This window comes from Lolium rigidum, chromosome 1, assembly GCF_022539505.1.
Source record: "Lolium rigidum isolate FL_2022 chromosome 1, APGP_CSIRO_Lrig_0.1, whole genome shotgun sequence".
Classification (NCBI taxonomy): Eukaryota; Viridiplantae; Streptophyta; class Magnoliopsida; order Poales; family Poaceae; genus Lolium; species Lolium rigidum.
In genome coordinates, this window is record NC_061508.1 from 225,330,735 (window position 1) to 225,402,823 (window position 72,089).

Consider the following 72,089-nt stretch of genomic DNA (forward strand, 5'->3'; position numbering starts at 1 on the left):
TCTATAATATGCTTGACTTGCCACCATTGAAAAATTGTTATTTGGATGTTAATCTTGTCGATAATTCTACAAAGAAACCTTTGGGAGAGTTGATACTGCCCGTATTACCGTCTAATAATAACCTTGTCCCCGCTGATTTTGTTGTCTTGGATATTGAATGTAATGCATCTTGTCCCATTATATTGGGAAGACTTTTCTTCAACTCTGGTGCTATCACTGATATGAAGGAAGGCAATATTAAATATCAATTTCCTCAAGAAAGGTATGAACACTTCCCTAGAAAGAGAATGAAGTTACTTTTGATTCTATCATTATAACAAATTATGATGTTGATGCTTCCGTCTCGTGATAATACTTGATATCACACTTCGCGCCTAGCTGAAAGGCGTTAAAGAAAGCGCTTATGGGAGACAACCCATGTATTTTATCACAGCACTTTTGTTTTATATTTGAGTCTTGGAAGTTGTTACTACCGTAGCAACCTCTCCTTATCTTAGTTTTGTGTGCATTGTTGTGCCAAGTAAAGTCTTTGATAGTAAGGTCAATACTAGATTTGGATTACTGCGTGCAGAACAGTATTTCTTTGGTCGTCACGAACTCTGACATTCTCTCGGAGGTAACTCAGAAAATTATAGCCAATTTACGTGAGTGATCCTCAGCATATGTACGCAACTTTCATTCAATTTGAGCATTTTCATTTGAGTAAGTCTGGTGCCTCTAGAAATTCGTCTTTACGGATCTGTTCTGTTTTGACAGATTCCGCCTTTTATTTCGCATTGCCTCGCTTTGCTATGCTTGATGGATTTCTTTGTTCCATTAACTTTCAGTAGCTTTGTGCAATGTCCGTGGCGTTAAGAATGATTGTGTCACCTCTGAACATGTGAATTTTGATTATGCACTAAACCTCTAATGAGTTGTTTTGAGTTTGGTGTGGAGGAAGTTTTCAATGATCAAGAGAGGAGGATGATACAATATGATCAAGGAGAGTTGAAAGTCTAAGCTTGGGGATGCCCCCGTGGTTCACCCCTGCATATTTCAAGAAGACTCAAGCAGTCTAAGCTTGGGGATGCCCAAGGCATCCCTTCTTCATCGACAACATTATCAGTTCCTCCAGTGAAACTATTTTTATTCCATCACATCTTATGTACTTTGCTTGAGCGTCTGCTTGTTTTTGTTTTTGTTTTGTTTGAATAAAATGGATCCTAGCATTCACTTGTGTGGGAGAGAGATCACGCCTGCTGTTGCATATGGACAAATATGTCCTTAGGCTCTACTCATAGTATTCATGGCGAAGTTTCATTCTTCGTTAAATTGTTATATGGTTGGAATCGGAAAATGCATACATGTAGTAACTGCTAAAATGTCTTGGATAATTTGATACTCGGCAATTGTTGTGCTCATGTTTAAGCTCTTGCATCATATACTTTGCACCCATTAATGAAGAAATACATAGAGCTTGCTAAAATTTGGTTTGCATAATTGGTCTCTCTAGAGGTCTAGATAACATCTAGTATAGTGAGTCTGAACAACAAGGAAGACGGTGTAGAGTCTTATAATGTTTACAATATGTCTTTATGTGAGTTTTGTTGCACCGCTCATCCTTGTGTTTGTTTCAAATAACCTTGCTAGCCTAAGCCTTGTATCGAGAGGGAATACTTCTCATGCATCCACTATGCCATTTGTGTCCACCATACCTACCTACTACATGGTATTTATCCGCCATTCCAAAGTAAATTGCTTGAGTGCTACCTTTAAAATTCCATCATTCACCTTTGCAATATATAGCTCATGGGACAAATAGCTTAAAAACTATTGTGGGATTGAATATGTACTTATGCACTTTATCTCTTATTAAGTTGCTTGTTGTGCGATAACCATGTTCCCCGGGGACGCCATCAACTACTCCTTTGTTGAATATCATGTGAGCGTGCTATGCATGACCGTCTTGTCTCAAGTAAGAGCGCATCTACCACGAGCTGAAATGTGGTTTGAGCATGCATACTCGTTAGAGAGAAGAACATTGGGCCGCTAACCAAAGCCATGAATCCATGGTGGGAGTTTCAGCTTTGGACAAATATCCTCAATCTCATATGAGGCCACCAATTGTTGCCGACATGCTTAAGCATTAAAGAGGAGTCCATTATCTCGTTGTCTATGTTGTCCCGTATGGATGTCTTAAGTTGACAATCAAAAGCGAGAAATCCAATGCGAGCTTTCTCCTAGACCTTTGTGACAAAGTGCATAGAGGTACCCTTTTGTGGACATTTTGGTTAAAATATATGTATTGTGCATAATCCGTAATCCGAGCTAATTAGGACAAGGCGCGGCACTATATACTATGCATGAGGCTGGGTAACTTGTAGGATATAATTTACATGATGAATATGCTTTATTACTACCGTTGACAAAATTGTTTCTTGTTTTCAAAACCAAAGCTCTAGCACAAATATAGCAATCGATGCTTCCCTCGTCGAAGAGCCTTTTACTTTTATGTTGAGCCGCTTCACCTATTTCTCTCCATCTCAAGAAGCAAACACTTGTGTGAACCGTGCATTGATTCCTGCTATTAATTGTGACATATTGCACCTTATTATATTATTTTTATGTTGACAATATTGATGTCTACGTTCCTCCTCTTCCCGTAGACGTGTTGGGCCTCCAAGAGCAGTAGGTTTGTAGAACAGCAGCAAGTTTTCCCTTAAGTGGATCACCCAAGGTTTATCGAACTCAGTGGAGGAAGAGGTCAAAGATATCCCTCTCATGCAACCCCGCAACCACAAAGCAAGAAGTCTCTTTGTGTCCCCAACACACCTAATAGGTGCACTAGTTCGGCGAAGAGATAGTGAAATACAGTGTGGTATGAATAAGTATGAGCAAGTAGCAACGGTGCCGTAAAAGTAGCTTTGCTCAGACGTGTAGTTGATGGTGGTAGTATTGCAGCAAAGTAGTAACGCAGAAGAAACAAGAAACAAGCAGCAGTAACTCAGCAGTATTTAGGAACAAGGCCTAGGGATTAGACTTTCACTAGTGGACACTCTCAACATTGATCACATAACGAATAGATAAATGCATACTCTACACTTTTGTTGGATGATGAACACATTGCGTAGGATTACACGAACCCTCAATGCCGGAGTTAACAAGCTCCACAATAATGCTCATATTTTAGTAACCTTTAGTGTAAGATAGATCAAAAGACTAAACCAAGTACTAGCATAGCATGCACACCGTCACCTTCATGCATATGTAGGAGGAATAGATCACATCAATATTATCATAGCAATAGTTAACTTCGCAATCTACAAGAGATCATGATCATAGCATAAACCAAGTACTAACACGGTGCACACACCGTCACCTTTACACACGTGCATGGAGGAATAGAACTACTTTAATAACATCACTAGAGTAGCACATAGATGAATTGTGATACAAACTCATATGAATCTCAATCATGTAAAGCAGCTTCATGAGATTATTGTATTGAAGTACATAGGAGAGAGATGAACCACATAGCTACTGCTACAGCCCTCGAGCCTCGATGGAGAACTACTCCCTCCTCATGGGAGCAAGCAGCGGTGATGAAGATGGCGGTGGAGATGGCAGCGGCGTCGATGGAGAAGCCTTCCGGGCACTTCCCGCTCCGACAGGGTGCCAACGAGAGACTCCCGTCCCCGCATCTTGGCTTCGCGACGGCGCGCGGCTCGGAAGGTTTTCCGTATCGTGGCTCTTCAGACCGGGGGTTTCGCGACGAAGGCTAAATGTATGACTGAGGGCGAAGTCGGGAGAGTCACGGCGGCCCCACACGCGAGGGCCGCGCGGGCGCCACACCATGGGCCGCGGCCGGCCTGGGGTCGCGCTGCCTGTCCGGGTGGCCCCACTGCGCCTCCTCCTTGGTCCTTCCTCGGTGTTCTAGATGCTTCCGTGTGCAAAATAGGCCCCCGGGCGTTGATTTCGTCCAATTCCGAGAATATTTCCTTACTAGGATTTCTGAAACCAAAAACAAGCAGTAAAACAAGAATCGGCACTTCAGGCATCTCGTTAATAGGTTAGTGCCGTAAAATGCATATAATATGACATAAAGTGTGCATAAAACATGTAGATATCATCAATAATGTGGCATGGAACATAAGAAATTATCGATACGCTGGAGACGTATCAGCATCCCCAAGTTTAGTTCTCGCTCGTCCCGAGGTGTAAAACGATAACAAAGATAACTTCGGAGTGACATGCCATCATAACCTTGATCATACTATTTGTAAGCATATGTAATGAATGCAGCGATCAAAACAATGGTAATGACATGAGTAAACAAATGAATCATAAAGCAAAGACTTTTCATGAATAGTACTTTCAAGACAAGCATCAATAAGTCTTGCATAAGAGTTAACTCATAAAGCAATAAATCAAAGTAAAGGTATTGAAGCAACACAAAGGAAGATTAAGTTTCAGTGAGTTGCTTTCAACTTATAACATGTATATCTCATGGATAATTGTCAATGTAAAGTAATATAACAAGTGCAATATGCAAGTATGTAGGAATCAATGCACAGCTTCACACAAGTGTTTGCTTCTTGAGGTGGAGAGAGATAGGTGAACTCGACTCAACATAAAAGTAAAAGAAAGGCTCCTTCGACAGAGGGAAGCATCGATTGCTATATTTGTGCTAGAGCTTTGGTTTTGAAAACAAGAAACAATTTTGTCAACGGTAGTAATAAAGCATATGTATCATGTAAATTATATCTTACAAGTTGCAAGCCTCATGCATAGTATACTAATAGTGCCCGCACCTTGTCCTAATTAGCTTGGATTACCGGGATTATCATCGCAATACACATGTTTTAACCAAGTGTCACAAAGGGGTACCTCTATGCCGCATGTACAAAGGTCTAAGGAGAAAGCTCGCATTGGATTTCTCGCTTTTGATTATTCTCAACTTAGACATCCATACCGGGACAACATAGACAACAGATAATGGACTCCTCTTTAATGCATAAGCATGTAGCAACAATTAATGTTCTCATATGAGATTGAGGATATATGTCCAAAACTGAAACTTCCACCATGGATCATGGCTTTAGTTAGCGGCCCAATGTTCTTCTCTAACATTATGCATGCTCTAACCATTAAATGAGTGGTAAATCTCCCTTACTTCAGACAAGACGGACATGCATAGCAACTCACATGATATTCAACAAAGAGTAGTTGATGGCGTCCCCAGGAACATGGTTATCGCACAACAAGCAACTTAATAAGAGATAAAGTGCATAAGTATATATTCAATACCACAATAGTTTTTAAGCTATTTGTCCCATGAGATATATATTGCAAAGGTAGAGGATAGAAATTTAAAGGTAGCACTCAAGCAATTTACTTTGGAATGGCGGAGAAATACCATGTAGTAGGTAGGTATGGTGGACACAAATGGCATAGTGGTTGGCTCAAGGATTTTGGATGCATGAGAAGTATTCCCTCACGATACAATTTTTAGGCTAGCAAGGTTATTTGAAACAAACACAAGGATGAACCGGTACAGCAAAACTCACATAGAAGACATATTGTAAACATTATAAGACTCTACACCGTCTTCCTTGTTGTTCAAACTCAATACTAGAAATTATCTAGACTTTAGAGAGACCAAATATGCAAACCAAATTTAGCAAGCTCTAGGTGTTTCTTCATTAATAGGTGAAAAGTATATGATGCAAGAGCTTAAACATGAGCACAATAATTGCCAAGTATCAAATTATTCAAGACATTTTAGAATTACTACATGTAGCATTTCCCGATTCCAACCATATAACAATTTAACGAAGAAGATTCAACCTTCGCCATGAATACTATGAGTAAAGCCTAAGGACATATTTTTCCATATGCAACAGCGGAGCGTGTCTCTCTCCCACACAATGAATGCTAGGATCCATTTTATTCAAACAAAAAAAAAAACAAACCGACGCTCCAAGCAAAGCACATAAGATGTGATGGAATAAAAATATAGTTTCAGGGGAGGAACCTGATAATGTTGTCGATGAAGAAGGGGATGCCTTGGGCATCCCCAAGCTTAGACTCTTGAGTCTTCTTAAAATATGCAGGGGTGAACCACCGGGGCATCCCCAAGCTTAGATCTTTCACTCTCCTTGATCATACTGTATCATCCTCCTCTCTTGATTCTTGAAAACTTCCTCCACACCAAACTCAAAACAACTCATTAGAGGGTTAGTGCACAATTAAAATTTACATGTTAAGAGGTGACATAATCATTCTTAACACTTCTGGACATTGCTCAAAGCTACTGAAAGTCAATGGAATAGAAAAATCCATCAAGCATAGCAAAACAGGCAATGCGAAATAAAAGGCAGAATCTGTCAAAACGTAACAGTTCGTAAAGACGAATTTTATTGAGGGACCAGACTTGCTCAGATGAAAATGCTCAAATTGAATGAAAGTTGCGTACATATCTGAGGATCACTCACGTAAATTGGCATAATTTTCTGAGTTACCTACAGAGAATTAGGCCTAGATTCGTTACAGCAAAGAAATCTGTTTCTGCGCAGTAATCCAAATCTATTATGAACCTTACTATCAACGACTTTACTTGGCACAACAATGCACAAAACTAAGCTAAGGAGAGGTTGCTACAGTAGTAAATAACTTCCAAGACTCAAATATAAAATAAAAGTACTGTAGTAAAAACATGGGTTGTCTCCCATAAGCGCTTTTCTTTAACGCCTTTCAGCTAGGCGCAGAAAGTGTATATCAAGTATTATCAAGAGACGAAGTATCAACATCATAACTTGTTCTAGTAATAGAACCAAAAGGTAACTTCATTCTCTTTCTAGGGAAGTGTTCCATACCTTTCTTGAGAGGAAATTGATATTTAATATTACCTTCCTTCATATCAATGATAGCTCCAACAGTTCGAAAAAAAGGTCTTCCCAATATAATGGGACAAGATGCATTGCATTCAATATCGAAGACAACAAAATCAACGGGGACAAGGTTATTGTTAACGGTAATGCGGACATTATCAACTCTCCCCAAAGTTTTCTTTATAGCATTATCAACAAGATTAACATCCAAACAACAATTTTTCAATGGTGGCAAGTCAAGCATATCATAAATTTTCTTAGGCATAACAGAAATACTTGCACCAAGATCACATAAAGCATTACAATCAAAATCATTGACCTTCATCTTAATGATGGGCTCCCAACCATCCTCTAGCTTCCTAGGAATAGAAGCTTCACGTTCTAGTTTCTCTTCTCTAGCTTTTATGAGAGCATTTGTAATATGTTTTGTGAAAGCCAAGTTTATAGCACTAGCATTAGGACTCTTAGCAAGTTTTTGCAAGAACTTTATAACTTCAGAGATGTGACAATCATCAAAATCCAAACCATTATAATCTAAAGCAATGGGATCATCATCCCCAATGTTGGAAAAAATTTCAGCAGTTTTATCACAAGCAGTTCAGCTAGCTTTAGCAGCTTCAGCAGCTTTGCGGGGCTTTGCATTAGAAGTGGAAACATTGCAAACACCAATTATTTTACCATTGATAGTAGGGGCTGCGGCAACATGTGGAGCATTAACATTACTAGTGGTGGTAATAGTCCAAACTTTAGCTACATTATTCTCTTTAGCTAGTTTTTCATTTTCTTCTCTTTCCCACCTAGCATGCAATTCGGCCATCAATCTAATATTCTCATTAATTTAACTTGGATGGCATTTGCTGTAGTAACAATTTTATTATTATGATTTTCATTAGGCATAACTTTCGATTTCAAAAGATCAACATCAGCAACAAGACTATCGACTTTAGAAGCAAGTATATCAATTTTCCCAAGCTTTTCTTCAACAGATTTGTTAAAAGCAGTTTGTGTACTAATAAATTCTTTAAGCATAGCTTCAAGTCCAGGGGTGTGTTCCTATTATTGTTGTAAGAATTCCCATAAGAATTACCATAACCGTTACCATTATTATAAGGATATGGCCTATAGTTATTACTAGAATTGTTCCGATAAGCATTGTTGTTGAAATTATTATTTTTAATGAAGTTTATATCAACATGTTCTTCTTGGACAACCAATGAAGCTAACGGAACATTATTAGGATCAACATTAGTCCTATCATTCACAAGCATAGACATAATAGCATCAATCTTATCACTCAAGGAAGAGGTTTCTTCGATGTAATTTACCTTCTTACCTTGTGGAGCTCTTTCCGTGTGCCATTCGGAATAATTAATCATCATATTATCAAGAAGCTTTGTTGCTTCACCAAGATTGATGGACATAAAAGTACCTCCAAGTAGCTGAATCCAATAGGTTCCGCGAAGAAAAGTTCGATCCCGCATAAAAGGTTTGGATGATCATCCAAGTAGTCGATCCATGGGTTGGGCAATTTTTAACCAAAGATTTCATTCTTTCCCAAGCTTGTGCAACATGCTCATTATCCAATTGTTTAAAATTCATTATGCTACTCCTCAAAGATATAATTTTAGCAGGGGGATAATATCTACCAATAAAAGCATCCTTACATTTAGTCCATGAATCAATACTATTCTTAGGCAGAGATAGCAACCAATCTTTAGCTCTTCCTCTTAATGAGAAAGGAAACAATTTTAATTTTATAATGTCACCATCTACATCTTTATACTTTTGCATTTCACACAATTCAACAAAATTATTGAGATGGGCAGCAGCATCATCGAACTAACACTGTAAAATTGCTCTCGCATAACAAGATTCAAGAAAGCGTGTTTAATTTCAAAGAACTCTGCTGTAGTAGCAGGTGGAGCAATAGGTGTGCATAAGAAATCATTATTATTTGTGGTTGTGAAGTCACACAACTTAGTATTTTCAGGAGTACCCATTTTAGCAGTAGTAAATAAAGCAAACTAAATAAAGTAAATGCAAGTAACTAATTTTTTTGTGTTTTTGATAAAGAGTGCAAGATGTTGGAATTGATCACAGGATAACAAACTGTGAGGAAAAACAGGGAGACAAAGTCCTCCCCTCACGTACATGCCTTGATCGGAGGCATCCAAGGTAACCAACTGGTTTCGGTCCCTGGCCCCTAGCCCTACACCTATATAAAGTGGAGGTTTATTCTCTCACGTCAGAGAGAGACACGTACGGGTCAAGGACCCCAAAACTGCCAACAACCCGATCCAAAAACGTGGGCTAAGGGGATCAGAAGACCGAGTACCACCGCCGGCCACCACGAGGACTGTGCCGACGGCGTCCAGATCATCTCCACCCAACGAAGCTGCTGTCCTCGGTCATCTTCTTCGACAACCTTCTCACCATTCCTGCAACCAGCAGGCACGGGGTCATGGTTGGTAATCGTTTGCCATCTCAGGTACACATCTTCAACTAATCTAGGTGTTCTAACGATGAGATTAAGATCCTAGTAATGTTGCTTCTAAAGTAATTATGTCCAACAATGGTATCAGAGCATGTTTAATCTCGCTTTGAACCCTATTTAGACCCCGATGAATGTTAATTCAATGATACGGGTTTAATAGTTTTCAACACTAAAAAATATCATATTTAGTTAATCATTAAGTGGGGTTATGGCTAATCCCTACTGGTTTCATTATAATGTTCCTTATCATGTTCCAGTACTTGTCGTTCATGTTAAGATCTTGTTTAAATCCCTAATGTTCTCGCATTAGTGCTAAGAAATTGTGTTAGACATCATAATGTTAGACCGAAAGATGAAGTTGATGCACAATTAGCGCCAGTAATCCATGTCTGTGGCTCAGACAACATTTAAGAAGGAGGGGAATTGCCAATTAAGAAAAGAAAAAGGTCAAAATCCCCAATTTTGACACAAATCCGTAATCTAAAAAAAAAACTCCATAACTAAAGATCAAATCGAGCTAACCTCGATGCTAATGTCCACCGTCGTCGCCTCCCTCGTCGGAAACGCGTCGGGTAAGTAGCTGCCATGGCTGGGTCGCCATGGAGCCCCACGGCCGCGACGCCGATTACTGCCTCCATTGGAGAGGACGTGCAAGCAAGACGCGCTTTAGGCACGGAAGACAACGTCGGGCCTCCGCGTCGCCGCCCTTGATGACCGCCGGCTTGCCGGCAAGCACTGCCCACCCACGTCCGTACGAACGACACGGCAACCGCCGTTCGACGGAGGAGCGCGCGGCCTTAGCCAAGGCACGCTCCGCCGGCGAGCGGGGGCCACCGAGACGCCATGGCCGGCGGGCTCTCTCTCACCAACGTGGACGAGAAGGCCTCCAGCGGCCGCCGCTCTCTCGCCTCTGTGCGAGCAAATCGGGAGAGGAGGAGCAGAATGGGTCTAGGGTTTTCACGGGGACAAGCTTTTGTCCCAGTCCAGATGGATGTTTTCCGTCTGATCGGATCGAACGGCGCAGAATGACGAAGATTACGAACTGGGTCACTGGCGCTAATTGGACCCATTTTATCGCTGGATCTGCGAACCTATGTTAAGTTAGCCCAATGGAAGGTCTTTCCTTTCCCCATTTACCTTTTTTGCTGGGTCAGAAAAGAATGGGCTACCGTGGGTACTTTCGGCTGAACAGGTTTTGGCTATTTTTATCTTTCAGTGCACTTTATGATTTATGATGGTTATAATGCCTAATGTGTTGCACTGATTAAGTATTTAATTGACTGAAAATTTTGTTGAATGAAGATGTTTATATTTTCAGATTAATGAAAAGCATGGGCATTTTTATATATGCGTCAAGTATCATTGTATATATCAATTAATATTGTATACTGATATTTATTATAAGAATTGTGTGCTCATATTTTTAATGAAGTATCCAAGATTTTCTATTTATAGTGAAATAATTTTTATGTTTTATGAGCTATGATGCGATCATTATTGTTGATTTTATGTTGATATCATAATTATGGTATTTGTTAATGATGTGATCATGACTAATGGGTTGTGGCCATCCTAATGATTATGGATGCATGGTTCGGTTTTCCGCACCGCGCTATGTAACCAAATAATGTTGAGCAATTATTCTAAGTATTGTGTCGGTGCATTTTGTCTTTTGACATGCACTGGAGGTGATGAAGGCTCAAATGATGTTGATTCTCTAAGGAAGGATTTTTATTTAGAGAATTTTAGTGATATTTGATACCATGGTCCCTCTTGGTTGTCATTTATTTGTCGTTCAATGTTTACCAATTTTTGGTGAACCATGATGTAATTTAATGTCCAAATTCCATTTGGAAATCTTGATGGGTAATATTAATTTCATTTTCACCGCGAATGTCATTGTAATGTTTACCCAGTGAAATGCCATTTTTGTTATCAATGTTGACATGAATGTCTAAAATGTATCGTATTTTATACTTTGGCACGCATGATTAATGTTATGGAGGTTGCGGTGCCATAGTTTTGATCACATAATGAGTCGTGATGTGTTATGCATCCGTGTCTAATAACGCAATGGAAGGCATTATGTTGATCATTTATGTTAATGTTGGCTATTAATTTAGCAAAACGATTTTATCGGTCATTATGTTATTTTAAGTTTCTCTAGTCAAAATGGAACCAACGAGAAGTTTTGATTAGAGATTTTAATTAGGACCATATGATATGGTATGTGACACTATTCTGACCAACGTTGATTATTGTCATGTCCCATTTCTTGATGAATGACAAGGTTCTTTTCCGTTTTCAGCCCAACGGTGATACGGATTAGAACAACAAATGGACTTGTTTTGATTAGTATCATCACAATTTTTTCTTAGTGTTTAATCTTTTGATTACTAATGTGTGCTATAGCACAATTAAGATGCAAGAGAATTGAATAATGAGAACTCGTCGAAATTGTGGTCAAGTATAACACATTTCGAGGGGGGATGGATTGTCTCATTTAATATGGGATATGTCATTCACTTTTTTGCACTAAAATGATGAACGTGTTTGTTCTCTCGAATAAGATGGAACCAACGAGAAGTCTTATTTGGAGGGCGAATGAAAATCACACTAATGTGCTAACTCCTTTAAACATGTTAACGTGTACTTACTCCCTTATGAACATTATGTAACACACATGAATGATAAAGTGGCAAATTTGCCATTCTAATGTCGGTTATGGTGTAGCATGTGGCTTATGATTATATTTCTGACCGACGTCATTTATGATCATTTGTCTTGCTTCACTAAAGTGGCAAGTTTGTCGGTACAATGTGGCTCATGATTATAATGCTGACCAACGTCACTTATAATCATGTGCTACATTTCATTATGTTCTTTTCCACCTTCTTCCCAACGGTGTTGTGGTTTAGAACGAAATGAAGCTTTATCAAGTTTTTGGAGCCATGTCCTCCATATAAAGTGATCACGGAGAACTGGAGCTTATGAACATGAATCGTAAGGAGAATTTTTATGAGATCCTTGTTCATACGCATCAGTTAGATCGAGAATTATGCAATCTCTAATGCAATACTTGTGTTGAACCTCAAGGATTTTCGTGTGATAAATAATGTGTGTGAACATTTATCTTGGTGACATTTTCCATGCATGATGAAGAGTATGGAGCTTAATAGTGTTTTCTGAATGAGTTAAATAATGGTAGGCCGTATATGGCTCTACAAAACTAAATGTGACTCTGTGGAAATCTTGCTACAATAGTACCTCAAAACGAGGGGGAGTAAGCTTCACTATTATGTAGACTGAATCTTACTGGCTATCCAAGAGATTTCGATCTTCTAATTATGATACGAAGGATCTTGGTAATGCCTCATATTTTGATTGTGAGGTTCGCTAAGATATAAGTATAATCCAAAAGGAGTATATGTTCTATTATGTTGACATACACGTTGATGGAGTACGAATGAAATATATTATGCACTAGTACTCTATCTCACCTGCTGCTAAGGTTAAGGGCGATAAAGGTGGACATTTAAATGTTCAAGGAACCATTTAAACTGATCAGATAATGTCGGTTCCTTATGCTTCATCTCGTCAAAGCAACATGTGTTTTCAAGTATGAACACGCCCTATTTATGATTGGGATAATTGGCAAAGATATAATAAGTCCAAGCAATGGACCGCTGGAAAAGCCGCCATGAGGTCTTGCGATACATGCAAGATAGCAAATTTTACATGCTTATTAATAAGATGTTTACTAACCTCGATATCGTGGGTTATTTAGACATTGTTTTTGCGAGGTGTGTGGACATTAAGGTTTCCACGTCATGTTAAATCCTCACCTTCGCATGTGGAGTTATACCGTGGAAAAGCTCCAAATTTAATATTGATGGCATCAGTAATGATGCAAACTATTAAGTGGCATGTTATGAGGCTATTGGGCAGGTTATATGTCAAAGAAGTTTTATTCCCAAAATTAAAGTGGTAGACAATATTTTAACCACTGACTGCATTATGACACGCAGTCTTCTATGCGAGTAACAACAAGTCAAATGGTGTTGCCAAAACCATAGACAATACGTTTTGTGTTGTGAAAGATAGAATCCAGGATCAACCTATTAATGTTAAGCATATCAATATGTTTTGTATGGATCCATTTAATCGAAGGCCTATCACCCATTTTATGATTATGTTGCCAGCATGGGTTGATGGAAAGCCTTTTGATCCTGGAAATAAGGACCGTCAAATAAACCAACTCCCGTAAAGTAATATGTTTTCCATTTTGATATAGAATGATGTACTATAGGTAAAGAGGTTCTATGACATTTCATTGGTCATCGTAACACTTTATTTTGGTACGTTATTTCTATTGAGAGTGGGCTTATGATGTTTGTTAACCTTTCGATCAAGGGGGAGAATGTTGGAATTGATCACAGGATAACAAACTGTGAGGAAAAACAGGGAGACAAAGTCCTCCCCTCACGTACATGCCTTGATCGGAGGCATCCAAGGTAACCAACTGGTTTCGGTCCCTGGCCCCTAGCCCTACACCTATATAAAGTGGAGGTTTATTCTCTCACGTCAGAGAGAGACACGTACGGGTCAAGGACCCCAAAACTGCCAACAACCCGATCCAAAAACGTGGGCTAAGGGGATCAGAAGACCGAGTACCACCGCCGGCCACCACGAGGACTGTGCCGATGGCGTCCAGATCATCTCCACCCAACGAAGCTGCTGTCCTCGGTCATCTTCTTCGACAACCTTCTCACCATTCCTGCAACCAGCAGGCACGGGGTCATGGTTGGTAATCGTTTGCCATCTCAGGTACACATCTTCAACTAATCTAGGTGTTCTAACGATGAGATTAAGATCCTAGTAATGTTGCTTCTAAAGTAATTATGTCCAACACAAGACAGTAAATAAAGTAAAGCTAGCAACTAATTTTTTTGTGTTTTGATATAATGCAGCAAACAAAGTAGTAAATAAAATAAAGCAAGACAAAAACAAAGTAAAGAGATTGGATTGTGGAGACTCCCTTGCAGCGTGTCTTGATCTCCCCGACAACGGCGCCAGAAAACAGTCTTGATGCGCGTAGATGACACGTCCGTTGGGAACCCCAAGAGGAAGGTGTGATGCGCGCAGCAGCAAGTTTTCCCTCAGTAAGAAACCAAGGTTATCGAACCAGTAGGAGCCAAGAAGCACGTTGAAGGTTGATGGCGGCGGGATGTAGTGCGGCGCAACACTAGGGATTCTGGCGCCAACGTGGAACCTGCACAACACAACCAAAGTACTTTGCCCCAACGAAACAATGAGGTTGTCAATCTCACCGGCTTGCTGTAACAAAGGATTAGATGTATAGTGTGGATGATGATTGTTTGCGTGAAAACGATGAGAACAAGTATTGCAAGTAGATTGTATTCGATGTAAAAGAATGGACCGGGGTCCACAGTTCACTAGAGGTGTCTCTCCCATAAGATAAATAGCATGTTGGGTGAACAAATTACAGTTGGGCAATTGACAAATAGAGAGGGCATGACCATGCACATACATGATATGATGAGTATAGTGAGATTTAATTGGGCATTACGACAAAGTACATAGACCGCTATCCAAGCATGCATCTATGCCTAAAAAGTCCACCTTCGAGGTTATCATCCGAACCCCTTCCAGTATTAAGTTGCAAACAACGTACAATTGCATTAAGTATGGTGCGTAATATAATCAATAACTACATCCTCGGACATAGCATCAATATTTTATCCCTAGTGGCAACAAGCACATCCACAACCTTAGAACTTTCCGTCACATCGTCCCGCATTTAATGGAGGCATGAACCCACTATCGAGCATAAATACTCCCTCTTGGAGTTAAGAGTAAAAACTTGGCCAGAGCCTCTACTAATAACGGAGAGCATGCAAGATCATAAACAACACATAGGTAATAGATTGATAAGCAACATAACATAGTATTCTCTATCCATCGGATCCCAACAAACACAACATATAGCATTACAGATAGATGATCTTGATCATGTTAGACAGCTCACAAGATCCGACAATGAAGCACATAAGGAGAAGACGACCATCTAGCTACTGCTATGGACCCATAGTCCAGGGGTGAACTACTCACTCATCACTCCGGAGGCGACCATGGCGGTGAAGAGTCCTCCGGGAGATGATTCCCCTCTCCGGCAGGGTGCCGGAGGCGATCTCCTTAATCCCCCGAGATGGGATTGGCGGCGGCGGCGTCTCTAGAAGGTTTTCCGTATCGTGGCTCTCGGTACTGGGGGTTTCGCGATGAAGACTATATGTAGGCGGAAGGGCATGTAAAGGGGCGTCACGAGGGGCCCACACAACAGGGTCGCGCGGCCAGGGCTTGGGCCGCGCCGCCCTGGTGTCTGGCCACCTCGTGGCCCCACTTCGTAAGTCCTTCGTTCTTCTGGAAGCTTCGTGAAAAAATAGGCCCCTGGGCGTTGATTTCGTCCAATTCCGAGAATATTTCCTTACTAGGATTTACGAAACCAAAAACGGCAGAAACAAAGAATCGGCTCTTCGGCATCTCGTTAATAGGTTAGTGCCGGAAAATGCATAAATATGACATAAAGTATGCATAAAACATGTAGATATCATCAATAATGTGGCATGGAACATAAGAAATTATCGATACGTCGGAGACGTATCAGCTGCCGCGGCCGAAGCCGTTCGCGGCGATGATCTTGCGGGAGGAGGAGCTCGACATTTTTGGAGCGGCGAGGAGAAGATCTGCGAGGGGGAGGCGGCGACGAGAAGGTTTGGGAGCGGTGAGAAATTGGGACGAACTGCACGGCGTCTTAATGTACATCGTCGGCAGTGGGGTGGTTGCACGCAATAACGCTGGCGCCGACGGCCACGCGGCTATGCACGACGAGACGCGTCTCTGCGTCGCCTGGGAAAACAGGGACGCCATTAATGTCGCTTGACCAAAGGTAGGCGACGGGAATTTAGACTTCCGAGCCGCTGACGCGTCGGGTCCGCGTCGGTTCGCCTCGCTTTTCGTTGTGTCTGGCTTGCCCGGAGCATCCCCTGTGGGACGGGGACGGACTCGGGGTGCCGAGCACTGTATCGGAGCGCGCTGGACAAAATTCGGTTTGGAAAACGCGGCTGGAACGGTTTTTTGGTCCGTTGCGCCCCAAATTGCTTTGGAGGACGCTTTGGGGGACGCGGCTAAAGATGCTCTAACTGCTTACTCTAGAGACGCTCCGTAGGGTTTTTTGCCCATAGCTTGTAGTGGGTTTGCTTCAAGTACGGGCCCCTTTTCTCATATTCTTTTGGCCGCGTGCATCGATTGATAGATACCAATACATTTTCTTTTTTTAGAAAGAATATAAAAGAAAGATGGCTCAATTGGAAAAAGGGGAAAGGGAAGGAACAACGATGGACTATTTAATTTTACTTGATGCGATTTTAAAAATGCATATATATTCCCAAACTCTACATAATCTCAATATGACATGGAAACTGATTTTAATCTCTTTTAAGAAGTCCAACACCCAGGTTTCCCACTAATGCTTCACACCCCTTAGGCCTCGTTCGGTTTCAGTGGAAGTAATCCACTGGTGAAATTAAACCGCCGTGTAATTGGGTGAACCCCCTCTCTCCACCCAAATCCCTGCAGGTATATTAAAACACTGCCTGTTCTTGTCGTTCGGTTGGTAGGAAAGCTGGCTCGACCAGGCACTCTCGCCGATTTATCGCCATGACCAGATCGCTGAGCACTTGCCCTCCTCCTCCACCGCTCCGTCACCAGCCTAGCGCCTTTCCGGGAAAGCGCCAACACCACCAGCGATAGCCGAGCGTCCCTCACGATGCGGCCGCGGCCAGGGTCGGAGACGGAGAAGATGAAGACGGCGGCGGCGGTTCTGGCCGACGCGGGTCGATTGCTTCGGCTGGGTGAGCAAGTGAACGATGGAGATTATCATGGACAACATGGCTGAGCTCGGTGTGGACGACAACCATGGGAACGCGGAGCACGCCGGCGACTGCGTGAACCGAATGCCAATCACGTTCTAGCTTCGCAGAGCGGGCCGCAGCCGGATGCAGGGGAGGGACGGGCTGCTGCGGGACCGGTCGATGCAGGAGTCTAGGCACCAGGGCGGCAGATGTCGCCGACGGGGGCTTCGTCGGAGACAGCGTAGATCAAGGTCGCCGCCCAGCTATCGCATCTGGGGATTTCATCCACGGGTGGAGGCACGATGTTTTTAACCCCCGTGGAATTGACAGATTCGACGGGTTTTCGGCCAGGGATTGAACCCGGCCGGGTATAACCGAACGCGGAAAGTTGGTTGGACCGAGATTTCATCCCCGCCGGGTTGATTCCCGTGAAACCCGGCCAATCCTCTCGGGGAATGGGATAACCGAACGAGGCCTTATCGGTTATCATCCGCAATTTCATATTTTCCGGCAGCAACACGAAGTGTTTCTTCTAATTCCATATAGTTCTTGTGACAGATGGAACCATGAGTTCAATGTTCAAGCTAGACCATTTGCTGTTATCCGACAATTAACAATGCATGCGCGCCGCGAAAAAGGAGAAGTAGGTCGTCTAGCTAGCAGCATTGTGTTGCTTGAATAAACATGTGGCAAAGATCGTACCATTTCGCACCATCACATTCAATTAGCTCATGGGTTGCTGATGACTATCCCTAATCATGCAGCACTATCGCTCACCATCACATGCCCATGTGCCGGGCAATGCATAGCTTCATCATCAACGGTCCAATAAAAAAGAAGTGGAACCGAAAGGGATAAAATTTAAGATGATGGCAACTAATGTGCGCGTCCATCATGAGCATTGTATTCCGGCAAGACCGCGAGAGAAAAGTGTACTCCCTTTAGCAGCCACTGACGCCCAGGTAAATTGGCGTAGTTTCATATTCTACCGCAGTGTAAAAAACATGGAGGAAAATACATCAGACGTGCAATCTACGTGTGACACGGAACCCTAGATACAAAGGGTTTGTAAAATATGAGATACATCCACTTTTTGTCTGGCAAACTAGCATGCTGAAGACACTATCAGTATATTCGATTGCACTTCAAGTCCACGCCATACATATTCGTGGAATCGGAGACAACCAAAGTTCCAACGATGTACTCCATGCCACCGCCACTATTACTAACTTACTAGTATTTTCTCCTGGCATAATTACCTTACCCTTTGGCTACCGAGCTACTCCCTCCATTCACAATTACCTTGCGCTTTGAGTTTAGTTAAAGTCCAAATTTGTAAAGGTTGGCCAAGAATATAAAAAATTATCAACATTTATAATATCAAATGCATATAATTTGAAAATATACTCTATGACAATTCCAATACAATAGATTTACTATTGTAGATGTTGATATTTTTTTAGATATTTGATCAAACATTACAATTTTTGACTTTGACAATACCTAGAACATGAGGTAATTTTGAACGGAGAGAACACATGGGAGGCCTTTATTTTTAAAAAATAAAAAGAATATTTGGAAGCTTTAAAAAGTTTTGAAAAATATCTTGAAATAGTTCTTGATATATACTAGAAGCGTGGAAAATCTCACTGTATTCTATGCTACATACAAAAGTGAAAAAATCTGACAAATTTAATAGTTTTAAAATATGCACTATTCACTATTCTTAGATATGTACCTTTGTCATTTCGATGTAGCCTAACATATGAAGTACTCCTTTTATTAGAGTTTTAGCAAGCTAATTTAGCTTGCCAAAACACGTTATAACAAGGAAAGGAGGAAGTATTTCATAGTGAGGTAGTGAGATGCTGCAGCGGAAACCACAAATGTAGCCCGAACTATATATAGCCTGTTTTTTTAAAAAATAATCTAAAACATCATTTTAAAGTTTTAAATTCTAAAATCGAATCCGTATGTAGACAATGTTGTGTTCTACCAACATGCAAAGTTTCAACTCGAAACACATTATTCGTTGTTGTGACAATATCGAACATCTATAGTAGCGGATAGTGCAAGATTTCAAAATCCGATAGATGTCGTTATTATTTATGTACGTAGCCCTGAATATAAGGCATCTGGATCTCGATTTCTGCACATCGATAGAATACAACATTGTCTAATCATTTCTTTTTTTTTGTTGGAAACCTTTAAAATGTTGTTTTTTCCAATTTTTCAGAAAATCGAGTTAGACGTAGCTCGGGCTAAAAAAAAATCAAGTCCACTCTTTTTTTAAGGTTAAGGTATCTCATTCATTCGTAAAAAACAAGATCCCGATTACAATCATTGTTCAGGGCTATAAAAAGAACGTTGCACACACTAACTCTGTCTATAAAAAGAACGTTGCAAATTTATCTAAATTTATATATCTCTATGCACTAAAGAGTATCTACGTGCATCATTAGAATTTAGAAAAATCTCTAGCATGTTTGTATGGACGCCCGGAGGGGCAGTGTATATCATGGGCTACCGTTTCCATGTAGCGGCGAGCGTCTAGCCAGCACAAAGCCACCGTTTCTCAAACAAACAAAAAAAGCCACAGACAGACAGCGATCGATGACGGTGGGCCCGGCAAAACAAATCCCTCGCCGTCCCCCACTGCCGAAAATCAAGCCTGCCTTTACTGTAGAGTCCAAATGAAGGACGTGCGCACGGCGGTGGCCCGCGTGGATTCGTGCCACGCCATTTTGCGGGGCCGCGAGCAGCAACCCCACGAACCTTCCGCCGTGGACCTCGTGCACCGCCCACCTGGTGTCCTTGCCCTCGGGCTCTGCCTCTACTACTGTACTAGTCGTCGTCGCCTCGTCGGTGCGCGGCCGCGTCCTGGAACGCCGGGTCCAGCCAGGCGCTTCCCCCCGCCGCGCCAGAGGACACGACCGTTTCGCGCGGTACAGAATGGAGGCAGGTCTCCTGCAGCGGTGATTAATGCTGCTGTCGCCGCCATGGACCTGGTCCATGGAATGATGTAAATAGTATCGCTTTTCTTTTTGCTACTCTAGAAAAGAGCGCGGTGCTTTACTTTATTTTAGACAGCAGGGAAAAGTACTTGGTACTCGGGTACCGGGCCGGTGCCAAGTTCCAAGGGAAATAACAATACCTGTACGGAGTACTAGCAGTACTTGACTTTTGTGGCTTATGGGTTTTCCTTTGTTTTCTTGCTTACGGGGTTCCTCTTGCTTTGCTTGAAAGTATCAGCATTTTAAACGGAAAACAAGTACACGAGTTTTTCTATTTCTTAGGCAATAACTATTGCTAAATCAGCTCTAAGAACCATTTAATCTAAATAGAATAAGACACCCGCGCACCTACAAATAATATGAGAACATCTGTTTAAATGATTATCAATATCGACCACAAAGTAACTATTGATGAGTCGATTGGGCCGTAGACACTTCAAAGTGAATAGGAGCGTCTTTGCTCAAGGATTTATACATGTACATGACAAGAAAAACAAAAATAATGTTTAATTGCTAAGACGAAAACTATACAATTAAATTTAAGTTAGAGGTTATTGCTGGTATATAATTGCTTGGCGTTTTATGTTCGCATATAGTTGCTTCAAAAAAGTTCGCCGGGGAGGGGGTGGGGGCACATTGTTTTTTCCACTTATAGGTTACTGATGTCTCCTCAATGAGTTTATTTTGTCAACCTTGAAGTTTCCTGACTTCGGTATTTAGTCTCTAGTAGACAATGAGTGAGTGTATACGATGTTTTTTTTTATTGCTGTTGACATTTCTGTAAATGTGTGTTGGGTGTGTGCACAACTCTAACTTTTGGTAAATACAGTGTGAGTATGAACATGTGATCGTATACGATTCGTTTGTACTTGTTGTCTATGAATATCAGAGGGAATTACACATTCCACCAATTTTTCATCCCTCTTTTGCATAAATCACTAGTTTGATAGTTTTTTTTTCCACATTTCACCATTTATTGATCTAACCTATTACAAGTTCCACCAGCCTATTATCTAATCAACATATTAGCATAGTTGACAGCAAAATGACAGGTGGGCTCAAAATATCACTGCTTTAATTTATGTTATTTTTTTAGAATGCTTTAAAATTCATAAAAAAAATTAATCATGCAAAAATTATGATTTTTGTGGATGTACTAGGCTATAATAGACTCATTTCATAAGAAACACCAACAATTAGTAAAAAAATCTTACCACTATCTGCAAAACATAAGAAAATAACTTTACCTCCACAAGTTATGAAAAAAATATGATTACTTTATGTGAAGACACATGAAGCAAAATTTTGGATGGAAAATTTATGTCAGAAAATAGGTTCATTACACCCTATACATAAAATAAAATTAGTGAGTTGATTATTTATTTTAAAAAATAAACGACCAAATAGTTTTGAGTAAACTTTGATATTCATGTAAAAAGTGTTGATTACATCCTCAAGTGCATCCACAATTTTTTTCGCAATTTTTGGGTATCAGATTATTTTTTCTATATTTTTAAGCATTTTACAATATTCGTGTATAAATTAGATCACTGGCGCTCGAAGCCCACCTATCAATTTTCCTATTAGTCCGGTTAAATAGCTGATTAAATGATCAATTGGTGAAAGTTGCATTAGATTAGACCATCAAGTGGTGAAATATATAAAAATATATGTCAAGCTACTGTTTTTATAAAAAGAAGGATGAAAAACTGGTGAAACACGCAATTTCCTCGTGAATATCACCGAGTTGATTATAATTAGACCAGCAAGTGGAAATGAAGTGTACTTCTCAAAAAGCACCAAAAATCACGGAGGGGAAAGGGGTATATGAGCCGAGTCCACGGAGCACTGAGTACTCCTGCATTGCAGGTGAGCAGAGCAGGCCAAGGCAGAGAGCTCTCACGCTCTCCCTCTCACACGGCTTTCCCTCTCGTCCCGTTCGAACGAGGAATCCGAGGCCCCAGCACGGCCGGCGATGGCCGCGGCAAGGCCGCAGCACAGGGCGCCGCCGGGCCGCGTGCCCACGAGGTGGGCGGCGGCGCTCTGCACCGCCTGCTTCTTCCTCGGCGTCTTCGTCGTCAACCGGTTCGCATTCGCTCCCCCAAATCCGCCGTTTCTCTTGGATTTCTTTCCCCCTCGGCCTTACCCGCCCGAATCTCTCTTTCTCGCCACGATTCGTTGCAATGTTCGTCGATTTCGTGGGGGGGCGGAAGTGGTCACGTTCGCTCTACATCATTTGCAGGTATTGGGCAGTTCCCGAACCACCCGATTGCCCAAACAAGGTAATGCGTCACTCTAACCCACTTCCCCCTCTTGGCTTGATGTCCATTTAGATTTAGGTGCAAATTGCCAACTGGTTCGATTTTTCAGGAAAGTTCTGGTGCTCGCCCGAGGGCCGTGCTGAACCAAGTGTCACAGACTAGCGAAGTCGTCATGTAATAATGTCTCTGAACCTTGAGCAGCCATGAATCTCTCGTACCGAGTCTGGATTTGCTTATGCCGTTCCTGCTCGCAGCGCGTTGGACAGAACGATTTCGGACATCGAGATGCGCCTGGCTGCCGCTAGAGCTGAGCAGATGAGGGGCCAAGGCGTGGCGCCGGCGAGTGATTCGGCGGTTGACCGGGGGAACACGGGGCACCGAATGTTTTTCGTCATGGGCATCATGACCACGTTTGATAACCGCAACCGCAGAGACTCGCTCAGGCAGACGTGGATGCCACAAGGTAGATTCGAACCCTTTCAACCTAACACATCGTCTCCAATTGTTTATGTTTTCTGTCTGATGCAATGCTTTCTAGGCGTGCACCTGCAAAGGCTGGCGAAGGAGAAGGGCATCGTCATCCGTTTTGTTATTGGGCGAAGGTATGGCTGAGTCCAAATCAGGGGAAGAAATAGCCGTTGTTCTTGCCTAATACATTTACTGAATTCTGGGGCTTGCTTCTTGTAGTGCAAATTCTAGCCCTGACAGCGAAGTGGAGCGTGCCATGGATGCAGAAGACAAAGAATACAGTGACATTCTGAGACTTGTATGCTCGGTCGATTACTTTCAAATGCTTCAGCTTTTGTCAATGACTAACAATATTGACGCCCCTTGCAGAATCACGTTGAAGGCTATGGTGGGCTTCCTATGAAGATTCAGATGTTTCTTTCAGCTGCTCTGTCCACGTGGGATGCTGATTTCTATATCAAAGCTGATGATGATGTTCATGTAAACATTGGTATGCCAGCACAGGGCCTTTTGAGTTTTGGCCGTTGCTGCTAAATGTTTCATTCGTATTGTGATCAATCTGTGATATCACTCATTGAGATTTTCTCTCTTAATACAGGCATTACTGGATCGATTTTGGCACGGCATAGATCGAAACCTCGGGTGTACATCGGCTGCATGAAATCCGGACCTGTTATTGCTAACAAGTAATACACCAGAAATCCAAATTGTTTCTAATTGATTTAAGTAGTACTAAACATATGGGAGATGTGTCAGATGAGAACTTCCACGGAATGGGATCAAACTCGTGATATGAGCTGTCGAATAGCGCGGCGAAAAATTATCATCCACTCGATCGTGGAAGTTACTCGTGTATTTTTTTATTATTCATTCCCATGCATCGAATGATGAAGATCACGAGTTTGCATTCTCTTATTAATTTATTATAACAGCATACCCTACTAGATATGCTCCCAAACAGATGTTTCACTTTCACCTTACCTGCATTTCTTCTAAAATAATTTAATATATTGTCTGGTTAATGTTCACAGTGAATCTAAGTATTATGAACCAGATCATTGGAAGTTTGGGACCGCCGGTAACAATTACTTCCGGCATGCAACACGGCAGCTGTATGCTGTAACAAGGGATTTGGCGACATACATATCGGCAAACAGGTGAGTTCTAATGTGGATATCCAGGTGATGATTAAAAATATGTGGATGTGCAATGCCAGATAAAATACTGCTTCATTTCACTCATGTTTATCATTTTCAGGCATATCTTGCACAAATATACAAATGAAGATGTATCATTTGGTTCTTGGTTGATCGGTTTGGATGTTGAGCATGTTGATGAAAGAAGCCTCTGTTGTGGTACACCCCCAGGTTGCATCTTGCTTCTTTACTATCCATTTTCCATTTTGCTTCAGCAGATTACTCTAGTTTATCCAGATAATTATTGCATACTCATTAGGGCATCGCTTGACCTGGAAGTTATATGCTTTACAGTACTAAGTAGTTGAGCCAATCATTTTGAATTTTGTACCGAGAAAAAGATGATATAGTGGTCTTAACAACTACAGTGTTGGTTAGCACCTTTCTCCAACAATCAAAGATTCAAGACTTGCTTTTACCACCTTTCTGTCCCCCAGCTCTCCAGAAATTGCTCTACACAACAAACTTGTCCTTACATCACATGGGCATTTCATTGATCTGAATGTTACCAGCACTTTGTACTTGATGATTACTCTTAACCCGAATGACCTCAGAATAAAATGACAGCCAGTGCAAGTCTAGTGGGTGTTGACCTACTCTGCCAGTTAGTTACTCTTTTGACTATTGCACTTCAGTAGGCATGGACACAGCACATGGATCTATCTTCTCATGTGATGTGGTGAATGAGCATCAGTACAATTTGCTTTCTTGGACCATCAATACATTGTTCTTAATGCTCTATCGCTGGGAAATTTTCACTTCACCAACCATTATTGCCAGCCTACCCGGCATTTCCTGCAATTCCTACGCACTTTGGATCGCTGTTCAGATCGCGGGAACATATCTCAGCTGATGAATATATTTAATGTGACATCTTCTCTGATCATGCAGACTGCGAATGGAAGGCGCAGGCCGGGAATCCATGCGCGGCGTCCTTCGACTGGAACTGCTCTGGCATCTGCAATCCGGCAGAGAGAATGCAGGAGGTGCACCAGCGATGCTGGGAACATCGCGAGGCCGCTCTGCCGCAAGCGCAGTCTTGACAACCAAGGGGTGGTGGCACCGGCATCCTTGCGTTGCTCCATGTAAACTCGTGTAAATTACTAGCATTCCATAGACGCAGACACAGCAGTTGTCGTGCTGTGGTCCAGGCTCTTGGAGCTGCAAAATTTTGGATTCCCATGCCGCGCATTGGCACAAATCGGGGGAAATTCATTGGCACGTGACCACTCGACACGAATCTGAACGGAACTACTGCAAAGTGAAGGTTTTATATCGTGTAAGATATGCGGTATGTGAAAATGAATGCAGGAAAGCTCTGCAAATTGTGTGGTCAGAATATTTGACTTGGAAACAGTAAGTGGCCTCTGAGGAAGTATTATCTCCTGGGTGCTTCCCGCAAATGCTGAACACCATAGTTTGACTTTCAAAAAAACTTGATCAAACTAATTAAGCTCTTACACTATATCATAGGCATGCACACAACTAAGTACTGCTCATCCGGTTTCTCTATGGTGCATGCACATAATGACATTAACCAAGATTTTCTGAATTATAACTTCATTTTTTTTCAAACAACCCATATATAAAACGATTGATGAACCTGTTCCATTATTATCGCGGCCAGATCTTCAAAACTTAATCTCATACTGATATGCTTTGATAATGTTGTTTTACGGTAATTGCGAAATTAGTGACACTTACATGCCAGATTATAATCACTTGGTTGTCAGAATACGGAACATCATTCTGCACCAATAATCTGTGGCATGATTTGATAGCATCTTTTAGTAGTCGGAAACACTTAAATACACACTCTCTTGTTTTTAGCATACATGGGCATGGGTAGCCCGTCCTAACCCGAAAATCCCAGGCCTGGGCTTGAAATCTAGGCTTTTTTTTTTGAAAATCAATATATATTAGGTCAGCAAGCCGCCTCATTAAAAACCTTCCAGCCCCCCCTTGGGTACCCTGGAAGGAAAAGAGTGCGTCTGAAACTTGCTACCTCACACAAACAGTTACATAGCAGGATTACAATCAGCACTAAGGCTGTGAACAAGAAAATCTGGCGGCTCGACATTCCAGGTAAAAGACTCCTCCTGTACCAACGCAAATTTTGCGCAACAGTGAGCAACCTGGTTTGCCTCCCGCCGAACAGAAACTACATTACAAGAGATGAAATATAAACTAATATCCCTAATCTCTTCCAGGATTGGACGAATCACAGACCTATCCACCTCACCTTTTTGCCAACATTTCACCAGCTCGGCACAATCAACCTCACAAATCACATGAGTAAAACCTCTCCCTAAAGCATACATGAAAGCATCTCTGAGAGCCAAGGCTTCGATTGTTATTGGGTATGAAATTCCAGTATAGGTTTTGCACATTGCACCACGGAAACCAGTAGCATCACGTGCCACCACTCCAGATGCCGCCAGATTTAAATCCACCTGAATACCTCCATCTGAATTGATTTTGGTAAAACCTTCCGGTGGCCCATGCCAGGTACACGCCGGCCTCAGAGGTTTTGCACTTCGTTGCTCCTTCGGAAGCTCCAAAGTATCCATAGCTTCAAGAATAAACTCCATGGATTTTGACGGATTGAAAACTGCCTCACCATGAGTCACCTTGTTCCTTGATGTCCATATAGTATACATCACCGAAATTATTCTTGCAATATCCTTCTCTGGAAAAAGAGATCCACATAAAATGTCCCTTGCCCACGTATTAGGATGCAATCTTGGTAGTTTCACCAATAAAATATCTTTCGCAGCTGCCCAAAACATATGTGCATGACTGCATTCGATCAAAGCATGAAACATACTTTCAGATTTTGCTTTGCATATTCCACAAGTGCTATCAGCCCTGACATGCCGCCGTGTAAGGGTCCCATAATCGGGCAAAATTCCTCGAAGAACCCTCCACCAAAACACACGCACTTTCGGAATAACACAAAGCTTCCATAATCTCTTCCAAACATCAGTCGTCGAAGATGAAGGAGGAGCATCACTTCTGGCCATATCATCGCACCGACCCTTTGCCACAATCGCTCTATAAGCAGATCTGACAGAATAAATACCTGATTTCTCATGAGCCCATGCAAGAAAATCCTCACCTCCATTATGTCTCAGAGGTATTCCAATAATTGCATCTGCATCAGGCGCAAAGAACAACTCTCGAATCCTGGTTACATTCCACTGATGATCTGCAGTAATCAGCTCATTTACCGCTCATTTACCATGAACACATCATCATCATTCTGTAACCGACCCATTGGTTTCATAGAGATAGACCCCGGGATCCAACTATCATGCCAGATGGATATAGATTCACCCGAGCCAACTCTTTTTATCAAACCTAACTTCAAAGCCTCCCTGCCTGCCAAGATGGCTCGCCAAGTTCTGGAAGCAGCTCTTGGCGCATTGGCCTCCAAAAAATTGCAGTTATGGTAGTACCTTGTTTGTAGAACTTGAGCACACAAAGAATTTGGATTTGTGACTAATCTCCAAGCTTGCTTCCCCAACAAGGCCACATTAAGCGCTAGCATATCCCTAAAACCCATGCCACCTTGGTTTTTCGGAATAGCTAATTTGTCCCAAGCGATCCAATGCATAGATCGTTTATCCAGATTTCCACTCCACCAAAAGCCTCCCATCAAAGAATTAAACTTTTTGCATGTTCCTTTCGACAGTTGAAAACAACTCATACTAAAAGTAGCCTTAGCCTGAATAACTGATTTTAACAAAGCCTCTTTTCCTGGATATGACAGATTCTTCTCTGCCCAACCATTGATACTACTCCGAGCACTTTCAAGAATATATTCAAACGCTTCACTAGTAAGCTTACCAACTGCAGTAGGCAAACCAAGATACTTTTCACTAAACGCTTCAGTCTGAATATTCAACACTTGCTTCACCTCCGTTCTATGGGCTTCAGAAATACAAGGACTGAAAAATATGGCACTTTTCTCCCTGTTCACTCTCTGGCCCGAAGCCTCATTATAGATACGAAGAATCTCATCCAACCGTGTAGCACTGGCACTATTAGCATTGATAAAAATCAAGCTATCATCCGCAAACAACAAATGAGATATCCATGGTGATCTGTTACAAACTCGCACTCCTCTGTCAACAATACCCATGCCAAAATTATGAAGCAAAGCTGTTAGGCCTTCTGAGCATAGTAAAAACAGGTAAGGCGAAATCGGGTCACCCTGTCTAATTCCACGAGAAGGGAAAAAGGGCTTGAAATCTAGGCTGAGCCGGGCCTGGGTAGTCCAAAATGATAATTTAATGAAGGGGCCTGGCCTGTGGCCTGACGGCCCACTGGGCTTTCATACTTTTTTTTGTCTGGGATGGGCCTAGGCTTGATATTTTAGCCTCGGGCTTCTGGCCCTGCCCGGAGGATGTACATGTATAGCTTTTAACAACACTACAATGAAGTCTAAAAAACACTACAATGTGTCTAATCATGCACTCTATTCGGCCCAAAATAATTACTATGTCTAATACAAGTGTATTCTTGAGCCACAGTATTAATTTGGGTTGGAGGGAGTAGATTGAAAATTATCTGATAACTATGGATTATTATTAGCAACGGTTCATTCTTAATCTAGCAACCACACAAAGAAAGTATCAGAAATAGCAATATAAGATCTACTTTTGAAGGTCCCTTCAACGAACTCAGCGACAAAAATATATTGCTACTCAGGTTAGCCGTTTAGAAGATGAATATTTTAATTTGTTTCTGAGTTAGCAATTAATGTGATGATATCAGTATGTTGTGTTATATTGCATGCATTAATGGGTTCTCCCTAGGGGAAAAGACCATTGAAAAATAACGGTAGATCATAGTCACTACACGGGAAGCGAGTTTACAATGAAGAGAGTCTTTGTCTAGCTAGGAGGCAAATTCAACTAGCTAATGCAGTTCTTCTCAAGGCTCCTCGAGTGGCGGTTGACGCTAACACTAATGTGTCGATGGGCTCCAGTTTGGGGCTCAACGAACATCTTACAGTAATACGGTGATGGTGCCATAAGGTACATACAATAAGTGTTTGCATGGGATCATGGCCGGTTTGCGGGGCCGAGACTATGGGTGAAAATGGTAGTGGGTCATCCTAAATATCCCATATCCGATTATGAGAAAGTGAAAATAGATGTGGAAATCATCTGCATCCAAACTCAGATGAAAATGCATGTGAAGATTATTCGAATTTATTTAGAATGCAAATGTGGTATTGAATTTTCAAGCAAAATTGGATATGAAAGTGGATATATTCTTAAGTCAACCAAACCATGTTAGCCAATGTTGGTCATTTTAGCTGTATATGCCATTGATCCAACCTAAAATCCTAACCGACTAAATATAATTTCCGTGTGATCGAACATACAAACTATTATGGATTGTAGCGGTATATTTATCTATGTATATGGTTGACCTGTTTATGACATGAGTGTATTGTTTTGTATCACATAGTTGACGACTTATTAGTTTTGCCTAACTTATCACTAAATTTGTTAGATATCCATACCTGTTTCAAATTGAGTAAACATTTGATTAGTATATTTTGATAACATTCGCTTTGTATTTCTATCCAATATCGTGCATCCATATTCATATATGTTTTCGGGATATAAAAAAAAGTATGAGGCCACTACCATCCGAATCTAATATGTTTCCGCTCCTAGTTGAGAAGATGGCAAGCAGTATGGATTACTGCGACACGAAGGATGCACATGATGGACCATTGGGCCTGCGAGTACGTGTGATGGATGTTGTCTGATGGTTGCATATGAAAACCTTGCCTCCATTAATACGACTTCAACATTCTCCCCTTATTGGAGATGTCATTGTGCAACCCCGATGTGTCCTTTATCCATTGGGTTGTGGTTCTCTAGGTAAAAACATCAAAATTTGGTTTTGTTGGACCGGACAAATATAGCAACTCTAGAAGTCGTTCCCTCCTTCCAAACGTTGCCTTGGAATTGCGACAGACAATTGGGAGTGACATGTGGTGTTGTGAGGCTTATTTTGTGGCGTGCTAGTGGTTGCAGCTTCTGAAATGTAGAAGCTCGTCATCAACCAAACATTCTTTATCAAGGCGACCACTATTATTCTCTAGCTTATGGAGAGGCCGAGATCTATAAGCCTCCATCGTATTTGGATTTTGATTTCCCTGTACAAGACTGGAGCTCAAACTAATAGTTTGCTTTTTTGATGCATCTTTTTGGTCTCGCAATGCTTCATACCTAGGTTGCTCGGTGGCTTGCTTGTATTTAGGGTTTTCGTACATTTTTCTATAACTAAACCGTGTTGTGTATGGTATTTCAGTCCAATTTCCCTATAAATTACTCCAATTACATTTTATCTATATGAATTGAGGGATGCCTTGCCTTTGAGAAAGGTCATGAAAACAAAATTCATGAGATAATATCTAGACAGTACAATTTTTTTTTTATGTTGCACTACTAAGATGATCATGCTACGATATGTGGCAAAACAAAGCAGAACCTAATCTACTCAAGTTATACACTCCATCTAGCTAAAACATCTTAAACAGAGGAAATATCAAATTTATCGTTATGCTTGTAGGTTGTTTCATGGTTGAAATGAAGAGTTGTTACATCGAATAGGAGTGAGATGACGTCGCCAATAAGAGGGTTGATATGTGAAGACATAATGTCGCAAATTTGCAACCGGTATGTCCTTTTTTTTTTTTTTGGAATTGGAGAATGAGATGGGCATTTTGTGAAATACTACTGTAACATGCTAGTTCGTCACTGTAATACCAAGTATACAAAGTACTACGGATACTCCCGTACAGAAATACGGTGCCGATTTGCGTACATCGCACGGCTCCACGCAGGAACCCGAATGCCCCGAACATCAACGAATCGAATCGCCGTCGCCTCCCTCGGCTCCGCCTCCTCCTCCAAGCAAACGGAACTCCCAAACCCAACTCGCCCTCCTCCCCTCCACCCTCCTCCGCGGCCTCCCTTCCACTCCACCCCGCGCCATGGGAGCGCGGCTCCACTAGGGCTACTCCTCCTCACCCTCACCCTCCCCCGCCGCCGCCGCCGCCGCCATGTTCGAGGGGGTGGTGAGCCAGGTGCTCGCCGGCCTGCTCGGCCGCTACGTCAAGGGCATCCAGAAGGAGCAGCTGAAGATCGGCATCTGGAACGGTTCGTCCTCGATCCCCCGCCTGCCTCCCAAGGGCGCTAGCGACCACACCCCGCGAGCCAGCCAGCGGGTGTCCTGATCCCCGTTGCTCTCTAAAATTCGTCGCCCCTCGGCTGCCGCGGCAGTAAATTCGTTCGTTCGTTAATTCCACGACCGCGTCTAGTTCTCCGGTTGTTCGAGTTCCGGTTAACGCGTGGCTGGCATTGGGCTTGGTCGTCGTACCGGGAACTTTTCTCTGCGCAGTTCGTGTTGATTTCATCATTATTATTATTATTATTATTATTATTATTATTATTATTATTATTATTATTATTATTATTATTATTATGCTTGTTCATGCTTTGCGTCGCTCATTGATTCTCATATACGTACGAGTTGCCTCTGCTTAGAATTAGTAACACTCGTGCAGCTTAGCTCTTGATTGGGCCGTCCCTCTGAACTCTGATGATGGCGTCATTTTCTGCAGAGGAAATCCTACTGGAAAACGTGGAGCTCATTCTGGAAGCCTTCGACTACCTGCAGCTGCCGTTCGCGCTTAAGACCGGTACGATCTGTAAACCCCACTCGGACTGTTTGGCCGGATGCCGTCAACAGTACTTTTTGCTATTCTGTTCGTGTGTAGATGAAAATATGTGCAGTTGTAAATTCTAAGTTCCTGTTCCTGCAGGACGAATTGGGAAGCTAAGCATAAAGATTCCGTGGAAGAAACTCGGGTGGGACCCTATCATTATCGTCATCGAAGATGTGTTCGTGTGTGCGTGTCCACGGGAGGATTCCGAGGCATGTCGCTGTTTTATCTGGTCGTACGTCCGTTGTTTAGTTAGCGCGTCGATGGTGTTCTGACTCGGTGAATGCTCTGTTTCTTTACCAGTGGGGATCCGAGTCTCTTGATAAGAGGGAACTGGCTGGGAAATTGGCCAAACTTAATGCAATAGAGCTTGCTAAATTTTCCAGGAGAGTCACAGGTTTGTCGTGATTCCTCTGCTCTTCGTCATCTTCTACAAATTACGTAGATCAGTTTGTCACTGCAATTCACTTCACCTGTCACCGTGTTAACTTCAGCTGTATGTGCTAGACTGCTAGTGGTAACTTCATGTTTCTTTTCCTTGCAGTTTTCGTTTACTTTTTTTTTTGCATGTACATTAGCATGTATTATGAAAAGAAAATCTGCAATGTACATTTACATATACTAAATACTGAATATGAGATCAGTGTCACAAAGATGCGAAAACGGAGTTTTTCGAAGACATGTTATATCTGCAAAATCACATCAGAATATCTCAAGGATTCCAGTGATGAACTAACTATTACCAATTCATACCACATTTATTTACTTGTATTTTTCATATTGTCAGTATAATTTTTGCAAATATCATGCTGAAAATCCTATTTCTCTTGACTTCTAGATAACCAAACGGGACAATCACTTCTATCTTACATGTCAGCAAAGGTAATAAAATTATGGTTTTATTGTTTGAACAATTAAAACATTCATATGCTGAAACACCGGTAATTTTTGCTGCATTTGTTGGACTCTTATTGACAGATACTGGACAACATCCAAGTTTCCATACGAAATGTTCACATCATATATGCTGAATCCCACAAAGATCAGGTATTCATGTTTATGTCGTACGTTCTTTTTCTGTGGATTGAGTGATGTGTACAATCTCTATTTTAGTCACATGGAATTATGCTTTTGTTGCCAGATGGAAAAAGTTAGGAAGTATTTGAAGCTACTAATTACTGGGAAAAAAATCAATTGCAAACCCATTTTTGGGTGGTATGCTATCATGGGGACGGTTGGGTTTAACTTGTATTGATCAGATTTAGAGGGACTTAGGTGGATTATTTGTTGCGTTATTTCTAAATCTATGAAGAGGCCATTTCCAAAATACTCATCCATGTGGCTCCTACATCGTGACCATCAAATTCTCTCTTTTTTTTTCTTCTGCTTTTATGTATTTTTGGGAGTTATACCACTCGATTTCTTCTTCTATCATGTAATGCTCTACTGTTAGAGTTTGAATAGTATAACCCAGTGGTATGTTTGCAGGAGACATTCCTGCTGTTTTTAATTTGTAAAGCATAAAGGTCAACTGGAACCTTGCTACTTTTGCATTGCCACATTGTTGTGCCTAGTTTGAACTTAGTTACATATCTACATACATACAGTTTGGCATATTGTTAATAAAACTCTTGGAATATCCACAGGTCGATATTCTATAGAAACTTCTTAAATGCTCTTTGTTATCCGAAACATCAATGGTTGTGCCACAGATAAATACTACTCCCTCTGTTTATAAATGTAAGACATTTTAGCTAGCTAGCTAGTCTGGCCTACTTAAGCGTCTTATATTACCAAACGGAGGGAGTAGTAGAAAACTCGTTACTTTTCAAGTGCATTTTACGCATGTATCACCTCTTCAATTCTGATCTTCAGTGCTGTCTTCATGTTTTTCCTGTTGTTATGTCTATTATTCTCAGCTATACATGTTTTTCTTGGTAATATATCATTATCAGGGGGCTTCATATTTGGTTTGGAATTCAGCAGTCTGTCAATACAAACAGATACGCAGAAGCAAAGCTTTGCCATGTGAGTGCGCCTGATCATTTGTTTTTCTATTTAAACCAAGAAAAAAGCTTCACTTTGCTAGTTAAGTCTAATCTTTTTTGTATACAACTGTTGTGGTACTGAAGATTAGGACAAAGTTTTGCATATAAACTGAGATGTTTTCTTAATAGCAACGAAAATGCTTCGAAGTGACTGAAGTTACTTAAAATGTTAAAAACCATTGGGAGATGGAGCATATTTTGAGAGAGTGATTCTACATAACTAAGTCGACTTATGAGCTACGGGTCTTGAAGGAATCCAAAATTTCACTAGAAATTTAACTTCAGTTTCCTGTGGTGGCCTAAAAGTTTACAGTAACACACTTTAGTATTTTGGCTATATGCATTGGTGTAGCTAAAATAAAAAGGAGACCCATGGGCACTAGCACCCAGGGCATATTCTTATAGAAGAAGCTAAATGAGCCGCAAATCCGCATCAGATGAGATTCGAACCCAGGTTGCGGGGTAGCCACCAACTCGAGCTAATCATCTGACCCTCCGGTCATTCTCATGCATCGGTATAGCTGCTATGCAATATACCGTGAAAATCATCAAGTCATTTCGTTGTAAAAAATGTCGTCTACACTTTTTCCAAATAAAAAACATGTTAATGACTGGCTATCTATGGGCCAATATGCATGTAAATGTTACTGTTTATCTTTATTATTTGTTAGGTTTGTCGATAGCTGGGTATTTCAATCATTGGATGGTGAATGTGTATTTTTTTTCTTGTGCTTTAGGTCATTGATGGCTAGGTCCAGACAAGATGAAGTAAACAAGAAAATAAATATATCGAATGTTGGCATTTACTGTCATCAGTTAGAAGAACAGCATGATCTATATGATGTTGGTGCTCTTACTGAAGCTCATTCTAATTCCAGTCTTGGGTTGGCCCACCCAAGAGATGATTATCTTATAAATCCATTTTGTGTGTCCGTGTCTGTGCTTGTAAGTGCATCTCTTCTTTGCACATATTTTCATCAATGATGGTATTATGAGGCATCTTTATTTGGCGAAAAGGCTGTCAAAAGCTTTCTGGTTACCTTTAAATCCGCCATTTTTTTCACTGAATGCTGAGCAGCTTGTCCTAATGGAATTTCATCACAGGCCAACAACTCTGGAAAGCGTGATGGTGCGCCTCAGTATGACATGACTGCAGAACTAACTGCATTGGTTCGTTCTTTTTCATTATTATTAACACAATGTAGATGTGTTGATCACTTCAGGGTTGATTTATCCTTACATTTTCATTTTCTCTGTAGGTTCTATCAATTGATGAAATCCAGCTTCAGCAAATTTTGAATCTTTGTGATTACTTCACCATCTGTGCTCTGCGGAAAAAGTATGCTGCTCTAATTTACATGACCAAAAACTAGTTTCTGATTACTGACATCTATTATAGGTTCCATTTCCATGTATTTGTTCATACTCCATTGGATTAATTATTTGCTCTTTTTTGTCAAAATCTTATTCTGACCTAAATGTAAACCTTAATGCACAATATTCCTCTTTTCTGCGTTGATGGAATAATGCTGTTGTAAATCTTCTAGCATCATGACCTGTGCTTGAACACTATGAGATCTTTGGTTTCACTGGTTCAGGGATTTGCTAAGTATGAACAAAAGATTACTTGAGCATTTGCTGACAGGATAACGTAATGTAACAATAAAGTCATCGCTACCTTCAATGCTTATTGCCACTATTTCACAGATATGGACGTTACCGTCCGCCTGAGAGCTTTTTATCTAAGAGCCATAAAGGTTGGCAAAAAAGGTGGTGGCAGTATGCCCTGGAATCTATTACAGCAGATGTTCGCAGAAAATTGGAGAAAACTTCTTGGAGGTTCTTGGGACAGCGACTGTGAGTTTCTTATTAACTCTTCTCTGTTCAACTTGATCGGCAAGGTGTGCAAAGAGAAACTGTAGTTGAGTGGGTCCCAATTATTGCTAGACAGAATGATATCCATATATTTGAAACAAGTGTAAGTATGTAGGCTTTCGTAATCGCTTACAGATGGTAGATTTGAAGGTTGCTTGAAATTTGTTTCTGAGGGCAAGTAAGGAACCTGATGAGTTGGCCCTTATCCTTTTTATATCAAGTTTAGGTTTGCCAATGGTAGCAAATTCAGTAAAATATTTCATAACTATATACTCTACGTTGTTGTTTTCATTTTAAACAAGCTTTAGGGAGCTCAGAGCTTCACACCTAAACAATGCATGGAGCCTATCTGCTGACAAATAGTATCAGAAAGTCAGCATTTTCTGTACTGTAGGATACTAGCAATCGCTGACTTAGTTTTTTTGTTCTAACCTAACAACTGCCACTCTTGTTCTTTAATTGAAAAGCAGAATAAGGCTTTGTTACTTAAACACTTCTAGTTTAATGATTTATGACTATGTAGTTATGTTTTTGTACTCTTTTTTGTGTGTTAACATGTTGCATTGACATGTGCAGTTTAACGATCTTAGTTTAAGTGATGTTGACCAATTTTCCATCTTTTGCTCATACAACATTTTTAAATCTATCATTTTCTTGATTAGTGTGTGCATATATTAGTTTCAAATGCTTTATGTATGTCTGTTTGGTATGGTTAACAGGGGAAACCGTCGGAAATATGTCAATCTGTACCGAACGAAATTGGAGCTATTGCAGAAAGGACAGGTGGTGTGATTTTCTCAGTATGGCATGCATTTCCTCATAATTTTTTTAGTGTTTCTGACGCACACATGAACAGATGGTTGTTACCAATAAAAAAAGGAAAGCCAATAGAGCAGGAGGAAGGGGTCTATACTACACTTTGTCATTATGTCAAACAAAATTGGTCATAAGATGTATTTACTGCTTTGTTTTCTATTATCTGTATAGACCGAATGCATATAATACACACCAACATCAGTACTATGTCAGCCGAAATTGGTGATAAAATGCATTTTCTGCATGTTTTGTATTGTGTGTGTGTGATAGGCCAAATGGATATACATACCAACATTAATACTACTCCCTCCGATCCATAATAAGTTTCGAGGTTTTAGTTAAAATTTAAGCTAATTTGAACTAAAACCCTGACACTTGTTATGGATCTGAGGGAGTACTTTCCTTAAGGATCGTGTTAACTATTTGGAAGTACCTATTGCGGAACTGTATGAACATTCTGTATGAAGAACATTATTGTCCTAAATGGACATGTTTTGTTAGTTGGAGCAAACATCTGATTCCAACTTTGTATAAATCATGTGCATGCCGGACTGACGTTGTGTATCATTTTTGTGTAACGAAATCAACTTACGAAGGAAAACGATGATATATCACACAAACATTTTTATTGTACGATGGTGTACCTACCGTTCCCGGTCATATTTGTTTGACTAGATCCCGTTAAATATGTATATATGTCCATCCAGTTGTTTTGGTCACACAGGCTACATAGCACCAGTTAGATAAAATAATAGCGCAGGATGTATGATTATACAATGCTTTCCACGAACTCACTTGTTCAAGCTTGCCATTTTCAGCCTGTAAGTAATGACATTCTACAAAAGCTGGAAATTCTGGACAAAGATTGTGATATAGATGATATAGTTAACTACAGAACAATTGCGGAGCAACAACTACAGGTACTTTGTACTTTTATTTGTAAAATAGTACTTCCTCCGATCCATATTACATGCCTCTAATATGGATGTATCTAGAACTAAGATGTGTCTAGATACATCTATGTTAGTGGCAAGTAATATGGATCAGAGGGAGTAGTAATGATACTATGAATTATTGGAGGAGTTGGAGAGAGGCACCAGTGTAACATCTCAGTGGTTATTGGCAGGAGTTGTCTGCAAAATCTACAAAAGACAACTTTCCTAGTCCAGGAAGTCCTCGAACCGATGAGCAGTTAGCTGGGGCAGGCCGAGGATGGTTAAACTGGCTTTCTCTTGGAATGCTTGGTGCTGGTGGAACAGCTGACACTAGTTCATTTGCTGGCGTTGTTTCAGAAGACATTATTAAGGTTATATTCTAAACTATCGATCCATGACATATTCTTTTAGCATCTGCCAGTTTTAATGTAATGATATTCAGGAACATCTTAGTTTTTCATTTCAGGATATATACGAGGGGACGGAATTTCATCCTGTTTCTTCTGCTGAAAATCAGTTGACAAAAGAAAACTACTACTCTTTGAAATTATCTATTCCTCAGATACTTACTACTGTCACCTTCAAGCAAGTGTCTCCTCCCCTGTCCTCTCTGTGGTGGTTGTTTCATATTTTTGTCTTGCAGTAATTCTGTTATTTGTAATAATAGCTTTACACTCAGTGTGTCATTGCTATGGTGTGCCATAGAAACAATTTAGTAAGTAAAGTTAGTCAAAGATAGTATTTGCTATTTTTAGTAAAATATTTCAGTAATGGCTCTAAACCGAACAGTTTGTACTTATTAGTTATCATTTCCTAAGATATTAAAACATAAGTACCCCCAAAAGCCCACTGTAATTTAGTAAAATATTTCCATTGACTCGTTCTGTTTTAAACAATTACAAACTACTTTTACTATTCTGTTTGTTGCCTGATTTTCGGTTTCTTGTTTACATGGTTTAGATTATGTGAGAGGCTCTTTGTTATCGTGATATTGTCTAACTTATGTGCTGATTTATTAGGAGGTTTGGCATGAAGCTTATTGATGCAATGTTTAGTGGGCTTGGGACTGAATATAAAATATGGGATGATTCAGCAACTATCCTTGCCTGGCTTGATTCACTTGAGATTACTAACCCGGCTAATAAAAGTAAAATCTTGCTGGCTGAAAAGGTACACATTACAGTTTGATTCTCAAGAGTTTTTTTGGCCCTTCTGTGAACTGTATCTTTTAAACCGTAACATATTTTAGTGTAGCACTGTTGATGGTCTGGGAACACCTGTTATCAGTGTTCAACTTGACTTTCCGAAGTCAAATGAAAGCTCAGAAGCTTCAACACGGGTACTTGTATTCTTTACAGAAGATGGGTGAATTCATTGCATAGTATCCCTGTGGTGTTCTTCGTTGCTGATTTCTGTTATTTTGCCTGCCATTTGTTAGGTTGTTGTCCAGGAATTCAATGCCATCTACGAACCAGAATTCTTCTTCAATCTTCTGCACATCTATAAGATTTTTTCATCTTTCCAATTTCAGCACGATAGGGTAAGCATTCATGTTGTACATTTATGCTCCACCGTTTGAGGAAAGATATACTATTTTCTGGGGTCTTGCTTTATTTTGTGAGTTTATTTACAAATCAAATTTATTAAATATGGCTAACTGAAGCAAGAGAAAGATTCAATAGCCAATAAGCTAGTTGGATTATCAAGTGAAACTATTTTTGTGACTACATAGGCTGTATAAATTTTTTTTACTGCAACTATATTCCACCGTCTGTAAAATCTGTGTTTCTCCATTCGTAGAAGTGCTGGGTAAGATCCAGCAATCTTGAATATGATATCCTCTTCCAATTTTCTTCTAAAAATCAGCTTTGATTTTAGGCAAATATGTTATTTTTTATTTATTCTTAGTTGATATGAGCTCTCTTTGTCACCTGTTGTGCCTTTCAAGTACTTGAATATATGTTAACTTTTGCTAGGTTAGAGATTTTTGTCACCTGAAACGAGTTTAAATGCCAAAGTAATATTCTAGCAATTCTACATGCATGCAGGTGCTTTCTTCACTAAATCGTTTTGATAATTTTGGAACAAGACTTCTCTCCAAACTAAAGTATGTTCTCTCCTATTTACTTCGATATTTTTCTTGTTGTGTGCCAGTTGAATATAAGTAATTATTTCAATTTGATTCTAGGTACATGTCTGGGAACCAAAAGAAACATCTTTGGGATTTGAGGATTCACCACTTCGTGTTTAGGCTACCATCACAAGATTGTGGAAGAGAAGAACTTACTATGGTATGTGCTAATGATAAACACCAGTGTTTTACATTTTGGCCATGGAGCATGTTAGTTCCATGGAATTTCTATGATCACAAGGGTCCATGGATCAGGTTTCCAGATCCCCTTTGGGTTGGTTGCTACTTAATTGATTTCCCGGACATAACCAAGATTTACAAAAATCAAATGAATTTTATTTGTTTCATTTGAGAATTAAATTTGACATTGTAGTAATAAACTAATAATTACAATACTAGGCAAATTTGTAGGGTATAACTACTCTCCTATGCTCATAGTGTTTCATAATATAAGGTCTCATGTGCCCTCGATTTTGTTTTGAATATAAAGCACCTATGGAAATGAACGTTGCAGTTAGTACACTCTTTGTATTTTACCTCCTTTTATGTTAGAATTGGGTCAAAAGTGTACTTCTTGAAATGGGTGGAAAAGTTTGCCTTTTTCCGTAAACCTTGATTTGATATTTCAAAATCTCGATTTGAAGTGCTACAGTATTTGTAATACTCCCTCCAATCCATAATAAATGTCGGTCCAAATTTGAATTAAAGCCCCGACGCGTATTATGGATCGGAGGCAGTAATAAACAGAGGACATAATTGTTAACCGAAAGACAGTAACCTTGAAGTGTGGCAGCAGTCAGAGGAAATAGCTGGTCAGGTGGGTGAGATACCAGCGCCTAGTGGTGTGCTTAAACAGGATGTGTAGCAGTTGGTCAAGATAAACATATAAGGATAATGCATTCGTGGTGAATGCAAGCTAACAACAGATATTGATGTGCTTTATCGATAACAAATGAATTTCAGTAGTAATGATCTCAGCATGTAATACTGTGCATAGCATAGCCATAGGTTACTTTCACTTTGTCCATTTCACCGAATTCGGCAGCAGAAACAGTCATGCCATACAACAACAGCCAGTGCAATAGTTGAGATCAAGTCTGAATGGATTTACTTTATGGTCCCCGTTCTACATTACCATCCAATAGATTCTACCTCTGCAGCTAGGCTATATACGATTTCCACTCGATTTTTCCAATCACACAGGAGGTGAATGAAATCATATGTAGGTTTTATATACGATTGGATGGTTCCAGCTCAATAGTATTGAAGGAAAAATGATTCCAGCTGTCCCTCTTTATTTTTGAACTTCTGGTTCGTAGTAGGTAGCTTTGTTGTTGAAACCAGTGCAAATTGCAGGTTTTTGAGGCTGAAGATGTATCCGTGCGATCCAAAGATACAGTTGAGGAGGAATCTCAGGCGCAAGCCAATTGTTTTCTTGATTACATATCAAAGAAAACATCTACTTATTTTTCTGACAGCCTGCTGCCTGGCTTACAGTTGGATGACCTATATAATCATTTTGAGGTTAGCCTCACTGGATTCAAGGTTAGGCTCTGTGCATATTCTGTTTCGCTTTTTCCTTATTCAGCATCCACATGAACCAGTGATGCTTCTATTGTATATATGTATACATATATATGATGTATATATGTATGTTCGCAGGTGAAGGTGTCAATGGCTGGTAGACATGATAAAACCTCCACATTGGTCAAACTGGATGCTTCTATTGTTTTTAGATTGTGCATATTCTTGGATGAACCGATGCTGAAACAATTGGAGGTATTGTTTTTGAAGGATAGACGACTTCTTGTATGGTTTTGATGTTCTGGATCCTATTATATTCACAGGAATGCATACAGAAGATGGTTCGGTGTATAGTGTATACTATGCGCTCATCTATATTTTTCCTCTTTGTATGTAAGTCTCTGTGAACGTACTTTTTGGAACCATTGTTTTGGCAGGTTGCTTCTCTTGTTCCATCTGCCGATATCTATTTTTCTCAGACAATGTACAGCGCTATTATTAATGTGTCTACCTATCTGAAAGAAAGTAACCTAGTTGGAATCAACACTTCTGATGATACCAAGACCGGTGGACCCGAGAAACCTGCCTCAAATATGTCTGCTTCTCTCAAGCTGGACAAATTGAGTGTAATTATTGACCTTGAAGACGATGGCAAGGAATGTTCATTCATCACTGTTGGTGTTGGAGATATTGATATCAGGTTAATCAATGTTCACAATCTTGCAATCTTGATTTGAATATCTTCTGTGATTTTATTGTGTGAATTGGTGTTGTTTTTTGTAGGTATGCTATGTGGGAATTACCAGAACTCTGGGTCATCACCAAGATGGTTGAAATTACGTCCACTGATCTGAAGAACAAATCGAGCTTGGATGTGCTATGTTCATCAGGAAACTCTAGAACTACTACTAACATGACAGGACGTCCTGAAAGTTCTGCTACTGAAGCTTGCTTAAAGTTGCACTACAGAAGTCATAAATATAATGAACAAGTTCATCATGTATACCAGCTGAACTTAAATGATGTTGATCTGCATGTCCATCCTTCTGTAGTCGGCCAGATAAACAAGTTTTTGAGAAGTCTTGATGCACTATCTCCAGCTGGCAATGTTGTTGTGTCCCCAGCATTGGACCACAGTTCCATGAAATCTAAAGCAACCACTTCCAAATTTCCGAAGCTTTCCTTGTCAAATTTCTGTCCAGCTGAGAGCACATCATATGGTGGAGTTTCTGTTGATCACTTCCCTTTTTTACGTGCTGATATCATATCCGATTTTGGATGTTTAGAAACTCAAGGTGTTCAGGCCTTAGATATTGCATCTTCAAAGAGTAAACAGTGTGATGAGAGTTCAGGTTTAAATGGCCACTGTGGATCAGAGCTTGCAAGCAGCATACTGTGTAAAACTGAGCATTCTAACTGTTCATCCATATCCCCAAATGCTACCAATAATGTCAGCGCAACTATTCTGGATCTATCACTTGTTTCAGTTAGAGTGCATTTCCATGAATCATGTGGTATTTTAGCAACACTAACTGTTCCTGAGTCTATAGCAACACTGTCACTGGCAGACACAAACTCATGGGACCTATTGTTGTCTGCTAAAGATATAATGCTTGCTTCATCGTGGACATCACCAAGTATTAATGAGCAACTCTGGAGTACTTATTCACATGGTAATGCTAATGTACTCAACATACATGTTAAAAAAGATTTATCTGCACTCTCAACTGAAGTATGTATTGCAACCCAAAATGTTTGCTGCGTATTGCCATCAAAGTTGCTGGCGATGTTTATTGGATATTTTCTATTGGATGATTGGAATCCTGTGGTGGAACAGCATCACTCTGTGGCAAGTAAAAATAAGTGTTCTGGAGAATTGCATGACAGTATCACCTACAAATTTGAGATATGTGATTGTGTTATACTTTTTCCTGTCGAAAATCAAGAGATTTTTTGTATAAAGCTTGGTGTTCCATATTTTTTCTGTGAGTTCATTGCAACTGGAATCTCAGCAGAATTTGTCAAGCGTATTCCCAAAGAATTCTTCAGTTCAGAGTGTATGCTCTCCAGTAGAGCTGATGTCATCAGCCTATGTTCAAGAAATGCATCCATATCGCTTGTATTCCTGAACGAGCAAAGAAATATTATCCTGAAGTTTGATGAGGACATGCCTACCAGAATCCATTCTCTTGTAGAAAAGCTTGATGCTGGTATATGGATTCAAGTTCCTTGCAAAGAACTATCCTGCTCTGAGCAGCCTTTGTTGCCCACATTCATCATGAGCAAAATATCAAAATGCAACTTAATTGCTGAAGGTATAGATTTGGGTCATACTTCTGCTTTTAAACATTTCTTGAAATGTATTGGTTCTACAATAATAGCATGTACTTTGTCTTCTATTGTACAGATCTGTATTTTATGGATGGGCTGGAGGCAGTTTTTCGTATCACTGATGAGTTAAGTTCAATCGTCAAAGAAAGTAGAATGTACAAAGGCAATGCCCGGCAATTTTTAGAATGTGGAAGTTCCAATGAGGAGAGCGTTGAATCTAATGAGCCTACTAATATCACTATTTTTGCCAAGGATCTGATGATTCTCTTTGGTCACTCAAAAGATAAAGATTTACCATTGGAGAAGGTTGCCACTGCAAACCTTGAGTTTGGTATTTCTGCTGTAATGGTTGGTGAAAACCCCGAGCGTGTTGACATGGATATTGTCTCTTTAGCTCTGCAATCATCTGGTGGTCACACTCTTGTCTCCATAGTTTCTGATGGGCCATCTTCTCCTGTTCTAATTAAGTTTATGAAGCATCTTGCTGGGCGAGACGAGATATTAATTGCTGTACCTCTTTTCGAGACCTGGTTATATTTAGTTGATTGGGATATCATTATCAACCATTTTCATTCCTACATAAGAAAGGAAGATAACAGTCTGGATGCGGGGCATCCAGCAGCTTTGCCTCATTTTTCAGACTCTGCAACGTCATCATTTCTTGCATCAGATTTTAGTTCGCAAGACAACTCTTACTTGGTGGTAACATGTGAAAATATTGCTGTTGTCGTTCATGTACCTATCTGGGAGAAAGAACAAAATCAGACAAACAATTATACAGGGGTTGATGGGAGTTCTGGTTCTAATTCAATGCACTGTACAGATGATACTCAATGCATTGAACCAAGAGGTTGCAAGTTTATCACCTTAACTGTTGAGAGTAAACATTTGGTGGTAATGTTCGGTGAAAGTTGGGCGAAATTCAAATGTGATTTAGATAGAGGAGAAGTAATATTGGAGATGATTCAAGTGGACAAGGGTGCCTCTGTTCCGTTCATGCATATCTCTAAGATTAAAGTTAGTGGTTATATTGATCAATCAAAAATGAAATCACCACACCTTTCCGTTGATCTACAAGCAGAATACATGGATGTTAGTTTTTCGCACCAAATATTTAGTTTCTGGCGCAGTATGGAACTCAGATTTCCTAAATCGTCATCATCGGCTTCTTCGTTTTGTTCTGTGACGTTCAAGGCGGGGTTAAGAAAAGGTTCTCTCCTGCTAAATGATGGAAGGGTATGTTATGCTACACTGCTAGTTGTTGATTTCTTGTGATGAAATTCCACGGTCTAAGGATTAGGTGTCTATCAGATCTACCTAAACCAGCTATTTATTGAATATTTTATTCAGGTTTGTGAGATTGATATCACTGCAAAAAGTTGCAGTCTCAGGTGACCTTGCCATTTTCTTGGTCATCTGGTAGATAAAATGTCAACATAATTTGAATATATTGCCTTCAAGAAAGGAGCATTATGAAATATGAAGTACTAAAGTGAGCTGAATAGTGTTGAAAATGTCAGAATGAAATGTTAGCTGGTACTACCTCCGCTCTAAAATAAGTGTCGCAACTTTTTCTAGATTTGGATGTACCTAGACAAATTTTAGTGTGTAGATACATCCGTATCTATAAAAAGTTGCGACACTTACTTTAGAACGGAGGGAGTACCTTCCAAAGAAGGTTTAGTACCATGACCAGTAATGGATCGTTAGCTCTGTTTGGTCAAACCTTGCAGTTCAATTTGTAAAGCGACTTTATAGTTTTATTTTGTCCTTAACAAAAAGAGAGTTCATTTTGGAATTAATCAAACAAGAAAATTTGGTTTATGTTTGCGTGTGCTTTATATGTACCCAAATACGCTCAAGTCAAGATTTAACATTTGACTCATTCTGATTCTTGACAATGCTTTGACAGTGGAGTAGTCACGGGCCTGTTATAGAAACCTTGGTGAAGAACCTGTTACTGCAATTTAGTCAAATGCGTGATGGAACGGAAGTTTCTGTTTCTGTTGATTTTTTAATAAATTACAACAATATTGACAAGGTAAAGTCATCCTTTGTACTTGTCCAGTATTTCGTTCTTCATGGTAAAGGAATAACAATATATACATGTGCAGGTTATGTGGGAGCCTTTTATAGAGCCCTCAAGCATTCAGTTAAATGTACTTCAAAAATGTGCTGATGATGCACTGGATGTATCTCCCAGTACCGAGGTGTTGCTGAATTCAAGCAAGCAGCTTAATGTAAATATATCAGAACCCTTGATCGAGGTACATGATCCTGGCATATTATACTTTCCAAACATGTCAAGAGGCAATTTGTTTTGTTTATCAATATTATATGTTTTTGATTAAATGGTGATTCAGGAACTAGGACAGTAGGTTCTGCAGATATATTGTAGCTATATATCTGTTCTCAAGGAACATTGACACATTCTCCGTCCAAAAATAAGTGACTCAACTTTTTCTAGATACGGATGTATTTAGATGCACAACCATATCTAGAAAAAGTTGAGTCACTTATTTTTGGACGGAGGGAGTACTTAGCTTAGTTTCTTAAAAATCAACTCAGTAATGTGGTATCTGCATGTGTTCTAAATCCTGATTCTCAGATATGTTGCTCTGATCTCATGATTTGCATCTGCAGGCTATCCTCAGACTTAGTGAGATGATTACAGATTCTCTTAATCCAAGTAGTGGTGGGGGTCTTCGAGAAGATCCTGGAATCCTGAGATTAAGCCGTGATGTGCACACACGAAGATATGCGCCATATATTCTCTCAAATGACACATCATTGCCATTTAGTTTCAAGGTGTATCGTGGTGCTGTTAATTCAGATGACATTGATAGTTTCTCTGTAGTAGATGAAAATTCTGTGCCAGCAGGATATTCTGTCCCAATTTATGTTGAAGAAACTCTAGATGAATTCTTCTTCCAGCACAGGGAAGCACGATCTTCTGAACACCTCATTGAGAAATGGATGAGTGCAGTCTCACACTATATGATTTCCATTGAGTTTGACGGAACTTCCGGGTCCTCTAAGCCAATTTCGATTGACCTTGTGGGCATTTACTTCTTTGAAGTAAACTTCTCTTCGAGTAAGAAGCCAGTTATTTGTGAAGAAAGCTTGGAAGCATTTGGATCCAATAGAAAGGGTAGTCATCATGATGGATTAATTGTGCCTGTCGTACTTGATGTTTCCTTACAGAATTATAGCAAACTCGTACGCGTTTACTCGACGGTAATAACCTTTTAAATGATCAGTTACATCATTAGCTGCATGCACGGGCTTATGGTCTCTTTTTATAGGTCATACTAAACAATGCAACATCAATGCCCCTTGAGTTGCGGTTTGATATACCATTTGGTGTTTCTTCAAAGGTATATCCATATACACCCTAATTCTCTTTGCAACTGTTTCAAAAAATATTGATAAAGGTAAATGGATGTTGGCCTCATTGTGCCGTTAGATTGTTCAGTCGTGTTCTAGATTAGAGAAAAACATGAAAAAACTGGTTTGAAACTTGGCAAACAGCAGGTGGTTGGTAACTCCTGTTCGAACTTTAATGTCACGTTGATGCAAAATATTAATTTATGTGAAATAAAAGTAGACCAGGTGCCAAAGAACAATTCAACGGTAGCTTGCCTGCTACCAGCAGCTTTTAACTCTGGTTGTATTCTTGCACAATGTGCAGAGTATGCTGCAGGGTGGATGCCCTGCTTAAATCTGTGCAATTTTTCGCTTCTAAACGTGTTATTGTATACTTCATTGTCTACCTAATATCAACCTCTTGGCCACTCACAGTCGTGAACTCTTGATTACATTGATGAGCCACGAGGAACCAAACATGAGATTTCTCAAGAAACCTTGTTCTGCAGGTAATCGGGCCGATTCTTCCAAACAAAGAGATTCCCCTGCCGGTTCATTTGTCTGAGGCTGGTCAGATTAGGTGGCATCCTGTCGGCAGAACTTATTTGTGGAGTGAAACTCACTCCTTATCAAGTTTACTTTCACGTGAAAGCAGGGTCGGGTTTATGAAATCGTCTGTGTGCTATCCTTCTCACCCTAGTAACGATCCATTTCGCTGCTGTGTATCTGTTGAAGAGTACACTGTCCCTTCATCTAGTAGTTCCCAGAGAGGTCAGTACTGCACTGACCATTTGAATGCACAACCAAATCTCGGAAATCCTGCTTCAAAGGCTTCTAAACAGACATCGACAAGGATACATTTTATCCGGCAAGTCAGACTTAGTACGCCTCTTCTCATAAAGAATTATCTCCCTGTGTGCATATCTTTGACAATAGATAATGGTGGGGTTGCGCATCAGGTTTCACTTAAGGAGGCAAGTTTCTGACACCATGCAGATATATCATCTAACTCTAATTTTTCTCTAATTTGCTACTCAATCTATTTCCAGGTCGGCACTGCCTCTATTTATTTTGTTGACCCCTCCAACGATCTTGGAATCACATTTCATATTCAAGATTACAGGTCCTTGGCCATAAAGTTTCCCCGTGTGGAATCATTTTCTACTGGAACCACATCAAATGGCTTACAATTTTCCTCAACAGAGACGATTGCATTCTACTCAAATGCCTCAAAATGTATGTAGTTCGGTCTTTCTCTCTACTCTGAATAATTTGATAGTGAATACCTAAAACTTTGGTAGTTGTTTCTTCTGCAGGTCCTTTCAATGTTACACTGGAGAAAGCAACAGATGCTCGTTCTGGTGCAAGAGAGCTGTACCTTTCTGTGCCATTTCTGTTGTACAATTGCACAGATCTCTTGCTTACAGTCACAGAAAGCAGCTATGAGAGGAGCGGGTCCACCCTTGTTATCCCTTGTAATTTTGAGTTAGATGGGCACACTCGACATGTGCTTGGAAAAAATGGCCTTTCTCTTGTTTCAGAAGACCCATCCATGCAGTCAGTGGCTCTCTGCCCCTTAAAGCATCCATATGCTTGTGTTAAAATCTTAACTTTGTTTTTTTTTGGTTCTTATATCTGTAGTAACTTGTGTGTGTTTCTTATACCAGAGGCTTTGCAAATAAAATCCCAAAGTTGGATTTTATTGATGGACGCAGCTCTCATTCCAACAGAAGAGCTATAAATAGCAGCGAGCATGTGCAGAAAGAATGTGACAAAGATGCTAAAGCTTATATGTTTGCTCCTGCTGGACATACACCTGCAACTGAACTCTTGGTTAAGCTGAATGCATCTGTACCTAATAGTGGAACTGAAGCAAATCGACGAGATTGGTCGAGTCCATTTCTCATTGTCCCTGCCAGTGGTTCAACAAGTCTCACTATTCCACAATCATCTACTTCTAGTGCCTTTTTAGTTGCTGTAACTTCTGTACCTGTTTCAACAGAACTCTTTGGGAGAACAAAGGCTGTCGCTTTCCAGCCAAGGTAATTGGAAGATACCATTTCATCACCTGTTTGTTATGGCAATAACATTGTTTTTCAGTACCCATAATTACCTATTTGTTTTCAGCGCTCGTGATTATTTGTCAAGTTATAGTAAGTTTTGGGGCCAGGTCCACTCACTGGAAAGAAAAGCAAAGCACATAAAAAATGGAAACTATTGTAGCTTACCATAATTATTTAGTTTTCCCATAACAAATGAAACTTAGCACACAGAGCTGTGCAGTAGCATTTTGTGGTTCATTCTTTTTAATATGGTTAACTGTGATCGTCATTATAGTTCTGGAATGCTATAATTTCAGGCGTATGTCTCTTTTATCTTATTGCATTGTAACTTAGCCCTGTAGCCAACCAAAACTATTATTCAGTTTCTTTCATTTTTTCCTGCCATGTAACTCTTTTCGTTCTATGGTGGCCTGGCTAATGAGTTACTCCATCATCTGTTTCCCCTGTTTTGCAGGTATGTGATTTGTAATGCCTGCACCAATGATCTGTTCTATAAACAAAAGGGAACAAGATTTTCTAAGCATTTAAGTTCTGGGCAACACTCTTTTCTTCACTGGGCTGATACAGCCAGGTGAGTTACTATCCTTTGTTTCTGGAGCTTAGCCATGAATTTTTGTTCTCAATTAGCTTTGCTTAGTTTGCTTTTATGAAATGGTAAAACGATAAATATGGAGGAGCTTATGGTTCATGAATATATATATATTTAGAAATTTGGATTCAGATGGTGGATGGCTCATTTTTCCAGTGGTTCATTCATTTCACAGCCCCTGTTAAGACTGATGGGACTTGCATTACAAACTACTGATTTCAGCTGTCAATCTTATCAGAATGTTATGGTTATCTGTTTTCTCTATACATCCTTTTCCAGTCTTTACTGTTTGTGCTGATAAAACTCTGTTTGCAGAGAGTTGCTTGTCTCGATTCGATTTGATGGGCCGGGATGGCAATGGTCTGGTAGTTTTTTCCCTGACCACCTGGGAGATGCTCAAGTGAAAATGAGGAATAGTGCCTCAGGTGTGTCAAACATGGTTCGAGTGGAAGTACAAAATGCTGATATAGACATACACAACAACAAAATTGCTGGAAGAAATAACAGCACCACCGGTACAATACTGATTCTGCTGTCTGATGACAAGACTGGTTTCGTACCTTACAGGATTGACAACTTTTCTCTCGAGGTAAATAGTTCTTGCTCTGTAGCTTTCTTGAAACTGTATGGCTCTCAAGTTTATATGATTTCTTTTTTTTTTTTTAATCCAGAAATTGCGGATATATCAGCAGAGATGTGAATCTATTGAAACAATCGTATATCCTTACACGTCTTGTCAATATGCCTGGGATGAACCTTGCTATCCTCATCGTCTTACTGTTGAGGTAGTTTATTGAGCTTATAATTTACTCCCTCCGTTCGGAATAAATCGACATGCCTGCTGCACATGGAATAGCTTATGTATGTACAGATGTTGTGTCGATTAAACATGAACAGAGGGAGTATTTTTTTCAGTTTATTGTGTTAAACAAGTATACTAAATGGTTTCTCTTCCGTACAATCGTACAGGTTCCTGGGGAACGGAGTTTGGGTACATATAATCTGGATGTTCTCAGTGATGATGTTCATGTGTCCCTACCTTCCACGCCTGAGGTAATTTAATGTCTTCAACTTGGACTAGCATGTCGTGGCTACTGCACTGAATGCATCAAGTGCCAACTCGCCATTTTTCTTGTTAACAAGCTAATATTGACTGGAATTTCAGAAGAACTACTTAATCATGAGTCAATTTTTAATGCAAGCTCTAGGCGTCGGCCAGTCGACCAAGTGTATCCAATCAGCTAGCTCGACAACCAATCAGCCATGCAATCAAATGCCATTCAACGCTTGGCCTTTCCTCACCCACCATTCTCTGTCCTCTTCCACGTCTCACCTCCCTGTGGAAAAAACTTATCCCTTTTCTCTCTGGCCACCTCCCTCCCTGCTATGAGCTGGCCTCACCTCATATGACACAATATTGCAGCTAGAGATCAAGAGGACGAAGAAACTAACAAGGAATCAGAGGAAGAAGACACCAAAGAGGGGAGAGTACTGTAACAAAATCGAACTTCCGTTGCAACAGAACTTTTTTATATGAAGTAAAATTCAAAAATTTATGTAGCAATTATTGATCAAATGCAGAATTATGGATACATGTATGGAAAAATAATATTTTCCCAATCAAAGATGAACTTATGCAAAAACCTTATATGACTAATGCAACATAACAGCCAAGTCTTTTCTCTGTTACACAGCACCACCTATTTGTGCCAATCTAAATCGTTTCTCTTTTTGCAACGACCAAGAGTATAATAGCAACAAAAATATCAGTTGCTACATTCCCCCCTCTTCCCTACCAGATGCGGTGGTGAGTAAAAGCTTCATCTCATTTGTCAGCATGGAAGTTGGGGAGTGTGGGCACACCCCAAGTGAAATCTCCCCAAGCTAAGAGTAAGAGGTCCCACTTGGACACGTGCATGAGGTCGCCATCAGCCTATTTTGGTGCAAACGGGAGGGCCCCTCGTGCTCGACGGCAGCAACTACCCAAAGGCCAGAGCCTTCTCCGATCTGTCGGAGAGAGAGAGAGAGAGAGAGAGAGAGAGATGAAGAGGGAGAGACAGAGGGAGGGAGGGAGGGGGGGGGGGGGAGGGACCTGCATTGAACGATAGATGGATGGAGGGGTGCTTCACAGGATAAGGAAGTGCTATGCCATGTGCTTGACCGTAAGAGTTGGACTCGATCAACACCTTCAGAAGCATTTGAAGTGTGCGCCAGATCAGCCGGCCAAGGACATTTACCTTTGTTTAGGCACCTTTTGTGCTTTCAAATTTTTTGTGTGGAGAAGATATGTTGCATTGGGAATTGTTTTACCAGATTAAGCATAGTTATGTTTATAATGATCAGGGAAAATCGCTACTTAATCACATCTAAGAAAGGGCCAAGTCGGAATTTTTTGCTTGGTTTTTATGTACTCCCTGCGTCCCATATTTACATCTAGATACATCTGAAAATCTGCGACAGCTAATATGGTACAGCTATACATCTAGATACATCTGAAAATCTGCGACAGCTAATATGGGACGGAGGGAGTATCCCAATCTTAGTCTATCTGCTTAAAGATTGTTGATATTTTCCAGTTGCTTTCTGACCTTCTGTTTCAAAAATATTTTTGACAGAAAGCCGAAAGAAAATTCGGCATCTCGGTGCATGCAGAGGGAGCAATAAAGGTTATTTCAAAGCCCACTAAGTATCAAGATTTGGACAATGCACTTTCTTGTTCGTTTTTAATTTGCAATAATAAACTGCAGGTGCTCAGTATTATTGATTCGAACTGTCACAATATGGACACAAAAGAAACAGGTTTTCTTGGATCAAGGGAACCAAAAGATGATCAGAAACAGGAGATTGAGTTGAACCTCACTGAAGTTATCAGAATACACTTACCATTCATGGGGATATCCTTGATAAGCTCTTCTCCTCAGGTGAACAGAGTGCTACGATTGATGCTGAATCCCACCAAGTAATTTTCAGCACAGCATTTATTTTACTATACTTCTTTTTCTTTGACAGGAATTGTTGTTTGCTTCTGCCAAGGATACGAGAATTGTTGCCATGCAGAGCTTAGATCAGCAGCGATTCACAGTTGATATTCAAAGTATGCAAATTGATAATCAGTTCTCTGACAGCCCATACCCTGTCACGCTGTCATTTGATGGAAGTCATAAGGGGAAGTCTGTTAATTTTCTGAAGGGTATAGACACCAAGTTGAAATCCCAAAATGAGAGTAAAAATTCTTCTAATACCCTAGAACCCGTGCTGCAGTTTGCTGCAGTTAAATGGAGAACTAGAGATGCATCATTTGTTTCGTACCAACGTATAAACATAAGGTATTATTTACCCTACCGGTGTATGTTATTTCAGATGTTCATATCTGAACTTGTGGTAACTTTCTTCATTTGGTGGGTTGCAGTGTAGCACCTTTCTGCCTAGAACTTGAAGAACGACTTGTCCTGAGCATGATTGACTTTTTTAGATCCGTTTCCTCTAGAGTACATTTTGGTCAGTTGGATAAAAGTGTAGACTCCAATATTTTATATGGTGGTGCTGATATTTTTGGTGAATACGAGAAAATTTCAAAGAACTTATCAGACAAGCCTCAAAGCTCCTACACGGTGGACGCTTATCAAGACAGTGGACTGCTGCCTTCTGTTATCCCGATTGGTGCACCATGGCAACAGATACACCTATTAGCCAGGAAACAGAAGAAAGTATATATTGAATTGTTTGAGTTGACTCCTGTCAAGTTAACGTTCAGGTTATCTCTTCTCCGTGTTTATGTTTTCTGAATACCTACCACTGCAGAAAAAACATTATCAGTTTACCAGTGATTGTGTCTTTTGATGCAGTTTTACTAGCACTCCATGGCTCAGTAGGAATGAAGGTGGTTCAGCCTCCAGCACAAGCTTCAATAACAGTACTGCTATTCAGGTGAAAAGTACTCCATCCCTTGTAGGGAGATATTTGCATAAGAATTTGACCGTGCCTTTTAGAGGATAGTTAGTTGCTCATAGATATCTACTGGCCCTATAAATGTTACTACTTCCTTAAAAAATGTCTTTGAAAACCCTTCTTTATAAGAGTGGTATTCACATCAGAGCAGTGGCTGTGCTTTTATTATCTACATAAATTATTTCTTCCTTTTTTGTGAGGAAACTACACAAGTTTATTTTATACGGTGATAGTATTAATCCTTCAACAAAAGCTGGACCCATTGAGTTCTCTTTTCTCTCGGAGAGTGCGCTGCTGATTGTTACAGATAGTCTGTCACCTGTGGCTCTGCCTTAAATGGATATTTTATGCGAACTTCAAATCCCCAAATATGCTGGAGTTCCAAAACAATAAATTTGCTTGGCCTGAAGCTCTAATCTATTGTAGGAAATTTGGACTACTAATGTCCATGTGCAAATAGTTACCTGGTAGCACATCTGCACATGTATTGTTCACAGCACTTGGTCTGTATGTATGCTCTGTGAAGTTATTTACAAGTGTATTTCCTTGTATGTTATCTTAATTATGCATTTGGGTTGCAGAGAGGCCTTATGGCCCTCATTGATGTCGAAGGAGTACCAGTTCATCTAGGAGAAATAATGGTAGAAAATCTTATGGCAAGTTGGCAATCAATTCAGGATATTCTTGTGAGGCACTATAGCAGGCAGTTGCTTCATGAACTCTATAAGGTAAATGGGCACACCATTCAAGCTATCGTTTGTTCTAGTCAAGTATGATTTTTTGCATCTCAGTATGCTGTCCAAAATAACCTTACTAAGCTTATTGACAATGTTGGAACCAAAAACATGGATGTCTGTTATCTCTATCAGATCTTCTGCAGTGCCTGAGTGGCTGCAACCATGTGTTTGTGCCAACATTTTGTCCATTTCATTCTCTTTTCCTGTTAAGGACTACCTTGGTTCATATTTTCTGGATTTCAATAGTTCATAGTTACTACATGAATTTGTGGTAATATACTGTAAGTGCAGGTTTTTGGCTCTGCTGGTGTTATAGGTAATCCTATGGGTTTTGCCCGGAATGTTGGATTTGGTTTAAAGGACTTCATGTCTGCCTCAAGGAAAGGGAAATTGCAGGTTTGTAAATGCAGGTCTTAGAAGGAATTAGCAATTCTCTAATCCTTTTTCTTAAAGATCTATAATTTGCTCTTTGACAGAGTCCTGTTGACCTATTAAACGGTATTGCACAAGGTTCAAAAAATCTTATTGGAAATACAGTTTATGCAGTCAGTAGTGCCACTTCTCACTTTAGTAAAACTGCCTATAAGGTATTCTGCTGAGCTCCAGTTTGATACTTGGAAGTTACGCTCTCCAGAATTCTCAGTCTCACAGCTCACGTAAATTTCATTATGTAGGGCCTTGTTGCATTTACATATGATGAGCAAGCCGCTTCCAAATTGGATGAACGGGAAAGACAGCTAGGTTTGCATGGGGAAGGCGTACTGAATGGGTTTCTTGAGGTGAAATCCATCTCTCTTGATCAAGTATTACTGTTTTACCCTTTATAGCCAAAGCATGTTGACCTGTAATTACTAAATCGCAGATGACCTCCTTTTCATTGGAGCCTGACGAGTTGTTCTTGATACATAGTTTTGATAGTTCAACACGATTATTAACTGCAACCGTTCACTGACATACTCCTGCGCGTTCAGTTTTCACTGTCCCATAGAATCTTATTGGACTTATCTCTAAACTGCATACATTGTTTGCATCTCAATCTTGTTCTGCAGGGTCTGACTGGGCTTCTCCAATCACCAATCAGAGGTGCTGAGAAACATGGTCTTCCTGGGGTTATATCAGGTAATGCCATTTTGATAGGCCTTTGTAAACAGCTGTTATTGTTTGTGACATTGACCTGTATCTGTTCTGCAGGTATAGCGATGGGAACAGCTGGGCTTGTGGCTAGGCCTATGGCCAGTATTCTTGAAGCCACAGGCAGAACTGCACAGAGCATAAGAAACCGAAGCAATCCTCATGAATCCAACCGCTTGCGTGTCCGTTTCTCTAGGCCTGTTGCCAGAGATCGTCCTTTGTTCCCATACTCCTGGGAAGAAGCAATTGGAGTATCTCTGCTTCTCCAAGCTGATGGTGGCAGGCTGAAGGATGAGACATTTGTCATGTGCAAGACAGTCCGAGAGCCTGGAAAGTTCCTCGTGCTTACTGAGAAACTGCTCCTGTTAGTCTCGAGCCGGTACTTGGTGGATCTAGGGTCAACCCAGTTTGCCGGTGTTCCTCCTGACCCACAGTGGGTGATTGAAACTGAGATGAACCTCAAATCTATTGTTCATCTGGACAGAGCTCAGGAGGTAGTTAACATTGTTGGGAGCAACGGAGAAACATCTCCAAGGGACAAAAGAGGCAGATCAAGAGACATTCCCAGGAGCTCCGCCTTCATTCCACTATTTCATTTCAGTGTCGAGCTGCCAAACATCGAAGACGCAGAGGGCACGTTGCAGTTCTTAACGGCACTTATCGAAAAGGGGAAGGCAAGGAGATGGGATAAGAACATCCTTCACCGGAGCAACATTAGCTGAGATGTGTTTCTAGGTCTTGATCCTTAGTACAGTTGTTGTCAGAGGGAGCAATCAGCATACACCTCAGACCAAGATCACTGCACAGCATCACGTGAACGTGGATGACCCTTGGAACAGCTCAACTTGTGGCTGCTGCATCATACGATACAAGACGTTTGACGAAGGCACGTTAAGCACAAATGATCGTCATCTGTAAGCATCAGTTGTTAATATCATTAGTAAATCAGGATAGATTCTGACATACAAGGAGGGACTGGAGTAGCTGGCGTAGTTTTGTGGTATAACGGTGGAAACCCAACAATCCCAACATTTCTCCTGGATGGTCCACCACGGAACAGGTAGGATTGAGGTTTTGGTTTTTTTGGTAGACCAGATGTACAAATGTAGGTTTAGAGAATTTTGTCCACAGCTTTGTAAATGAAAGTGGCACTCAAATTTTTCTTGAATGAATTCAAGTCAATATATGGTCCCATCCAACCATTGTCAGGACCTTTTAGCTATTTAATTGACTCGGATCTACCAAAATGTTGATACAAGTTATTGATTTACAAGATTACTATCTTAAAAATTGAATTAAAATAAAGTTGAATGGGCAAAATTGTCCTCACATGCCTTCGCATGATTATGTATGACTATGCAAAATGTAGCTCAACACTCCGTTCATATGGCCATACTCAGAATATATGATTAAGAGAACTGGGCTCGTAGCATGGCCCTTACTAATAAATTGCAACTTACCAACTTCATGTTGGGGTCATAAAATTGTATACGCCGCATAAGAGCATCTCCAGCCGCGTCCCCCAAACCGTGCCGGATCGAGCGTTTGGGGGACGTGTTTCGTTCGTGCCGCGTTTGGGGGACGTCGCTCCCCAGCCGCGTCCCCCAAACGCCGCCCCCAAACATTTAAAATAATTTTTTTGGCATTTTTATTTCAATTTCCACAAACTAATACATAATTTGGAACGTGTAAACCAAAACACAGTTTGGAACATGGTTTTCCACAAACTAATACATAGTTTGAACCATGGTGGACACAAATATAAAATATTGCAAAGAAACTAAACCTAACTAGGCCGTGCATCGAAGGTTTCGTGTGTTCGCTGCTAAGAAAGAACACTCGAGGGCACACCCGAGTCACCTAAACTCGGAAAATCCAGCGGGAGGATGGTGCCCTTGTTGGTTCTACCGATGAGGCGAACGAGCGAGAAACCTCCGTGCACGTATTCGCTGCGAAGAAACAACACTCATTCGGTCGTCCTCCTCGTCGGTCGCTGTCGTCGTCCCCGTCGACGTGGTAGTCCCGGAGGCGGCGCCTCTCGTCGAAGACCTTGACTTTCATGTCCCTGTTGCCGAAGTAGGAGAACACGAGGATGAAGCCGGCTTGGAGGCTGTGGTGGCGCGCGAACTTCTCCCGGCCGATGTTGAGGTACATCTTGCCGCGCGCGTCGTAGATCGCCTTGACGATCCACCGGCGATAGCCGCACGAATGCTCCCGCAGATGCATCGTGCGCGGGCGTACGCCGCCGACGTACTCGGCGAAGGAGTCCGGCAGCCTCCGGATGCCGCGCGGGTCGCCCTTGAGGACGTGGACGAACTCGAACGGGACGTCCGGCTCCACGTCCATCTCCGACGATGATGAAGGCGGCGGCGTGGAAGGCGACGGCGAGCGTTCGGCTATGCCGCGGCCACGACCACGACCACGACCACGGCCGCGGCCGCGAGGTCCGCCTCTACCGACATAGCGTCGAGTCTTGTTGAGAGATGGTGGCGGCTAGGGTTTGGGAGAGAGGCGCTAGGGTTTGTGTGTGAGAGGGACGATGAGAGGCGCCCCTTTTATAGGCCGGAGGGAGGCGGAGGAGCGGTGGCGCTCATTAACGCCGGCACGCGAGCTAGGCGCGACGGGACGCGTCGCCGCGCCCTCTCGCGGGAACCGCACCGTCGGCTGCGCGCCAATAACTTCCGTCGCGAGGTAGGCGACGGTTAGGTTTAAATTAATTGTGCCGGCCGACGGGTCGGCCCCGCCACTCCCCGCCTCGCTTTTCGTTGTGTCCGGCGTCCCCGGTGCGTCCCCTGTGGGACGGGGACGGGCTCGGGGCGCCGGACACCGAATGGGGGCGCGCCGGACAAAAAAGGGCTTTGGGTGACGCGGCTGGAACACTTTTTTTGTCCGGCGCGCCCCAAATCCCTTTGGGGGACGGTTTGGGGGACGCGACTGGAGATGCTCTAAGACTTCTCTATAGTCAGTGTGTAAATATCAACCAAGTACTACCCCCAGCCCACACCCTTTTGCATATTTTCTTTTATTTTTGCGTCAAAAAAACTTATAGCACGTCTGATTTGCCCCCTTGATGGAAGGGAGTTTACTCTCAGGTTTGGTGTGTGGAACCGCCAGCTGCAGGCGACGCGGCGCTTGTTCTGCTATCGGGTCCATCTGGAGGTGGTGGGCGTGCCGTCAGTGGATTGGAATCTGGATACGGCCAAGACCATCCCTGGGTCCTCTGGTTGGGTGGAGAGGCTGGACTCGAGACGGCCAACTGCACCGGCATGGGAGGCTTCTGTATTACTGCATGGACGGACGATGTGGCTTCACTCCCTAGATCCAAGCTGCTTTGGTTGGCGGAGTCGTTGCTCTTCGGAGATGATGATGATGATGCGGCGCTGTTGCACTACGAGGCGACGGTTCAAGTGGTGAAGATGGAGGATACCTCTGCTCGCCCGCCTCCTAGTGGCGCTCCTAGTCGCGCCCCCAGCGGTGGTTGCATCGAAGACGACGATTTCGGCGATGATCTGGGCGATGGCCGCCCTTCACCATCAGCAGCACCTCGCACGCCCCCGTGCGGCGCCCGACGCTGGCAACCGCGATCCGCCACGTTGGTGGGCGCCACCACTGTGGTGTTGTCATGGCCCAGCTCCCAGGCTAAAGGGGGCGGATGGTGGCTTAGAGCAAGTTTAATAGTAGTATAGCTAGCTGCTGACTATAAGAAGTTTTATGTTATTTATAGTTAATTTAGAGCTAACATATATAATTGTGGGAATGGTGTTTTGGCACATGGGAGCATATGCTCCCTTTATTTTGAAATGCATGTTACATATATTTTGAAATTTTAAAAAATTGAAATGAAAAATTCGAACGTACATCTTCACGTGCTACGCGCTCACAAAGTTGTTTCATAAAAATCCGACTTGTCGTGTGACGTGTGTAAAAAAGACAAAATTCAATGCTGAAAATAAGGCTTTTCAGGAGATAAATTTTCTCTTTTTACACAGACCACAAAACATATTGGTTCCTCGCGAAACTTGACGAACGTACGTATATTGTGGAGATGTACATGTGGAATTTTTTGTCAAAATTTTTCGACATTTCGAAATATAACTTTTTGATAGAGGGAGCATATGCACATGGGAGCCGAATTGAGTTTCCGTAGCTATAAAAATCTACTACTTTATTAATTTATGACCTACGTTCAAATTGACTAAGCACGTGCTAGAGCTAGCTCTTACATTAGAGTTCACTCCTCTTCTCTCTCCTCCCCTCTCCTCCAACTAAACAATACTACTAATATACTATAAATTATTTTACTTATTCTTACGGATATTGGATTAGCAGCAGGACGTGGGCGTCAGGGTTGCTGTTGTGCGTCATGGCTGGCCGGCTTCCCGTGCGCCCCAAAAGTGGTCTTAAATCTCTACATAGCGGGACTAAGCCCATTCCAACGGTGAGATCTATCCCGTGCCGCGCGTCGTGATGGGTCGAATTGGACAAAAACATGGTCTACCGTGCGGATCCATTTCAAAAACGATGACCGCGGCGTCCGGGATGATTCAAAGCCGACCTAAATTTAGGTCTCGTTTGCGTGGCGGCGGACGTCGAGCGCTGGCCGCTCGCGTCCTCCCCTTGTCCTTTCTTAGCCCGTGTGTCATAGGCTGATATTTCATTTTACATAAAAATCAAATAGATTATAATTTTTCTTAATACTACTACGTACGCTAGCTGCCCAGGACTCACCGCCGCGGCCATGGATTTCACTCGAACACCGGCGGCCTCTATGTGTGAGGATTCCACTCCAGCTTACCAGCTGGGTGGCCCGCCGGCGGCCTTCCTCCGGCGTTCCTCCCCGACGGCTTCCTCCGGCGTCCTCGCTGCGAGGGCGCGGGCGCGCTCGGCCTCCTCCGGCGTGATGGTGCGCTTGCCGCTCAGGTCGCGCTCACGCGCGGCGACGTGTTCCATAGCTTCCCGTGTCTCGAGGCGGACGAGGCCGGCGTCCCGGGCCTCCTTGTTCCCCTGCAGGCGACGTTGATGCTCTTGCCGGCTAGCTCCACCTGCTCACCCACCTCGTGGGCGCGTCGGTCGGGTGAGGGCATCTGCAGGAGGCGGAGGCTGGAGGCGGCGGGCAGCCTCCTGGGTGATGAGCTCGTTCTTCCACCCAATAAGGTCGCCTAGACGGCGGCGACCAGCCCGGACGGAGACCTCGAGCTCCCTGCTCTCGCGTGTGAGCTCGGCGAGACACTCCTCGATGGCGGCGCTGAGCTTCACCGACGGCGTCTGCCTCCTCCGTGTCTGCATGGTGGGACACGAGCCACGCTGCATTCCTCCCGAGGTCTGGCGCCTCCTCCGCGGCCTCGTACCAGCCACCCACGTCCCCTCCATATATCTGTTCCGCGTTCTCTGCCTCCTTCGCCGCCCCTCTGCCGCAACGCGGAAATCCTCATCGTCGGCGACCCATTGTGCATCCTATCGCTCCTCCTCCAGCGTCCGCGAGAACCTAGCGTGGGCGGCGAGGGAGAGCTTCGCCCACATGGTCTGCAGTCTACCCGGCATGGTGATGGAGGAGGAGAGGACGCCGGAGAAGGTAGAGGGGAAAAGGGGCGGCGGAGGCGGCAATGAGATCTGCGAGGCCACACGCGGCGCCTTTTATGGCCCGCGGCCTTGGCAGGAATATTGGGAGCGAGCGCGCACCCTAGTGCCTTTTCGCGCGTGCGGGAACCCCGGTGCACGCGGGAACTTTCCCGCGCGTTCTCCCGCCCGCCATTGTTGTCCCGTCAAGGCCTGCCATGGCGCACGGCCGCCCAGGCAAGACGAGCCACATGGTGCATTTTTGGTTCGCCGCGTTGGGCGCAGCGTGCGGTCCAAATGGACACGCGGACGCGGGGCGCAGTCCGCGTGTCCGTGCGGCCACCAAACGGTCAAAACCGGACGCGCGGGTGCGCCGGTTTGGGTCTCCCCGTTGGAGATGGTCTAACTTCTCTAGTTTTCCCTTGAACTTGTCGCCTTCTTCAACAGGGACTGTGCATCATTGCCATGGGTTGGTGGTTGTCCGAAAGAAAATTTGGTGCTTTGGCTTATAGAGGATGGACCGTTGTCCCCCGACGAGGCCGCTGCCGCCCACAGGCTTAGTTGGCTCTCTCGACTCGTGGCGCTCGACTAGGGACCACAGTCCACCCACGTCGATGTCGATGTTCACCGTGGAGCTCTCCCAGGGGGTGCCGCCTCCCAAGACCAAGGTGGTAGAGGTGGAGGAGGGGGAGATCATTAAGTCAGTCGCAGTGATGCCTCCCGATGCTACGTGCTCAACGAAGGAGGTGGCTTCTCCGGTGGTTTGCTCGCCTCCAGCGACAACTTCTACCAATGTGGAGTGCAAGCTCCCATCCTTCTGCGATTGCTGCCGGGAGAAGAGAGCGGCTCTCCTTCCCATATCGGCGCCGAGGAAGCTACGGAAGAAGAGTACCCCCCTGAAAGGACACGGATGTCGCCTAGAGGGGGGGTGAATAGGAGATTTAAAACTTTTACGAGATGGGCTTAACAAATGCGGAATAAAACTAGCGTTTACTTTGTCAAGCCCAAAGCCTATATACTATTGTTCACCTATGTGCACCAACAACTTATTCTAAGCAATGGTTCACCTATGTGCACCAACAACTTATGCTAAGCAATACAAGCAAGTATGTGATAGCAAGATATATATAACTTCAAGCACGATGGCTATCACAAGGTAAAGTGCATAAGTAAAGAGCTCGGGTATAGAGATAACCGAGGCACGCGGGAGACGATGATTTATCCCGGAGTTCACACTCTTGCGAGTGCTAATCTCCGGTGGAGAGGTGCGGTTGCTTAGTGCTCCCGAACGCCACAAGAGGCTCACCTTGAGGTGTGGTTGCTCGATGCACACCAACGCCACAAAGGCCTCACCCCAAGATGCGGTACTCACACCACACACCGAACGCCACGAAGGCGCCTCACCTAGATCTCCGGTGACCCTCGCCACAAAGGCCTAGGTCACGGTTCCACTAAGGGATTTCCTTCGAGGCGGAAACCGGGCCTTACACAAAGATTGGGGCACACATCCACAACTTAATTGGAGGCTCCCAACAAATCGCCACAAAGGCCTAGAATCCGTCTAGGGTTCCAAGAACCCAAGAGTAACAACCTTCTTGCTTTCACCTCCACGAATCACCATGGAGAACTCAAACCGATGCACCAACTGCAATGGCAAGAACACCACAAAGATGCTCAAGTCCTTCTCTCTCAAATTTCAACAAAGCTACAAAAGCTATTGGGGGAATAAGAGAGGAAGAACAAAGAGGAGAACACAAAATTCTCCAAGATCTAGATCCCAAAGATTCACTCACAAAGAGATGATTTGGTTTGGTCAAAGTGTGGATCTAGATCTCCTCTCTCTTTTCCCTCAAAATGGGGCAAGAATCATGGAGGGATAGAGAGATAGGGCAAGCTTCTCAAGAACAACAATGGAGGAGAGAGAGAGTGGAAGAAGCAACAGCCCAAGGAAGAAGAAGGGGGTATTTATACCCCCCAAGAAAATCGAGCCGTTGCAGACTTTCGAGGGCCGGATAATCCGGCCTAAGTTGGGGCCGGATAATCCGCCCCCCGGATAATTCGGCCTCAGGGACAAAACCTGGTCAAAATCCGGCCAAAAGTCCGGCCCCTATACTGAGCAGCAATTCCCCAGGTCCTTAGCCGATTTCGAGGGGCCGGATATTTCCGAAATATCCGGCCGGGATAATCCGGCCCGGATATTTCCGAAATATCCGGCCCAAGTAAACTGCAGAAACACCAAAACTAAAACGGGCATAACTTTAGCATTCGGACTCCGATTTTGATGATCTTGAGCTTGTTTTGAAGCTAGGAACAAGCTCTACAATATAATGCAGGAAACCATCATAGTCCAACAAGGGAGGATAGAAACAAATGATGAAAGGTTTGACCTATCTAAAAAAGACATACCGGTAAAACCTCCAATCTCGAAAATGCAACAAGTTGCCCGTGCAAAAACCATTCTTGATGAACTAGAGCTTGTCATGAGAATAAGCACAAGCTCTAAATCATCACATGGATAAGATCCAAATGACAACCAAGAAAGATGATGAACCAAACTCGAAAACGCAACAAGTGAACTATGCGAAATCTGTTTCGATGAACTAGAGCTTGTCATGAGAATAAGCACAAGCTCTAAAACATCACATGGATAAGGTCCAAATGACAACCAAGAAAGATGATGCAAGGATGCAAAGGTTTGAGCTCTCTCCGAACGATACGATCGAGTTACTCACTCGAGAGCCCTCTTGATAGAACGGCAACTAAACTATAAACCGGTCTCCAACTACACTATGAGACCGGTGAGAAAGAAACCCTATCAAGAGCAAACCTTATACTTGCGCATTCCACTTGAGCTTGATGACGACGATCTTGACCTCAACAAGATGGAACGCATTTCTTGCTTGTGCTTGCTTGACGAAGTCTTGTAGATTGCTCCCCCATAAACCACCATGGGAGAGCTTCTTCTTCGGCGCATCTTCGCATAACCATGACCACCATGTGGATTGCTCCCCCATAATCCACCATGGGAGAGCTTCTTCTTCGGCGCATCTTCACATATCCATGATCACCATATGGATGGCAAGACTCAAGCAAAGGATCTCTTCGAGATGGCTCATCTTGAACTTGCACATCATTTCTCCATGGCAAGCTTCAAGCTTATGAACTCTTCGAGTTGGCTCATCTTGAACTTGCACTACATTTCTTCATTCTTCATCATGTTGATGTCTTGAAGTAACTTGAGGGCTCACTACATCTTCATCTTCAAGACATACTTGACACTTGATATCCTTCATCAATTTCTTCTTATTGCAACCTTGAAGCCAACATATGGTTCAAGAATTGCCTATGGACAACTCCTACAAATATAACTCAATGCAAACATTAGTCCATAGGGATTGTCATTAATTACCAAAACCACACATGGGGGCTCCATGCACTTTCAATCTCCCCCATTTTGGTAATTGATGACAATCTCTTTGAGAGGGTTTATATAAGGAATTTAAGTAACAAATAAGTTGAATATATAGAGCAAACTCCCCCATAATATATGCATGTGTGAATGATCTTGACTTTCATTGCATATATTGGCATTCAAAGCCTAGTGGAGTTTCCTCTAAATATTCAACTATGCAAAGCAACAAGATGCAATGCAATAAAGGCACATGCTTAAGCACAAAGCAAAGACATAACCAAATTCCCTTAAACCCTCCAAACTTCTCCCCCATTGGCACCAATTGCCGAAATGGGTGAAAAATTTAGAAGGCCAATATAGTGAGAGTTCCTCCATAGCGTGTGCATTTCTCATAATTTGAGTGGAATCAAATGCACATATCCAATGACGAATATTCGGAAGGAATCACACTATAGATAGGATCAAAGATTGCAAAAAGATAACAAAGTCTAGAAGCTTCAACAAATGAAGCAAGCAACCAAATGAACCACAAAGAGGATACCAAAAGAAAGATAGATATTATGATAAGATCAAGAAGATTGCTCTAAATAATATGAGGAAGCTTCCCAAGGTTTGTGCACAAAACTAGACAATTTGCATTGGAGTATAAAGTGCACAAACATGGAATCATCACTCCCATAATATCATTCAAAAACAAAAGATACCAAGTGAATCAAACTCTAATGATCACCACAAGATAGTGTTCTAAATCAAATGAGGAAGCTCCCCAATGTACATGCATAAAATAAAATGTTGCATTTGAATACAATATGCATAACATGGAATCCTCACTCCCTCATTTAAAACACAAACATTTGTAATAGATCATAGATAGAAAAGTAAGCTAAACACTTGCAACAAACAAATAGTTGAGCAACAAGTAAGAGGCACCATAATAAAAGGCTCAACCAAGATGATATGTGAAAGGCATGATAAAGCATATTATAAGACTATTACAAGGATGAGCAAAAAGCATCATCATAGTCTTCAATGAATTATATTGCTTAGCATGACCAATCAACACGCAATAAATAAATAAGATATCAAAAGGAGATGTATCATCTCTTATGTGTATAAGTTTCTCTAAGTGGGCAATATCACAAAGATATTTATCCACAAAGAAACATGCACACACAAAATAGATACGCAAGAAAAATAGTATGATATCCAAGACGAAGTCATGCAATATACCAATAAGAATTTTTGCTTAATAGCATGGCCAAAGGCTCAATTTTATCTTATTGTACATTCATGAATTTCAACCACAAACAAATAAAATACATCAAAAATATCAACAAGGGATAGAAGATAGTTGGGATGCATTTGAGAAAGGCAACAAGTATCACAAACGAGGATACCAAAAGAAGTAACTAAATTTGCACTTTCATCTATATTGCACATGTGAGAGCCTTGAGGAATTGATATGCAATAAAATTGCTAGATAGGCATAGTTGGGATGGATGAATCATGAGCATGATTTAAAATACTTCCCAACAAATGCACTCATCTCAAATTACTCACATTCACAATAAAGAAGTTTCATTAAGACTTTTGCAAGAAGCACAACATTTGCAAATCAAGAGATTCATGCCAAGATGCAACCATAAGGTTGGATACAAGAAAAGTATGCATGAGAAGATACTTGTTACCAAGATAGCATTGGTGTGGATGTAGTAGATATGTGTTCGTTGACCATCCTAGCTTGCCTCAAGTTACCATTGAGTCACCACTTCTTTCCAAGAGTGAGACAAGCATCCAATGCATATCCATTGTACCTAACACAAAGGTAAGTACAAAATGGTCCCCAAACTAATTGGGTCCGAAGTAGTTAGACACACTACAACATATAGGACAAACTCCACAATTCTATGTGCATATAGATATGAAATTGAATTTCATGCACATCTTAGCCAAATTAGGATTTGATGGAGTTTACCCTATATATTGGATCAATGAAAGTGACACATGCCATAAGATATACATATATTAAATATGCATGCACAATACTTTCAAGAACCAAAGGAAGATACAATTTGGACAAAACACCAAATAAATCAAGAGACAATGGTTGCCCAAATTATATCAAAGAATCAAATCAACACAAGATTGACTCCAAAGACTTATCTCATTATAAGAAGCTAATTAAACCTAAGCACAAAGGAATGAGATAACCAACTCCCAAGAGAGCAAGGTTCCAACAAATAAACCAAACCCTCGACACTTTTTATGATGGCACAAAGTACCAAAAGGAAAATTTATGTCTCCCAAAACCAAATTTTTGATAATGATCAAGAGAAGTTTAAGCATTATAACAAATATAGGAGAGCTCCCCCAAGATTAGTGCATTATCTAGGATTTAGAATATGGATACAAAATGCACAAAACTAGGATCATCACGCTACCTATATCTACTAAAAATGCTAAGAAAGTTTGAATAGACAAATTAGATCCATAAGATGCAAGGAAGACACATGGGAGTCAAAGCACAACAAATTCATGGCAATAAATAAGGCAATATAAATACAAGAGCCAATGTAGATATGATCAATAAATATCTACCTCATAATTGATTACCAATTGTCCTAGGACAAGAGGTATTAGGAAATATTTTCCGGTGGTAGTTTGTAAGTATACATAAGATCATATTTACAACGAACAAAGCATATGGTAAAAGATAAGAGTTAACCATCATGCAAAGATAGTTTCTTGATAGCTTCATTTAGTCATACCAACATGCAAGGCAATTAATAGTATTCATACCAACATGCAAAGCAATTAATAGTATTCATACCAACATGCAAAGCAATTAATAGTATGACTTGAAGCACATGGTTTTCCAAAAATGTATTGAGGGACACGTTGTGAAAAACCATGCCAAGAAAAACTTTCACAAATAAGATCCACAAAGATATTAGCAATGAAGCCATTTAAGCAAATTGGAGCTTGTTTGAGCAAACATGCCACATAGGAGAGAGATAATTTACGATATCAATTCTATGTGACACAACCTCAAATGTTCACATTTTCTAGGCTTGTAATATGCACAAAGCTTATTACTCCCCCATAATGTGATAAGGAATTTATTTTCACAAGAGGCAAATAAGATCCAAGTAGAGATATTAATGGACATTAGAATTTGAATTTCTCATGAAGATGACATACCACATAGCGACTAGATAATCTCGCAATATCAATTCTAAGTGATATTCCTCATGTACACACATTGTTTAGGATCATGAAATTCCCAAAGGAATATCACTCCCCCAAAATGGGATTGTCCATTAATCGCTCATAAGAGCCATATAAGATACAACAAGATGCAAAGAGGCTCCAACACAAACACAAATACATGGTGTGCAACCCAACATGCATAGACTTGATTTCTCAAGCAAAAGCTATTAGGAAGCACAACATATACAAACACATGTTAGGAACAAAACTAACACATGCAAAGGGGCGAGTAACTTTCAATATAAATGAGTTGAGAACATGTTACCGCAAGGAGGAACATTGATCATATGATAGAAGCAAGATAACCAAAAGACTTGGCTTGAGATAATATAAATGATGAAGATCCCTTAATTCTTCATGATGTAGCCAAGTCTCCAATGCCCTCCAACAAGCACCTATTGATCAAGTTTTGGATTGTTGGTCCCCAACTAAGTTGGGTCCTAAGAGGTTAGTCACAATAGGCTTGGCAACCCAAATGGTTCTTTTCTTGACACCACTTTGAGCACCAACATATTTGGCAAACACATTGCCACCCTCATCCTTACGAAGAGAATAAACATCATCAATGGTGATAGAGTTGGATGAGGTACCAATAGTGCAAAAGGAGGAGATGTGGCCCTTCTCACGACATATGTAGCAAGTTCTTTTCTTCTCCTTCTTCTCACTAGATTTCTCCACAATGGGAGCATTGGCTTGATTCTTCTTGGGAAGTGGCATTTCTTCAACTTGAGGTTGAATATGAGTTTGAGCTTGAGGCCGCTTCCCTTTTTGCTTCTTCTTCAAAGGGCAAGATCTAACATGGTGCCCTTCAATTTTGCACTTGAAGCAAACAATCTTGGTCGGGTCTTTGACTTGTACTTGGCCCTTCTTAATCTTGTTGTTCTTGGACTTGTTCTTGTTGTTGGAGTTGAATCCAAGTCCACTCTTGTCATTGGGGGATTGTTGCACACTTAACATCGTGTCAAGTTTGCATTTCCCTTCATGACTCTTTACCAAGTCGTTCTTCAAAGAAGTGACTTGGGCCTTGAGCTCTTTGATTTCCTCTACATGGTTAGTAACAACACAAGTACTAGAGGAAGTAGAACCTTCATTGTTAGAGCAACAAGGCAAGGAAGATAATTCATCACAAGATTTAGCAATACTATGAGTGGATGAATTACTAGGACTAGCACATGGCAATATAGCATTTTGGGTAGTAGTGCTAGTATCCACATGAGGCTCACAAGGTGTTTCCTTTGATATGATAGCCTCATGAGCTAACTTTAGCCTATCATGAGAAGCTAGAAGATCCTCATGGGAGCTAGAAAGCTTTCCATGATTTTCTTCCAATTTCCCATAATTTCTAGTTAGCAACTCAAGTTGAGCCCTTAGCTCAACATTCTCCTTCAAGATAGATGCTTCACAAGAAGTAGAGTTAGTAGCACAAGCATCATCACAAGACATATTAAGAAGAGAGGGTAACATAGCATGCTCTTTTAAATATGAAGCTTGTAGTTGCTCATAGGACTTGGTGAGGATAGAGTGTTCGCTCTCCAAGGCCTTGTGGGCCTTGTCTAGATCATCTAGATCCTTAACAAGTTTATCATGACCAACACCAACTTTGGACTTTTCATTTTTAAGCAATTTTAATTTAGCTTTAGCATGGTCTCTTTCTTTAGTGAGTTTAGCAAATATTTCATTTTGAGACACCTCAAGGGTTTCAAGTTGCTCCTCAAGAGAGGCTACGGTCTCTTGTTCTTCTTCAAGGTCATTCTTTAAAGATGCTACATCATCGGCATACTCTCGTTCAAGAGCACCCTTTTTATCAATGGTGTTCTCATGCATCCAAATAAGTTTTTGGCTCTCAATAGCGGTAGTCAAGATTTCAAAGAAGTGAGAGCTAGCAATTTTATCTTTGTAAAGAACCTTGAATACACTCTCACCTTTATCGCGTAGAGAGACAACCCAATCCTCTTCTTCATATTCATCCTCATCCTTATCACCACGAGAAATATTAGGTTCCATGGTAGGAGGTACCGTGGAACCCTTGGCCATAAGGCATATATGAGGACCGTGAGATAAAGATGAGGAGTTACTTGAGGCTCCTTTCAAGATCTTGTCTTGACCAATAGAATCTTTGGTTTCCTCTACATTGTTAGCCACACAACAACTAGAGGAAATAGAAGCATTTTTATCATGGCCACAAGACAAATCAAGCATATCATCATGAGATTTATTCAAGCAACTTACACATGATATGCAAGGACTATCAACACAAGCATGTAAATCATTTCTAGTGCTAGATGTGTTTAAGTCCAAAGATGAAGCATTGCAATGAGATAGAGATGAAGAATCATCAATAGTAAGCTCAATATCAACATTGCAATTTTCATCACCACTCACCATATCATTACCTTGTGTCTTACCACACTTTGGTGAAGTGGATGAAGATGAGAACTCATCACGGCCGGAAGTGGAAGCAAAACAATCATCCTCAATGATATTGGACACATCATATTTATCTTGAAGCTTTGTCCATAATTCATGAGCGCTCCCAAAAGGCATGATTGAAGAAGTAACTACATTGCTCACAACAATGGAAAACACATGAGAAGCAAGAGCATCGAGGCAAGAGTTTTTCTCCTCCTCAAGAGATAAATTTTGAGGATCCTTAGGAGAAGAAAAACCCATGTCAAGAAATCGCTCCATGTCCGGGGACATACGCCGTAAAATATTAAGCACATAAATTTTCCATAGATCATAATTTGTGCCATCAAATATAAACAAGTTATTGTGCACTAATCCCCTAACCGACATCTTTACTCTCAAGGCGGTGAAGCCTAAGAATGAGAGACCTTGCTCCGATACCAATTGAAAGGACACGGATGTCGCCTAGAGGGGGGGTGAATAGGCGATTTAAAACTTTTACGAGATGGGCTTAACAAATGCGGAATAAAACTAGCGTTTACTTTGTCAAGCCCAAAGCCTATATACTATTGTTCACCTATGTGCACCAACAACTTATTCTAAGCAATGGTTCACCTATGTGCACCAACAACTTATGCTAAGCAATACAAGCAAGTATGTGATAGCAAGATATATATAACTTCAAGCACGATGGCTATCACAAGGTAAAGTGCATAAGTAAAGAGCTCGGGTATAGAGATAACCGAGGCACGCGGGAGACGATGATTTATCCCGGAGTTCACACTCTTGCGAGTGCTAATCTCCGGTGGAGAGGTGCGGTTGCTTAGTGCTCCCGAACGCCACAAGAGGCTCACCTTGAGGTGTGGTTGCTCGATGCACACCAACGCCACAAAGGCCTCACCCCAAGATGCGGTACTCACACCACACACCGAACGCCACGAAGGCGCCTCACCTAGATCTCCGGTGACCCTCGCCACAAAGGCCTAGGTCACGGTTCCACTAAGGGATTTCCTTCGAGGCGGAAACCGGGCCTTACACAAAGATTGGGGCACACATCCACAACTTAATTGGAGGCTCCCAACAAATCGCCACAAAGGCCTAGAATCCGTCTAGGGTTCCAAGAACCCAAGAGTAACAACCTTCTTGCTTTCACCTCCACGAATCACCGTGGAGAACTCAAACCGATGCACCAAATGCAATGGCAAGAACACCACAAAGATGCTCAAGTCCTTCTCTCTCAAATTCCAACAAAGCTACAAAAGCTATTGGGGGAATAAGAGAGGAAGAACAAAGAGGAGAACACAAAATTCTCCAAGATCTAGATCCCAAAGATTCACTCACAAAGAGATGATTTGGTTTGGTCAAAGTGTGGATCTAGATCTCCTCTCTCTTTCCCTCAAAATGGGGCAAGAATCATGGAGGGATAGAGAGATAGGGCAAGCTTCTCAAGAACAACAATGGAGGAGAGAGAGAGTGGAAGAAGCAACAGCCCAAGGAGGAAGAAGGGGGTATTTATACCCCCCAAGAAAATCGAGCCGTTGCGGACTTTCGAGGGCCGGATAATCCGGCCTAAGTTGGGGCCGGATAATCCGCCCCGGATAATCCGGCCTCGTGGACAAAACCTGGTCAAAATCCGGCCAAAAATCCGGCCCCTATACCGAGCAGCAATTCCCCGGGTCCTTAGCCGATTTCGAGGGGCCGGATATTTCCGAAATATCCGGCCCGGATAATCCGGCCCGGATATTTCCGAAATATCCGGCCCAAGTAAACTGCGAAACACCAAAACTAAAACGGGCATAACTTTAGCATCCGGACTCCGATTTTGATGATCTTGGGCTTGTTTTGAAGCTAGGAACAAGCTCTACAAGATCATGCAGGAAACCATCATAGTCCAACAAGGGAGGATAGAAACAAATGATGAAAGGTTTGACCTATCTAAAAAAGACATACCGGTAAAACCTCCAA

General features: G+C 41.6%; 3 protein-coding genes across 3 annotated transcripts; all 3 read left to right on the forward strand.

Annotated features, from left to right (window-relative positions):
- The first annotated feature begins 22,772 nt into the window (after positions 1 to 22,772).
- Positions 22,773 to 25,614, forward strand: LOC124655464 (beta-1,6-galactosyltransferase GALT31A-like). The gene is made up of 9 exons (XM_047194358.1): positions 22,773 to 22,783; positions 22,824 to 23,032; positions 23,108 to 23,171; positions 23,257 to 23,335; positions 23,407 to 23,527; positions 23,636 to 23,723; positions 24,069 to 24,194; positions 24,295 to 24,404; positions 25,125 to 25,614. The coding sequence occupies exons 1-9, from the start codon at positions 22,773 to 22,775 to the stop codon at positions 25,274 to 25,276; spliced, it is 960 nt and encodes a 319-aa protein (XP_047050314.1). The 3' UTR covers positions 25,277 to 25,614.
- Positions 25,615 to 31,315: 5,701 nt separating this feature from the next.
- Positions 31,316 to 33,346, forward strand: LOC124690792 (vacuolar protein sorting-associated protein 13-like). The gene is made up of 6 exons (XM_047224132.1): positions 31,316 to 31,420; positions 31,885 to 31,962; positions 32,086 to 32,198; positions 32,290 to 32,383; positions 32,825 to 32,868; positions 32,965 to 33,346. Exons 1-6 carry the CDS (start codon positions 31,324 to 31,326, stop codon positions 33,076 to 33,078), a joined length of 540 nt encoding a protein of 179 aa, XP_047080088.1. The 5' UTR covers positions 31,316 to 31,323; the 3' UTR covers positions 33,079 to 33,346.
- A 596-nt stretch (positions 33,347 to 33,942) lies between these two features.
- On the forward strand, positions 33,943 to 56,642 carry LOC124690781. Its single transcript, XM_047224121.1, has 42 exons — positions 33,943 to 34,014; positions 34,772 to 34,979; positions 35,139 to 35,204; positions 35,294 to 35,373; positions 35,742 to 35,891; positions 36,629 to 36,692; positions 37,544 to 37,645; positions 37,852 to 38,031; positions 38,127 to 38,245; positions 38,680 to 38,830; positions 38,910 to 38,999; positions 39,099 to 39,200; positions 39,709 to 39,767; positions 39,849 to 39,951; positions 41,148 to 41,336; positions 41,454 to 41,570; positions 41,753 to 42,015; positions 42,099 to 43,630; positions 43,723 to 44,882; positions 45,559 to 45,687; positions 45,761 to 45,913; positions 46,290 to 46,883; positions 46,952 to 47,023; positions 47,522 to 47,986; positions 48,062 to 48,248; positions 48,329 to 48,569; positions 48,680 to 49,054; positions 49,530 to 49,646; positions 49,980 to 50,253; positions 50,336 to 50,449; positions 50,634 to 50,717; positions 52,280 to 52,330; positions 52,412 to 52,585; positions 52,674 to 52,990; positions 53,074 to 53,418; positions 53,510 to 53,591; positions 54,194 to 54,340; positions 54,641 to 54,745; positions 54,826 to 54,936; positions 55,024 to 55,128; positions 55,399 to 55,468; positions 55,541 to 56,642. Coding segments are annotated over exons 1-42 (9,711 nt in total). The 5' UTR covers positions 33,943 to 34,012; the 3' UTR covers positions 56,203 to 56,642.
- The last annotated feature ends 15,447 nt before the right edge of the window (positions 56,643 to 72,089 follow it).

Excerpts from the sequence above, each read along its gene's own strand:
- LOC124690781 (XM_047224121.1), top strand. Across the intron at positions 52,586-52,673 it reads TGATAAGCTCTTCTCCTCAG|GAATTGTTGTTTGCTTCTGC; the intron begins GTGAACAGAGTG and ends TTTCTTTGACAG. Across the intron at positions 54,746-54,825 it reads CAAGGAAAGGGAAATTGCAG|AGTCCTGTTGACCTATTAAA; the intron begins GTTTGTAAATGC and ends GCTCTTTGACAG.
- LOC124690792 (XM_047224132.1), top strand. The coding sequence starts at position 31,324 with ATGTTCGAGGGGGTGGTGAGCCAGGTGCTCGCCGGCCTGCTCGGCCGC. Across the intron at positions 32,199-32,289 it reads GTCCACGGGAGGATTCCGAG|TGGGGATCCGAGTCTCTTGA; the intron begins GCATGTCGCTGT and ends TTTCTTTACCAG. Across the intron at positions 32,384-32,824 it reads ATTTTCCAGGAGAGTCACAG|ATAACCAAACGGGACAATCA; the intron begins GTTTGTCGTGAT and ends CTTGACTTCTAG.
- LOC124655464 (XM_047194358.1), top strand. Across the intron at positions 23,528-23,635 it reads TGATGTTCATGTAAACATTG|GCATTACTGGATCGATTTTG; the intron begins GTATGCCAGCAC and ends CTCTTAATACAG. Across the intron at positions 23,724-24,068 it reads GGACCTGTTATTGCTAACAA|TGAATCTAAGTATTATGAAC; the intron begins GTAATACACCAG and ends TAATGTTCACAG.